General features: G+C 53.1%; 4 protein-coding genes across 10 annotated transcripts; all 4 read left to right on the forward strand.

Annotated features, from left to right (window-relative positions):
- The first annotated feature begins 937 nt into the window (after nucleotides 1-937).
- Nucleotides 938-6,948, forward strand: CD19 (CD19 molecule). 6 transcript variants are annotated; one of them, XM_032842740.1, is made up of 15 exons: nucleotides 938-1,085; nucleotides 1,330-1,584; nucleotides 1,882-2,085; nucleotides 2,194-2,508; nucleotides 3,532-3,642; nucleotides 3,874-3,922; nucleotides 4,184-4,272; nucleotides 4,705-4,818; nucleotides 4,954-5,058; nucleotides 5,147-5,215; nucleotides 5,325-5,381; nucleotides 5,477-5,533; nucleotides 6,296-6,388; nucleotides 6,490-6,597; nucleotides 6,754-6,948. In XM_032842740.1, the coding sequence occupies exons 1-14, from the start codon at nucleotides 998-1,000 to the stop codon at nucleotides 6,585-6,587; spliced, it is 1,704 nt and encodes a 567-aa protein (XP_032698631.1). In that variant the 5' UTR covers nucleotides 938-997; the 3' UTR covers nucleotides 6,588-6,597; nucleotides 6,754-6,948. The 6 variants fall into 6 exon arrangements, with proteins under 6 accessions (XP_032698631.1, XP_032698634.1, XP_032698630.1 ...); XM_032842739.1 differs by having other exon boundaries at nucleotides 939-1,085; nucleotides 5,322-5,381; XM_032842742.1 differs by having other exon boundaries at nucleotides 939-1,085; nucleotides 2,215-2,508.
- Nucleotides 6,949-13,239: 6,291 nt separating this feature from the next.
- NFATC2IP (nuclear factor of activated T cells 2 interacting protein) lies at nucleotides 13,240-22,020 on the forward strand. Its single transcript, XM_032842623.1, has 8 exons — nucleotides 13,240-13,626; nucleotides 14,255-14,327; nucleotides 16,530-16,647; nucleotides 17,362-17,442; nucleotides 17,533-17,719; nucleotides 18,812-18,956; nucleotides 19,074-19,183; nucleotides 21,028-22,020. The coding sequence occupies exons 1-8, from the start codon at nucleotides 13,240-13,242 to the stop codon at nucleotides 21,184-21,186; spliced, it is 1,260 nt and encodes a 419-aa protein (XP_032698514.1). The 3' UTR covers nucleotides 21,187-22,020.
- A 6,350-nt stretch (nucleotides 22,021-28,370) lies between these two features.
- SPNS1 (sphingolipid transporter 1 (putative)) lies at nucleotides 28,371-36,144 on the forward strand. The gene is made up of 12 exons (XM_032842586.1): nucleotides 28,371-28,965; nucleotides 29,064-29,129; nucleotides 30,720-30,856; nucleotides 32,015-32,166; nucleotides 32,287-32,353; nucleotides 33,166-33,311; nucleotides 33,607-33,762; nucleotides 34,040-34,229; nucleotides 34,609-34,674; nucleotides 34,932-35,030; nucleotides 35,356-35,527; nucleotides 35,802-36,144. The coding sequence occupies exons 1-12, from the start codon at nucleotides 28,725-28,727 to the stop codon at nucleotides 35,894-35,896; spliced, it is 1,587 nt and encodes a 528-aa protein (XP_032698477.1). The 5' UTR covers nucleotides 28,371-28,724; the 3' UTR covers nucleotides 35,897-36,144.
- A 347-nt stretch (nucleotides 36,145-36,491) lies between these two features.
- On the forward strand, nucleotides 36,492-40,772 carry LAT (linker for activation of T cells). 2 transcript variants are annotated; one of them, XM_032842629.1, is made up of 12 exons: nucleotides 36,495-37,181; nucleotides 37,332-37,359; nucleotides 37,467-37,501; nucleotides 37,763-37,850; nucleotides 37,996-38,048; nucleotides 38,143-38,172; nucleotides 38,257-38,314; nucleotides 38,399-38,493; nucleotides 39,922-39,984; nucleotides 40,109-40,171; nucleotides 40,292-40,387; nucleotides 40,501-40,772. In XM_032842629.1, exons 1-11 carry the CDS (start codon nucleotides 37,088-37,090, stop codon nucleotides 40,378-40,380), a joined length of 696 nt encoding a protein of 231 aa, XP_032698520.1. In that variant the 5' UTR covers nucleotides 36,495-37,087; the 3' UTR covers nucleotides 40,381-40,387; nucleotides 40,501-40,772. The 2 variants fall into 2 exon arrangements, with proteins under 2 accessions (XP_032698519.1, XP_032698520.1); XM_032842628.1 differs by having other exon boundaries at nucleotides 36,492-37,181; nucleotides 38,143-38,314.
- The last annotated feature ends 26,587 nt before the right edge of the window (nucleotides 40,773-67,359 follow it).

Below are 67,359 nucleotides of genomic sequence, written 5' to 3' on the forward strand. Positions count from 1 at the left end.
GAAAGGCAAATGGGGTCCTGCCACCTCACCCTCTGCATTCCCCAATGCCTCACTCTCCCCCTCCAAGCCACCTCAACCCAACCAAAGGGAAGTGGGGGCCCTGCCAGCTGGAGGGTCCCCTGAGGTTTGCCTAGAGCAAACAGGAAGCTGCAGCCTAGCGAGTCGGGCCTGGGAACCAGCAACGGAGTGAGCAGGTCTCCTGGACTCCTTTCCCTGAGTGACAGCAGAGTGAAAGATGGACATAACATCCACACAGGCAGAGAGAGAGAGAGCGCTAGAGGAGGAAGGAGGAGAGAGACTGGGGCGGGGAGGGGTGGAAGCACAGATTTCAGAGTCAAGACCCCTGAGTTCTAGTGCTTATTAGACCACCAGCTCATTGTGTGAGTTCAGGCAATACCCTGCCCATTGGGGGGCCTCAATTTCCCCGTTTCTAAATGGGTTCCTTCCATAACTGAAGCAGAGGCTTCCTGGAGAAGTGGGACACTAAAGGGCACTGATCATCTCAGGACGGCTGAGCACACAACCTGGCTTGTGCTCTCAGCTGCTGGCTGGGACTGTCTCCCATTAACTGAAGGCCTACTGTGTGCAGCCACTCAATTCAACAAATATTTATTGGGTGCCTGTGATGCTCCAAGAACCATCCCAGAGCCATGATGTGTACAGCATTGAGCACGACCAAGGCTCTGCCCCGAAGGGCTTACATTCTAGTGGGAGGAACAGAAAGTGAACCAGCAGACACACAGCCAAGGTCATTTTCACACGGTGGTAAGCGTCCGGATGAAAATAAAAGTGTGGCAGGGAGGAGACAAGTTTTGTGGGTCTGGAGGCGTGCATGGAGAAGGGGACTGAAGGTGTGACCACCCCTTCCTCCCTCAGGGGACTGCCTGCCCGCCCGCCCGCCCCCACAGACACTCATGGTTCAGTGCCCCCCCAGGCCCCCGCCTGCCCCAGCATCCCCCGCGCGGCCAAGCTGGGTGCCCCGGGGAGTCTGGCCGCCATGCCACCTCCTCTCCTTCTCTTCTTCCTCCTCTTCCTTACCCCCGAGGGAGTCAGGCCCCAGAAAACACTGCTGGTGATGGCTAAAGGTATGTCCAGAAGGTACAGATGGAAAAGAGATGGGGCTGGAAACTCGGGTCTGGCTGGGTGCCCTTGGCCAAGTCACTTACCCTCTCTGGGCCTTCATTTTGTTATCTGTAAAATTCAGGGAGGGGCTGGGAGGACTCTGAGAGCTCTTCCACTCCCAGCTGGTGGAGTCGTTGGGTAATAACCTGGTGTGAGGAATCAAGAGGGTGAAGATTTCCTCTCTTCCCTCCCTCTCTCTCTCCTCAGAGGGAGGCAAAGCTGAGCTACCATGTCTCAACCGTCCCTCAGATGGTCCCCATGAGCGGCAGGCCTGGTTTCAGGGGTCTCAGTCAGATCCGGGCCACGGGCCCCAAGACGTGGTCATCCAGAAGGGGTCCCTGGGCGTCCAGCTGCTTGTCTTCAACGTCTCCGAACAGATGGGGGGCTTCTACCTGTGCCAGCTGGGGCCCCCTTCCGAGCAGGCCTGGCAGTCTGGCTGGACAGTCAGCGTGGCAGGCAGTGGTGAGGTCTGGGCTGGGGCAGGGAGGGGTGGATGAGAAGAGGGAGGCCCAACGTAGATGGAGGCGGGCCAGCGAAAACAGATTTATAGGGAGTGTGTGGAAGGGCCGAGGGACAGGCGTGCAGCTGTTCTAGGTGACTCCTCAGAGCTCCTGCGGCTTCATGACTTCAACCCTGAGCTGTTCCGTGTTTCACTCTCGTCTCTCTCTGGGTCTTCGTCTCTGTCTCTGCTTTTTTGGGTCTCTGTATGTCTTCGCCTCTCCTGGATGTGTCCATATCTGGTTCTGGGTCTTTTCCTAGGGGAGGTGTTCCGGTGGAATGCTTCGGCCCTAAATGACTCAGGCTGTGGCCTGGGGAACAGGTCCTCAGAGGGCCCCAAGCCGCCTTCTGGCTATCCCACAAGCTCCCAGCTGTACGTGTGGGCCCAAGATCACCCTGAGATCTGGGAGACCGACCCTGAATGTGCCCTGCCCAGGGACAGTCTGAATCAGAGCCTCAAGCAAGGTAGGGTGCCGGCAAGATGCCAGGAAGTAGGGATTCCAGGGATGGGGGACGGTGACTGGGAACTGGAGGGTTTGTGGGGAGGAGACCCCAAGGCTGACACTTTCCTAGCCTTGGCTCTCCCTGCCCCAGACCTCACCGTGGCCCCTGGCTCCACATTCTGGCTGCCCTGTGAGGTGCCCCCTGCCTCCGTGGCCAGAGGCCCCATCTCCTGGACCCACGTGCGCCCCAAGAAGCATAACATCTCCTTGCTGAGCTTAAACCTGAGGGAGGACGCCCCAGGCAGAGAGATGTGGGTCCTGGGCACCCTCAGGGGAGGGGCTGTTCTGTTGCTGCCCCAGGCCACTGTTCGAGATGCTGGCATCTATCGTTGTTACCACGGCAACATGACCATGGAGATGGAGCTGAAGGTCACTGCCCATTCAGGTAGAGTTTCTCTCAATTGTGGGGCACCTGGGTGGGGGCTACTGGGAAGAACTGGGAGTCGGTGAACCTTGGCACCCCCAAACTGAGAGCTAGTACCAGACCCACCCCAAATCCCGGCTTCTATAGTGATCACTGACTCCACCTCTGTTCTCCCTTGTTTCCAAATCACTACTTTTCCAGGTCTTTTCCTACCACTGGTTGCTCCTTCCCATTCTCTAGGGTCTTCTTCCCTCCCCCATTTTCACTGTTGGAGCTCTGAGGCATCATCTTATCCCTTCAGCACTTTCTCTTGTCTTTGTCTACACTCTCTTTCTGTCTGACCTCCTTAGGCCACCATGCCTTAGTGATTCAATTCCAGGCTCCATACACCTCAAGCCCAGCCATTCCTGTCATCTGATGTCCCTGCTCAACATATACAAAACCAAAGGCGACATAGGCGACATCTTCCCCAAGCATAGTGTTTTGGGTGTCTCTGAGTATATGAAAGCCACTACCACCTGCCTACGGGCCGAAGCCAGGAAGGAACCTGGGTATCCTTCCCTTTCCTCACCCATCTATCCATCAGACTGGTCACAGTGTGCTGGTCCTTCTGTCTCCCTTAACTCATTCCTCCCATGCTACCCTAACGACAGTTCTCAAACTCAATCTCGACTTTAACTCCACACTTCCCTCCAGGACATTGCTGCTTCCCACCTTTAATCTTATGAACTTGACTCTGACCTTCACTTTGCACACGACTGTCCTCAATTGCAGGAGGAAGCTTATCATCACGCTCCCCTGAATCCTAACATAGAGTCTGACTATGGTCGTAGTTTGTTGCACAGATACTGCCCCAGGCCCCAGCTCAGGCTCTGGGGCGCAGTCCCTGATCTCAGAGGGAGGGAGGCCATTCCCCCTTGTAGCTTGTCATTTTGAGGATCTGTGTCTTGTCCATGTCTCCCAGACTTCTGGCCCTTTGAGGTCTTGAGGCTGGGAACCAACACGCCAGCCTGGGGTCCCCGTCTCATAGCTGCTTCTCCCCAGCAATACGGTACTGGCTTCTGGAGACTGGTGGCTGGAAGGTCCCTGTTGTGCCATTACTTTACCTGATCTTCTGCCTGGGTTCCCTGGTGAGCTTTCTTCGACTTCGAAGAGGTCAGTCATGTCCCCCAGCCCCTCTGCCCAATTTACCCATCTTCCCCAGCACAGCTCATACCCGCTACTCCAGCGACCACCTCTCTCCTCCCATACCTCTAACCGCCCTCCAAACTTACCGGGCCCCTTGGACTTTTAAGTCCCCTCCCCTCCATTGACCCAAGGGACCTCCCCAGCGCCCCGCTAATCTTCACCCTGCCTCCTCTGATCACGCCCCTTAACTCTCACCAGCCCTAATACTCAGGAGGAAAAGAAAGCGAATGACCGATCCCACCAGAAGGTAATGACGCCAGCGCCTCCGCAGTCTCCCATCCCTGCACTTTTGCTCAATGCTTTGCACTTACTGTTTTCCTTTCCTTTACCGTTGAAATACGGCCCAAGCTTCAAAGCCCAGCTCTAAAGCTACCTTCCCTTGTGAAGATCTCCTGGGAGTGATCCCAGGCCCCTCTGCAGGCTGAGGAAGAACAGAGGAGCTAAATACACATGACTATGTTTTAATCGAGGGCCAGGCCTCACAATGCAACTCCGCTCTCTCCGCCAGGTTCTTCAAAGTGACGCCTCCCCCGGGAAGCGGGGCCCACAATCAGTACGGGAACGTGCTCTCGCTTCCCACGCCCACCTCTGGCACAGGTAGGAGGCACCGCCGGGTCTCTCTCCGAGCTAGAGCCTCACCCCTTTTCTCGTCACTCTAATCCCCAGAGCGCCCAGCCTCCCCAAATTCGGAGCTCCGCCTTCAGAAAAAAAGAGCCCGCCCCTGGGACGCGGAGTCCCGCCCAGATTCGAGCCCCGCCCCTGCACCTGAGCCCGCTCCCAGAGCTCAGTGCCCCGCCCCCAGGGCGCGGGACCTGAAGTCGGGTTCCGAGGGCCGCACCTCCCAGCCGGGAGACTGAGGCCGCGCCCCCTGGTGTAGATCCCGCCCTCTCCGCTCAGGGCGAGGGTCCGGGGCCCAGAGTCAAAGGGCCCTTTGGAGCGGGTAGTTTCCCGTCCCCTGCCCAGCCTCGCAGACCCTTAGTCGTGACCGCCCCCATCTCTTCTCTCCCGCTACAACGCTCCTCCCGCCAGGACGTGCCCTGAGGTGGGCTGCAGGCCTGGGAGCCGCCGTCCAGTCTTACGCAAGCCCGCGCAGCGACGTCCCGGAGGTTGGAGCAGCGGGGTCCCGGAGCCCACCGCCGGCAGGTGATTGATTGGGGGCTGGGGGGGGCGGTGTCCTCACGTGAGGGATGGTGGAGCGGTCTGCGGCAGGAATACTGGGCTGGGGGCCTGAAGGAAGGGGGCGGTGACTCGGTTCCCACTCACATCCCCGAACCCCAGGCCCAGAAGAAGAGGAAGGGGAGGCCTACGAGGAGCCAGACAGTGAAGAGGGCTCCGAGTTCTACGAGAATGACTCCAACCGCGAGCAGGACCGACTCTCCCAGGGTAAGACTGCGTCCACCCGCGGCTCCCCCACCTTCTCCCCAGTGGACTGTGGGCCCTCGCTGGACAACCCCCTCTCTTTCTCCACCAGATGGCAGCGGCTATGAGAACCCTGAGGAGGGAGCCTTGGGTCCTGAGGATGAAGACTCCTTCTCCAGCGGTAATTTAGGGTTTTTGCGGGGCCTCGGAGGCTTGGGAGGACCCAGACGGCTGTGGAGCCCCTAAGGCTCACGAATGGTCCCTGGAGTTCTCTTTTTTCCCTGCAGCAGCCGAGTCTTACGAGAACGAGGATGAAGAGCTGGCCCAGCCAGTCACCAGGACGGCAGGTATGTGTGAAGACAGTCCCATTAATGTGGGGGGTGGGGGGTGTGTGTATCGGGGACCTGGAGGCTAGGAGAAATAACTTCCCTCTCTTCTCTAGATTTCCTGAGCCCCCATGGGTCAGCCTGGGACCCCAGCAGGGAAGCAACCTCTCTTGGTGAGAAATGCTAAGAACCATCCTGTCTTGGGCAGATTGGGTTGACCTGGTGCTCAGCTCCACCTCCAGGTTCAACCTCAACCTCAACCTTGACCTTGACTCTGACTTCTGATGTAATTCTGGCCTCGAATCATATCCTAACACTAACCTCAACCCCAATCCTGATCCCAGTATTTACCCCACCCCTAACTATGAACATCAGCTCTGATCCCAGTGCAATTCCTACTTGGATTTTGACCTCTACCTCACCCCAGCCCCATACAAACCGCAGCCTTGACCCCAGTTGTCTCTACAACCGCCTCACGACTCTGACTTTGACTTCTGCAGGTTCTCTTCTTTTTTTCTTTTTTTTTTTAAGATTTTATTTATTTATTTGACAGACAGAGATCACAAGTAGGCAGAGAGGCAGGCAGAGATAGAGGGGAAAGCAGACTCCCTGCCGAGCAGAGAGTCCGATGTGGGGCTCGATCCCAGGACCCCGGGATCATGACCTGAGCCTAAGGCAGAGGCTTTAACCCACTGAGCCACCCAGGTGCCCCTGCAGGTTCTCTTCTTGACTGTGATCATAATCTAACCCACATCTGACCAGACCCTTAACAAGGGTCCTGAATCTGACGCCGACCCTACTCTCTCCTTCTTAGTACAGCCTGGGTCAAGCCCTCCACCTTCCTCTGTCCCTCAGATTCCCTCTGTGTCTTAGGCTGCACCTCCCTTCCCCGAGCCCAGCATGGCTCTAGGCCTCCAACTCTCTTGCCCAAGCAGGCTCCCAGTCCTATGAGGATATGAGAGGAATCCTGTATGCAGCCCCCCAAGTCCGTTCTGTTCGGGCCCAGCCTGGTCCCAATCATGAGGAAGGTGGGTGTTTCTGCTTCTGTCCCCTTTGTCCCCTGGGTCTCACCTCCCTCTCAGCCTCCTGCTGGCTCTAGTTGTATCATGCTGTTCCGGGTCCTAATCAGATGCAGACTCCTATGAGAACATGGACATGGATAATCCCAGTGGGCCAGAACCAGCCTGGAGAGGAGGAGGTCATATGGGCACCTGGAGCACTAGATGAGTCCCTCCAGGTGAGCTGGGAATTGTCCTTTAAGGAAGGAGGAGAAAGAGGGAGGTGAGTAGGGGTGGGATTGGTTCTCAGGCAGGGAGAGGGGAAAGGGTTCCCAAGGCCTGGTGCTCAGGGTGCGGGCTTCTGGAACCTCCCCGTCACCATTTCTTCTCCATAGCCTGGGCCTCCTTAGGCCCCGGAGATCCATATCTGATTTTGAAATCTGGGACCCTGAGCAAGTCATCTGCTGGAGCAGCGATGCCTCAGATGTGTGTATCTGTGTGTGTGTGTGTGTGTGTGTGTGTGTGTGTATGTACCAGTGAAACTTTGACTCCCCTTGCACTCCCCCAATAAACTCAATGACTTCTTCCGATCCTTTGATGTAATGCCCTTGTATGGGAGGGAGAGGGAAAGGAGGATGCCTGTATTCCCATCTGCTTCTGGAATCCAGCAGAGGAGGGAGAGCTGCATCGTAGGTACAAAGGGGCCTTCTCCCTCCGATGGCTTGACCTGTGCCCATCTCCCTCACTTGTATATTATGCTCATTTTATCTTCATAAACAACCCTAGTTCAGAGCTGAGAGTCGGAGGCTGAGAAGCTAAGGAATGTGCCCACGGCTTGCCTTACTGGGGTCCGCACTTGAACTCTTGACAGTTTAATCCCAGAGCCTATACTCAGTCTTGACACCCTCCCTTGTTGCAATTTTGTAGATGGGAAAATAAATGTCCGGCTGAGTGTCATGTCTGAGGCCACATGACTGGCGCTTCACAGCGCTAGTTGTGAATCCAGAAATCTGGCTGTAGTTCTAGCCATTGTGCCTACTCTCTGATAAACTACCTTTTTTTTTTTTTTTAAAGATTTTATTTATTTATTTAACAGACAGAGATCACAAGTAGGCAGAGAGGCAGGCAGAGAGAGAGAGGGAAGAAGACTCCCTGCTGAGCAGAGAGCCGGATGTGGGGCTCAATTCCAGGACCCTGGGATCATGACCTGAGCCGAAGGCAGAGGCTCAAACCACTGAGCCACCCAGGCACCCCTCTTTTTTTTTGAAGATTTTATTTATTTGAGGGGGAGAGAGAGCATGAGCAGGGGTGGGGATTTGGGGGCAAATGGACAGATAGACTCCCCACGGAACACAGAGCGTGATGTGGGGCTCAATCTCAAGACCCTGAGATCACCACCTGAGCTGAAACCAGGAATCGACACTTAACCGACTTAGCCACGCAGGCGCCCCTCCAGAATTCCTTTTCTTAATGCACCAGTTTTTTCTTCATAATGTCCCATTTTTTTTAAGAGCCGCTTTTCCTTCTTTATCTCTGAACCTTTAAAACTTAACTTTCTCTGTATTAACAGTATTATTACGTACCAGGCATTGTTCTAATAAGCACTTTACAGGTTGTGTCTCATTTTATCTTTGCAACTCCTATGAGGGAGGGATGCTAAAATTATTCTCATTCTCCATCTGAGAAGATGGAGTCACAGAGAAGTGAAACACTTCGATTGCTAACTGACCTTAGGTAACTTGCGTAACCCCCAGTTATAAAACAGCATGAGGGAGGGAGCACGGTGTGGTTACTATTATCTGTACGATGGGTTGGATTTTCCCCTGGTGAGTTTCATTTCACCACCGGAAGGTTTCTTGACCTCTTTGTGTTTCTTCTGCCTCCAGGAGTCCCCTGAGTCCCCTGGGCTCCTCTGCCATCCCTGGGGGCCAGCTTGCTTTGGTTTCTGCCACCATCTTACAGGCAACACAGGTTTCTGACCATTTTATTCACGAATCTCTCAGAGTAGGTGTTCATTCCAGAGGTTTGGTTGGAATCCAAGTCCATGCTTTGGAGAACCTCGGGGTTCTGATTTCCTGCTGTGGCTTTTCCCATCCGCTCCCTGTTGGGTGACTTGCTTCTGTACTGTATCCCAAGGTCTGTGGATGGATTTTTTTCTTTTTTCTTGTTTTCTGCGCCCAGGACAGACAGCCCATTCTCAACTCCTAGCTTTGTGCGAGGTGTGCGGTTTCCATTCTGTGCTGTTCCTGGGGCCTCCGCTTAACCTCTGTCCCCATGTGGGGTTTAAAATCCCAATCCTGGGATGCCTGGGTGGCTCAGTTGGTTAAGCATCTGCCTTCAGCTCAGGTCATGATTCCAGTGTCCTGGTATCGAGTCCCACATAGGCTCTGCACTGGGCTCCTTGCTTGGCAGGGAGCCTGCTTCTTCCTCTGTCTGCCCCTCCCCCTGCTTGTACTCTTGTGCTCTCTCGCTTTCTTTCTCTGGCAAATAAATAAAATCTTAAAAACAACAACACCCCAATCCTTGGGATCCCAGCATCCCTGATGGATTTTTGCCTTGAGCCTGCTTCTGCCTCTGCCTCTGCCTGCCACTCCCCCTGCTTGTACTCTGTCAAATAAATAAGATCTTTTTTTTTTTTTTTTTTTTTTTAAGGGAGTAGCAGGCTCCCTGCCAAACAGAGAGACCAATGCAGAGCTTGATCCCAGGACCCTGAGATCATGACCTGAGCTGAAGGCAGATGCTTTTTTTCCCCTTTTTTTAGATTTTGTTTATTTTTTAAAATTTTTAAAGATTTTATTTATTTATTTAACAGAGATCACAAGTAGGCAGAGAGGCAGGCAGGGGTGGGGTGGGGGGAGGCTCCCTGCTGAGCAGAGAGCCTGATGCAGGGCTCCATCCCAGGACCCCGTGACCTGAGCTGAAGGCAATGGCTTAACCACTGAGCCACCTAGGCACCCCTATTTTTTTAATTTTTAAAATAAAATTTTATTTATTTGACAGAGACACAGCAAGAGAGGGAACACAAGCAGGGGGAGTGGGAGAGGGAGAATCAGACTTCCCACAGAGCAGGGAGCTGGGGCTCCATCCCAGGATCCTGGGATCATGACCTGAGCCCAAGGCAGGCGCTTAACGACAGAGCCACCCACACGCCCCTAAGCTCTCCCGATTGCCACAGTCCCTGCCATTCCCTATTACCCTTCATCCACCTCCTTTATTCCATTTAGCTTTCCTGTCTGGGCCCGAAACATCTGAGCGTGTGACTCGAGGTGAAAACATCCTGCCTTCTTGGGGGTGAATCCATGTCCGGGTCTTCTCTGTGCCCCTGGTACCCAGCCAGGTGGTGGCGGTGATCAGGATCTCCAGAAATGAGTTCGGAAGGAGGAGAGAAGGACTGCCTTGGAAAGCCCCTAGAGGATGGGGCCCCTCCTGGGCCACCCAGGGAGGTCTGGCAGAAGGGGGCGGGAGCAGAGCTGAGCCGCAGAGGTATTCCAGCTCTAGTCCAGTCCTCTGGGATCAGACTATCTGAGTTTGAATCCCAGCTCAGCCCTCTCTAGCTGTGCCTCAAGTTCTTCGTGCTGCAGACAGACGTCTGTAAAATAGGGATAATAATTATACCTACCTTAATGAGTCTTAAATGAGATGGAAAGCTCTTGACACTGCTGTAGTAAGCACTCAGCCAGTAGCCAGTATTATGATGTGCCAGGAGCCAGAGGGCACCAAGATCATTTGGACTGGGGCTCCTTCCAGGGCAGAGACTTGTCCAGGACGAAGTCACACTCCAGAGCTTCTCTGTGTCCACATGACCTGCTTTTTGGCAGGGGCCCCAACCACTTCTAGCTCTTGAGCAAAGTTGGAGAAGGAGGCTTGAGGGATATTCCAAGGTCCTTGGGGCCACCCCCCGCTGCCTCCATGGTTGACAGCGGCCTCTGGGTGGGGCCCAAGGCTGGCAGAAGGGTTTTGGGTACAATCTTTCTGCTCTCAGCCTGTCGACCAAGAGTGGCTGAAGGCTTCCTGGGACTGGGAGTTCCTTAGGGTCCCCTCTACCGGAGCCTGGGGGGCCTCTGTCCCCTGGTACACAGCGCCATCTGCTGGGGCTATGCCCCTACAATAGGGCTGGGCCCCGTCTACACGGAATAGGGCACCTGTGTTGGGGATATTAGGTGATGGGGAAGGGGGAGGGACTGGGCTGTGCGTGGTGGCTAGGATGCTGCCCTGGATGGATGGACGGATGAAGTACAAATGATGTGAACATCGTGTTGAGAGGCGCTGGTACTGGGCGTATGCCGTGTGCGTATTGTGTGCGAAGTGTGGGGCGAGGTGTCGGGGGTCATAAGTTGGAGGTGATGTAGGAAGTGTGAAGCGTTGAAGGGGCATGTCTGCGCCGCGCTGGGGTGCGCGATGAGCAGGAGTTGCAAATAAAGCAGATGTGCGGAGGCTTTGTAGCTTCTGAGACGCGCGGTGTGGTTGGTGGGTGTGTTGGGAAATGGAAAGAAAAAACAAAATCTTCCAAGGCGGAAAACCTCCGCCAAGGTAGCAGAGACACAGAAACAGGTTTTTTAATAAAGATTTTCTTTATTTGCCAGAGAGAGAGAGAGAGAGAGAGAGCCCACGGTAGGCAGAGGAAGAAGCAGGCTTCCGGTTGAGCACGGAGCCTGATGCCGGGCTCGATCCCAGGACTCTGGGATCATGACCTGAGCCGAAGGCAGACGCTTAACTGACTGACCCACCCAGGCGTCCCCACAAAACCAGTTTTTATTATTGAAAACATTAAACCAGAATGTGATGCACATTACAGCCATTCACCCGAAGAATAAAACTGTCATGGGTGCCTGGGTGGCTCAGTGGGTTCCGCACCCGATTCTTGATTACTCCTTGGGTGGTGATTTCAGACTCCTGGGACTGAGCCCCGTGTGGGTTCCCAGTGGGGCTCTGTGCTCAGTGAGGAGGCAGCTTGAGATTCTCTCGCTCTTCCTCTGTACCCCCACCCCACACGCTCTCCTTTCCTCTCTCTAAAATAAATAAAATCTTTAAAAAAAATAAATTTGAAGAAAGCATTTATGATTTCATATTCCTTGCATATCCCCTCTCCCTTGAGCACTAAGCATAAGCCACCAGCTTCCTACAGCCATAAGTGCTGCTCTTTCCGCCCACCGGTCTTGTCCCCGGGTTACAATACAAATCACCTTTTTGCACTGAAAACATCTCAAGAATTCTTCCTTGACCACCCACTCGTGGCTCCACGTCAAGCTCTACTACCAAGGTGGGGCTTGAACTCTGGACACTGAAATCAAGAGTCACATGCTCTACCCACTGGGCCACCCAGGTGTCCCCCAACTTCATTGTAAATACGACTTTTTCCCTTCGGTTTCTTACAAGGAATTCTACAGGTAGCCAAAGCAGGTACAACCCCTTAACCTGTTTTCAACATAAAATTTCAAAACCCCTATATTCTTTCCAAGCTAAACAATAACTAGGCCTCCAGTAAGGGGATTTGGCAACACAGTTTGTCCTGCAGAGTTCATGCTAACTTTATCATGGCCGTGGGCTTCTCTCCAGGGGAGAAAAACAAGCTTCTCACTTATTTATCACCAGAGGTGGTTCGCATCTAGCAGCAAGGCCCCCACCAAAGTTAGGCTGTTATTCTCCCCAGGACGGGGCGGGGTGGGGGGAGTGGAGGGGGGAGATCCGGAGCTACCTCCCTAGAGGTTTGCATTTCAAAATGATGACTACCAGCTCCCCGGAGTCCCTGAGTTATGAGAATTCCTAGAGGCTGACTTAGCCACGGTAGAGATTTACATACATTTGGAAAGGACCAAGAAAAATTCTGAAACAAAAGCAGGGAGAGGGGGGGAGTCACACCCCTTCTTTTCAACCGGGAGAACTAAGCCTCTTAGTTTTCTTCTGGATTTGCCCGTCCAGGTGTTGTTTGCGAGGCGTGTTGTGCTGGGGTGTCCGCGGTGGGCGGGTGTCGCGTGGGCGCAGGTTGTGTTGACTGCGTGTGAGGCTGGTCAGAAGGCTTTGGGGGCGAGGGAGGCTATGTGTGACGTGGAAGGCTTTTCAGAGTTGAGTGGGGTTGAAGTGCTGGGCCGGGGTGTGTTCCATGTGGATTCTGCACCTGCGGTTGGGGATGGCGATTAGTGGAATTAGCCCACAACCTAGTGGCGGTGAACAATTCACGAGGATATCCCAGAGGGCTAAAGCCTAATTCCACCGTGGGTTTTTCGTTTTTGTTTTGTTCGCTTGTTTGTTTTTAAGTAGCCTCCACTGTGGAGCCCACCGCCCCAAGATTAAGACCTGAGCTAAGGTAAGAGTCAGAGGCTTAACAAACTGAGCCACCCAGGTGCTCCTATTGCCGGTTTCTAAAAGTAGTTCAGTTGGTAGAGCCGGTGCCTCTTGTTCTCAGGGTTGTGGGTTTGAGCCCCAATTTGGGTGTAAAAATTACTTTTAAAAAATGATAGACGATAGATAAATAAAAGAAAGGCAATTCGGGAGGCCGCTTTCGAACACCTTGTGTTCTGAGGGCCTAAGGACTACAATTCCCAGGATGCCCCGCTCCCCCACCTACCGGGTACCCATTCTCTAATGGGACCGGAGTGGGCTGGTCAAGAGGGAGGCAGCCGGCCAATGGGTGAGCTGGAACGAATCGAAACCCAGGCTGATTGCGCCGAGGCTGGTTGGAATCTTTGGCGCCTTGGTTTTAGTGGTGGATACTTGATGGGCGGGAGCGGCGACCAATGAAAAGGCGGGGTGGGGAAGCCACGGGTTGTGGGCGGGGAGAGGCGTTGACTAGCAGACGGTTCACCCAATGACGGGCGGAAGTCGCTGGAGGGGGCTGGACGAGGCGTCTAGAGGCGGGGAACCGTGGTCGGCGGGTGTGTGCCATGGCGGAGCGGGTGAAGAAACGGGGCCGCCGGCCTCGGGGCGGCGGTGCCGGGCGAGGGGCTCGCGGGTCCCGGGGCGGTCGGGGTCGTCGTTCTCGCCTCCCGCCACCTCCAGCCCAGCGCACCTTGGACTCGGAGTTTGTGGACTTGGTCAGCGACAGCGATGAGGATATCCTGGAGGTCGCAACGGCGCGCGGCGCTGCGGACTCGGTCGAGGTCCCTCTCCCGGAGCCCTCAGGGCCGGCCGTCCCCCGGGACGACAGCGACAGCGACAGCGAAGGGGCGGACGCACCACCAGCCGTAGCCCCGCGGGCCCCGGTCAGGCGGCGGCGGCGGCTGTTGCTGGATCCGGGGGAGGCACCGGTTGTTCCGGTGTACTCCGGGAAGGTGCAGCCGGGGTCCCCGGGAGGGCTAGGGCGGAGGGCTGGGTTTGGGGACGGCTGAGGTTAGGCTTCTGGGGTTGGTCTTGGGGGACTAAATGGAAGCAGGGGGTAGGGCAGAGAGATGCAGGGATTGTGAAGAGGTTTGGAGTGTGTTGGGAATTTGGGATTCCGGGAGCTGGAGTGTTGGGAGCAGAGAGAGAGGCTCAGGGGCCGGGATCCCTGATGCTTCAGAGAGGGGCTGGCAGAACCTGGGACTGGGATTTGGGGCCTGTCGGTTTTTGAGATTGGGGCCCATTGCTAAGGATCATGCTGGGGTCATGGAAGTTCAGAGAAGGTTGGGGACTCCAGGTGGTAGGGTGAGCAAGGGATCTGGGATTTCCCAGGATTCCGAGAAAGTGGGATGGCTAGCAACCTAGTAAGAAGGTAAAAGAAGAACTAAACTTGCATCCTCAGAATGTCTTGGGGAAAGGGGGTGTAGTTGTAAGAGTACTCAGTTTTGGATCTTGGGGAAGTTGGGCTCTTAACTCCCCCAGAGAGGACTTGGACTTGAGAGCTGGAAGAAGGAAAGAGTCATCTTGCTTTCCCTTTCAGTGGAGGGAGGACTTGGGACTGATTCACTTTTGTCTTTACAGGTGAAAAGCAGCCTTCATCTCATCCCAGATCACCAGTCCCTCCTGAAACTCTGTCCCCCAGAGGCTGAGGAAGGTAGGGGCGGGCTTCCAGGGAGAGGAGCCTAGTGCTGACTTCTCTGAGGAAGATTCCTGGAGTTTACAACCCTGTGGCCAATTTTCCCCTGAAGCTCAGAGGAAGGGGATGGGAGGGTTGACTCCTGCATCCTAGCCAGAAAAAAAGCTCCAGTCCTGAATTGAGATGGAGTGTTAACCAGGAGGCATAGGAAATGCTGCCAGACTGCCCTAACCCCCTCCCGATAGGTACAAGAGTGTGCTAATCTACAGATTTCTAGGCCATCTCCAAAGATTCTGATTCTGTAATCCTGGGGGCCGGGGAGGAGGAGCTGTTGAGAATCTGTAACATCTTGGTACATCGGCAACAAGTTCCTTGGGAACATTCTGGAGCCAGCGTGGTGTTCTTTGAATCTTACCAGGGCTGCCAGCCTTGGTCCTCCCCCAGTGATGTGGCTTTTCCAAACCACCCAAAGGCAGTACGTAGGAATCAAGTTTGATAAAGAAGTGATCCAGTGGGCAAATGCAGACCTTGGACCAAGACTTCTACACCATGAGCAAGCATGGTAGGATGATCAGGAGCTGATTTCGGAACCGGCTGGCCTGGGTTTGAATCTCAGCTGTACCCTCTGGTAGCTAGCTGTGTGTCCTGGGGCAGGCTCCTCTCTCAGTGCTTCAGTTTTGTCATCAGGAAAATGGGGATAACAGTGGATCCGTGTCAAAGGATTTTGGTGAGAGTTAAAGAGAATGCATAGAGAGCCCTCTCTTGGGCTACATTTATGCTTTAGGACAGTACCTGGAGTGTATAAGTCCAAGGGTCCCTCTGCCCTTGCTCCACATGTAGGCCTAGTAGTGCTGGGCATCTTCCAGGAGCTTGTCAGAAAGGCGGAATCTCGGGTCTCTAGCAGCTGCCACATTTATCGAGGACAGGATGTCTCAGCCTCGGCACTGCTGACATTTGGGCGGAGCAATTCTCCGTGTGGAGCTGTCCTGGGCATTGTGGGATGTTTGGCAGCATCCTGACCTCTGCCCACCAGAGGCTGGTATCACACGCTCCAACCCCCTCTCCCCCTCACTGTGACAACAGAAATTGTCTTGAGACATTGCCACATGTCCCCTGGGTCGAGAACCACTGATCTAGGACTTATTTATCATTGCTTTGTTTTTGCAGTATTTATATTTATTTTTGTGGTTAATGATGATCCTTTGTGGGTGGCTAACAAAATGGGAAAGATCCTCGATGTTCTAAAATAAATCTCTAGTTTCCCATTACAAGAAATCCTAGTTACAGTGAGGGTTTTAAAGAAAGGTCTTCAACATTATAGAGGTATGGATGGCATGATGTGATAGTGATGCCCACATGGAGGAAATTTGAGAAATACAGGCTCAGAGGACCTGTACTTAACCTCTACTTCCTTCCCTCCCTGCGCCCCGCCACCCCCTACCCCATAGTCTTGCTCTGCCCATCCAGTCGGGTACAGGAAGGACATAAGAGGAACTTTTGTTTGTCTGTTTGTTTTAAGATTTATTTATTTGAGAGAGCACACAGAGGGACAGGGAGAGGGAGAAGCAGACTCCTTGCTGACCAGGGAGCTCAATGTGGAACTCGATCCCAGGACCCCCGGGATTATGACCTGAGCCGAAGGCAGACGTTTAACTAACTGAGCCACCCAGGTCCCCCAAGAGGACCATTTTTTAAAAAAAATGCCAGCATCTGGTTTGAAGTATGTTTTATCACATACATAAATAGTACATACACATGTAATAAGGAGTACATGTGTATTAGGTAAGTGTTTCCTAGGTTGTGTTTATTTTGTATTTGTGGGATGCAGCTGATCAAAAAAGTGAGAAGAGATTAAGTGAATCATGGCTTAACTGGAGAGGGTCACATTGTGACTGTCCACCCTCACCACGCAGGCTCATGCCTTAGTGCGAGACTCAGACTCTCTTGCTCTGCCAGACTCCGGCTCGTCCTTTTCTCTGCAGCAGGCATTTCCCTGTGACTCACACCCCGCCAGCACTTCCCCAGCGTTACTGCGCGGTTGTGTGTGTGTGTGTGTGTGTGCGTGTGTGTGTGTGCATGTGTGTGTGTGCGTGCACGCATATTGGGGCTCCTCGGTCTGCTCCTTTCCTGGGACCTCAAGAAGTCCCTGGCATGCCTTTGCTTGGCCTCTTGCTGCCCTCCCTTTGTTGACCTCATCCGCTTTTCCTTCTCTGTCCCCAGAGATGGATATGGCAGATTCCAGCAGTCCCCATGCTGAGGATGCCCTGTTTCCAGAGTCTCCCTGGAAGAAGAAGCTCAGGCGTAAGGATGCAGAAGAGAAGACAAAGGAGGCATTTCTGTGAGTGAGGCCGGGGCACTGCCCCCCACCCCCCAGCAGAAAGGGAGCCCGAGGGCTGGGGTGAGGTGCGGGCGGGATCCTCAGGTGGCTCCTGAAAGGGTAAGGAGAAGGGATGGAGGGAGTGGAGGGAGCCTCCAGGCTCAGGTGAGGAATGAGGGTCTTGGGAGGAGCGCTGGGCCCTTCAGGACCACCCATGGGAGTGGAATGTTCCATCTTTGCTTCTGACAGGTGTGGCCGTGGGGATGGCCCTTGTGTTTCAAGCCCGGCTACCTGTCTCTTTAACTAGCTCTGTGGTTCACTTCCCTTTTCTAGAAAATGGGGATAACGATGGCACCTGTGTCAAAATTTTCAAGTAGATTAACACTTGGCATGTAGTAAGTACTTGGTGTCCATTGGATGTTACCAGATACTCACCTGGGAAGTGACTTACCTTAAATGTTAGGCATTTAAAATACATAAATGAACAAATGAAGGAATGAATGAGTGTTAGGCATTTTCCTTGCCAATATTTAGGTCATGTAAGTATAAAAATGAGGGCTCAGATTTTCCCTGACTTTACCTTCCCCTGTCCACAAGGTGATGTTGCTAGAAGATGCTCCCTTTTGGTTCGAGCTCTCCCCATCTTGCTCCACAGTGGTCCATAGCTCATGAGGGGAGATACTGGGTTGGGGTCCCCTCCTCTTCCTCCAGCCCAGCCCTCTCTTCTCTTTGCAGGGTTCAAGACACCTCTCCTTTGCCTTCACCTCTGCCAAGGACCAAAAGCAGAAAGCATACGCGGGCACTCCAGAAGTTAAGGTGCCAAGGGCAGGGGGCTCGCTGGGGTAGAGAAGGGCAGTTTGGCGGGTGCCGCCCCCTGCCTGACCCAGAGTCCTTTCTGCACCCCAGGGAGGTGAGCAAGCGCCTCCAAGATCTCCGTTCCTGCCTGAGTCCCAAGGAGCGCCAGGGCCAGGATCACCAGCACCAAGAGGACGAGGTGGTCCTGGTGGAGGGTCCCACCCTTCCGGAGAGCCCCCGACTCTTCCCGATGAAAATCCGGTGCCGGGCTGATGTGGTTAGACTGCCCGTCAGAATGGCAAGTGCCTGGAGGGCCTGTGGGAGAAGGTTCCCCCGAGCTGTAGGTGGAGTGAGCACGGTGGGCAGGCACAGGGGGACAGTGTCCCGCTTCGCCCATCCTGCTGGTGCCCCTCCAGACCCCCACAACCCCGTGCCTTGGATTCACTCTTCCCTTTATCCCAATGGTCTTTTCCTCACCCTCCCTTCTCCGGCAGACCGCCCACCCACCCTCCAGTGCTCCATGTAAGCATCCCGAGAGGCTTGGCTCGGTAGCCCCCTCCCTCTTTCCTTCCCTCGGACACTGTGCTTCCCACGAGCACTTGCTTTGATGGCAGCCTTCCGCACACGGGCGTCACTCATTCATTCGGAGCTCCCCTGGCTCCCTGGTGAAAGGACCATATTTGTAGGGATGAGCCCGATGCCGGAACAAGAGCGGTAACAGAAGTGACCATTGGTTGAGCCATAACCACGCTTTGGAAGCAGCTAAAACAGACTGCGCAAACATGCAGCCCATGGCTTTAGCAAGCGCATCTTTGTTCGTCTGCCCTGCAGATGTAGAATGCCTTTATTTATTTGTTAAGAAAGATTTTATTTACTTGGGAGGGAGAGAGAGTGTGCGTGCTGCTGTATGAGCCAGGGGAGGGGCAGGAGGAGAAGCGGATCCTCAGTGAGCAGGGAGCCCAGTCCCAGAACCCCAGGATCGTGACCTGAGCTGAAGGCAGACTCCCTCACTGACTGAGCCACCCGGGCACCCCTGCAGAATGCTTTTAAAACATAGGAGCTCATTGCCAACGCTTGCACCATGAGTGATTTCCTGGCTTCTCTTACCCAGGCAGACGTAGCTGCACCCGTCTGCGAGAGCTGGGGACCTGTCGAGAGTGGCCTGTTGCAAGGGGCGCACGAGGTCCACTTTGCTGTGGTCTGCGCCATTGTCCTTTTTCCTTCCCAACCCCCATACGGACATGGCTTTATTCTGTACTTCTCCAGGGAAATCTATGGAGCTCACAGCCGAGGAGCTCAGCCAGTAGCAAAGGCCAGCGACATGTTGGAGTGGTGGGTGGGGCAGGGCACGTCAGGAGGTGGCCTCCTTTGCTTCTTGTCCCCTCCCCAGTCGGAGCCCCTACAGCGTGTGGTGGACCACATGGCCACCCGTCTCGGGGTGTCCCCAAGGAGGATCCTCTTGCTCTTTGGAGAGACAGAGCTGTCCCCTACTGCTACTCCCAGGACACTAAAGCTTGGAGTGGCTGACATCATCGGTGAGAGGAAGGCGGGGAGGTGGAGCCTGGAGGAGGCCTTCGCCACAGGGAGGGGATGAAGTTGGCCGGGCTTCTAGGCCCCGCTCAGGCCTGGCTTCCTGATCCTCCTTCCTGCAGACTGCGTGGTGCTAGCAAATTCGCCCGAGACCTCAGAGATGTCCCAACTGCTCCAGCTGCGGGTGCAGGGAAAGGAGAAACACCAGATGCTGGAAGTCTCACTGTCTCCGGTGAGTGGGAGGCATGGCTGTGCATGCCTCTCCCCCTGCCCTCTGTCCTCCTGTCCCTCCCACCAGTTAACCCAGGGGGCTTCCCTCTGGTCCCGAGTGGTTCCGGTTCCCGCCCATCCTAGAGCCTGGCAAAAGCCCGCTGTTCAGCTTTCTCCCCATTGCGCCAGGAACTTTGCTCTGATCTCCTGACTCCTGTGTAAAATGGAAAGGCCCCTTGCGACCGTGAAACCTGTCAGAGTAACTGCCAGGCTTCTAAGCGACAGTCCCCATGCTAGAGAGAATTCACGGTCAGGGGCTTAGTGAGTTTCACAGCCAAGTTAGATGGAAACTGCTGTTGTTACCCTTATTTAACTAACAGGGACGCGTGTCTAGAGAAGGGGTGCAACTTGAAGTATTGGTTTCCTAGGCTTGCTGTCACAGAATGTCCCAGGCCAGGTGGCTTACCCAAATGTATTCCCTTGAGGTCCTGGAGAGCTGGAGTCAGACACCAAGGTTTCGCAGGCCCACACTCCCCCAGAGACCCCGGGCAAAACCCTTCCTGGTTTCTGGGGGTGGCCTGCCACTGAATCACCCTGGTCTCCTGCCTCTGTGGTCACGTAGTGCAGTCCCTGTGTGTCTCTGCGCGTGCATTTTCTTGCAAGGACATCAGTCACTGGGGCCCACCCTCACCGAGTGTGTGCCCTCCTCTTAACCCGATTACATCTGCCAAGACCCTGTTTCCAAATAAGGTCCCACTCGCACTCACCGGGGCTCAGGACCACAGAGGATTCGTAACACTTGCCCAGGGTCAGGCATCAGTAGAGTGGGAGAGTCTGGCCTCCAGCTCAGGTCGTCTTCACTCCGCTTTGGGGTCTGGGCTGTCTGCTTCAAGGTGACAGATGCCGCACTGGGATGTGAGGAACTGGGGGCTTGCAGAACCTGCCTGACCCAGAGCCCACATCCTGAGCCTTGGGCTCCATGGCCCAGTCCCCTAGAGAGGAGCCCAGCTGTGCTGGCTTCTTTGTCCACTTGCCTTCCCCTTGTGGTCTCCCTGTCCCGAGTCCTCTGTCTATCTCTACAAGTTCTCAGCTCCTCTGTTCAAATTCTTTTTTTTTTAATAAGATTTTATTGTATTTAAAAAAAATTTTTTTAAAGATTTTATTTATTTATTTTGTCAGAGAGAGATCACAAATAGAGAGGCAGGCAGAGAGGGGGAAGCAGGCTCCCCACCCAGCAGAGAGCCCGATGAGGGGCTCGATCCCAGATCCTGAGATCATGACCTGAGCCCAAGGCAGAGGCTCAACCCACTGAGCCACCCAAGCGCCCCTGAAAATTAAAAAAAAAAGATTTGTTTATTTGATACAGAGAAGGGCGGGGTGAGGGTAGAGGGACAGGGACAAGCAGACTCCGTGCCAAGGGTGGAGCCTGATACAGGGCTCGATCCCACGACCTGAGCCGAATACAGCCGAAACCCTGGGTTTCTGACTCACCCAGGTGCCCCCTTAAGCTTTTTTTTTTTTTTTTTAAAGATTTTATTTATTTATTTGAGAGAGATCACAAGTAGGCAGAGAGGCAGACAGAGAGAGAGAGAGGAATCAGGGTCCCTGCTGAGCAGAGAGCCCAAGTGGGGTTCAATCCCAGGACCCTGAGATCATGACCTGAGCCGAAGGCGGAGGCTTAACCCAGCGAGCCACCCAGGCACACCTTAAGCTTTGTTTTTAAGTAATCTCTACACCCAGTGTAGGGCTTAAACTCACGACCCCAAGACCCCAAGATCAAGAGTCGCATGCTCTCCTGACTGAGCCCGCCAGGTACTGCCCCCTCTTTTCAAATTCATAACCTTCATTTTTTCCCTCTCTGTCCAGGACTCTCCTCTCAAGAACCTCATGTCCCAATACGAGGAGGCCATGGGACTCTCAGGCCACAAGCTCTCTTTCTTCTTTGATGGGACAAAGCTTTCAGGCAAGGAGCTGCCTGCTGATCTGGGCATGGAATCCGGGGACCTCATCGAGGTCTGGGGCTGAAAACCCCCCCTGAGGCCCAGCCTGGACTTGGGGAGAACAGCTGCCCCTTTTGGCCCTATATGGGTTTATCCTTAAGCTGATGCAAAATTGAGCAGTGACCTTTGACACCCCTCTCCATTGACCCTGGTTTCAAGCCTGTAGTTCCCTGGTTAGCTGTGTGGTGGTTGTTGTCACCCTGGGGGGACTGTGACTCCATCCGCGTGGTATGCTGCATTGGCAGCCCCCCGGGACCCAGAGAATGTATTCCTCATCCCCAGCCTTTCCTTCCTCAAAATGTCTGTTGTATGAAACCGCTCCGATTTAGAGCAAGTGGAAATACATGGCGGGGGAGGGGGGCGAATTCCAGGCCTGGGGTTTCTGCCCTGCCTGAGACCCGCAGTGGCCCTCAGCGGGTAGCGGATGAAGCTGGCTGGAGGCATACACGTGCCCAGTTGCGGGACTGAGCCAGCGCACACACACGGTCACGCAAGCAGGGCAGATGGCGGGTCACCCTTCTCTAGGACAGAGTGGATTCTCAGCCTCGCACGTCTTCCTCACCCCAGCACCCTTGAGAGCCAGCCTTCCTGACGCACACACATTGTTAAAGGCATAATCGAGCACATCCGAGCTTTTCTCTTTGGCTCTCGGGGTGCTCGTCCACGAAAGGCTTCTCCGGGCTTAGGGCTCTCTCTTCGCTGTTTTCCTCCTGTCACGCCGAGAGCCCGTTTCACTTTGAACATGAATGTATCCTTGTCAGATGTGCTTTCGCCTGTGGGGATATACTTCTGCGACATGTGGTCTTACTCTGCTGCAGACCTTGGGCTGTTTTTTCTCTCACTCAACACGTGTCGCTCCTTCTCCGCGCGCTTCGGTGCCGGGACGGCTCCGAGGCGTCCCACATGTTCTCCAAGGGGCAGACAGCTGGGTGCCTCCAGCTCCCAGGCTCGTAAACAAAGCCACGATGACGTCTTCCGTGGGTCCCCTTCCACGCTTGCATGGAACGTTCTCCGGCATAGCCACCGGGGATGGGAGGACAAGTCAGACTGGTTAATTTCCTATGGTTCTACCAAATTTTTCTTTCGATGGTCATTGAGCCTCCCCTCGGGGTGGGGAGGTCCCCACCAGTGCTCGTTGCTGCCCTGCTTTCTCACTTTTGCCAGTCTGTTGGGTGGAAGGTAGTGGCATGTTTCAATGTCCATTCATCTGATCGCCAGTTATTGGGGGGGGATTTCTTCCCCTTTGGGGATTGCTTTCTGTGCACTGCCCCGACGGGTGCACACAGCTCTCAGGACGGCACTCGTGTCAGGTTATTTAGGGGGTGCCCTTCACCAGGCAGAAACACTCAGTTTTAATGTAGGTGTATGAACTGTTTTGTGCTCTCATTTGTTGCTTTTTGTTTTCTTATTTAAAAGTAGTTTAGATAGTTTATGTTTCCTGCCGTTGGCTTGTCAGCTTGTCCTTTAACCTTTAGGCCGCGAGCTAGGCCTAAGTCCAGCCAGTACAGCCCAGTGTGCCCGTTGGCTGGCATTGTCTCCTGCACGATGAGACATTGGTTCTCCTTGGTTGATTCCGGGCTGCACTCATTGCTGAATATTGAGTGGTACTTTTAAACCGTTTGGTTTCACCTTCACATGTGAGATCCAAGTTTTGTTTTCACCCCGAAACGAGCCAGTCTTCTCAAGTGCTGTCTACTAATAAAGCCATCAATTGTCCACTGATAACGTGGTATAATTTTGGCAAAAGTATGTCACTTTCTAAAACCTTCTTTCGTTGGAATACGACATTCCTTTGATCTTATAATATGAGAGAAACAGAAAGAAGCCTGTATAACATTTAAATAATCCACAATATGGTATAACTCTCGTTTTTTTTTTTTTTTCCAGGATCTTTTATATCCATTAATGTTTGGACACATTAAAAATGTGTATTTAATCTTAGCCAATAAATGGGAGTATACTCACCTTGTGTCTACTTGAGGATTTCTGTCTTTCTGGCCCTCGTGGGACCCCTGCTATGGCCCCACTGACTGAGACCATTAATTGTCCCCTTGCCTCCATTCTTCCTCCTTCCAGAGTAACAGAACCCCCGGTGAGGACAGCTCCTGGCAGCCTCTGTCGTGGCCGGGTGCCAAATTAGCCTCATGGGTGGAAGTTGGGGAGGGATGCGCCTGGCAGGGTGTTTCCAAAAGTGGCCAAGTGTGAGCCCCTCTCCTTTGGTTTCTTCCTGCTGCTGACAGGAGATGATCTCGGGAAAGGAAGCCACTTGGGACAGGACAAGGAGAGAAGGAGCCCAGGTCCCACCAGCCCTGCACTGCTGACCTCTAGGCTTTCATGGGAAGGGGAAATTCCATCCTGTTTAAAATCAGTGCTCTTTGAGGATTTCTGACCCTGGCTGTGTCTATTGCAAGCCATATTGTAGTGACCCCCAATTTTTTGCTCAGGTTTCTATCCAGGAGTGGAATCGCCAGTCACTGAATGTGCTTGCCCCTGTCTGTTCTTTCTTCAGCACCTGCCAGATTGCTCACCAAAGTGACTGGACCTTCAGTGCTAGAAGATTCTGGTTTCTTCTTCCCCAGCACTTAGGCTCAGGAGGAGATGAGAAATACAACTCATTTTATTTATTTTTTAAATATTATTATTTAAAAATTTAAAAAAAAAGATAATATATATATTTGTCAGAGAGAGAGGGAGCACAAGCAGGCAGAGGCAGAGAGAGAAGAAGGCTCCCCGCTGAGCAAGGAGCCCTATGTGGGACTTGATCCTGGGACCTTGGGATCATGACCTGAGCCGAAGGCAGCTGCTTAACTGATTGAGCCACCCAAGCGTCCCTATTTTTTATTTTTTAATGATTTTATTTATTTATTTGGCAAAGAGAGCACAAGCAGGGAGAGAGGGAGAGGGAGAAGCAGGCTCCCCGCTGAGTAGGGAGCCCAATCCAGAACTTGATACCAGGACCCTGGGATCATGACTTGAGCTGAAGGCAGGCACTTAACCGACTGAGCCACCCAGGCACCCCTAGAAACCACTCATTTTATTTTTATTTATTTATTTTAAAAGATTTTATTTATTTATTTAACAGATCACAAGGCAGGCAGAGAGAGGGAAGCAGGCTCCCCGCTGAGCAGAGAGCCCGATGCTGGGCTCCATCCCAGGACCCTGAGATCATGACCTGAGCTTAAGGCAGAGCCTTAACCCACTGAACCACCCAGGCGCCCCAAGACCACTGATTTTAAAAGAATTTGTGTGTCTTGGGGCACCTGGATGGCTCAATGGGTTAAAGCCTCTGCTTTCAGTTCAGGTCATGATCCCAGGGTCCTGGGATCGAGCCCCGATGCTCTCTGCTCGGCGGGGAGCCTGCTTCCCTCTCTCTGCCTGCCTCTCTGCCTACTTGTGATCTCTGTCAAATAAATAAATAAAAATTAAAAAAAAAGAATTTGTGTGTCTTCTATGATGAGAAAGATTATTCATCCTTTTGATCAAAGGATCACTTGGCAGGTGGTCTTTTTTATTTATTTATTTATTTTTTAATTTTTATTTATTTTTAAAGATTTTATTATTTGAGAGAGAGTGCACAAGCCGGGGTCAGGGTTTCGGGCAGAGGGAGAGGGAGAAGCAGACTTCTCACTGAGCAGGGAGCCCGACCCAGATATTATGACCTGAGCCAAAAGCAGACACTTAACCACCTGGGCTACCCAGGCGCTCTTCCAGAGATTTTATTTTTAAGTCCTCTCTGCACGCAATGTGGGGCTTGAATTCACAGCCCAAGATCAAGAGCTGTGCGCCCCACGGACTGAGCCAGCCAGGCGCCTCACTGGGTGGTCTTTTTAAACTCTCCTGAAAACAAAACAAAACAGCAAACAAAAAACTCTCCTAATTAGAAACAAAATTTCAAAGCTAGAGTGGGCACTTACTCGTTGCCACATACCAACCTCGGTACTTTTCATGATCTCATTCATCCTTCAAGCGCCTCCAAGGTAGGTGGTGGTATTATTCCCATTCCCCAGAAGAGAAAAGGAAGTTTAGAGCAGTGAACCCGCCCCAGACCTCACTGGCACCGAATGCAGAGCCAGATGGAAGACCGGGTGCGCCTGACCTATGATGAGAGCTGCGCTTCTCATACTTGAACCCTTGAGCCCGGGAGCTTGTGAAATGCACACGCGTGGTTGGCATTAAGCCATGGGGCCCGAGATGCTGCATTTCCAACAAGCTCTCAGGTGTTGGGATCAGGTTGCTGACCACACCTGGAGGAGCAAGGTGCAGTTTTTTTTTCCAGATAGCTTCACAGCTTCCTGTCTCCCGACCCCTGTCATTCCTTCTGTGAGGCCCCCCGTGGCACTGGTCATGTCCTCTTGTGTGCGTCCCAGCTCAGCCCGGGACCAGGGGCTGGCTTAGCACACTCTTCCACCCATTGGTCTCTGTCTCCCCTGCTAGACTGTAAGCTCCTTGGAAACAAATACTGTGATCTTGTTCTCCAGAATCCCCAGCTCGGTGTCAGCTGCCTCTTAACCCCCATATCTGCTCCGTCGCCCACCCAACTCAGCTGCCCCAGATGGTTCTAAAAGGGGTTCACTTCCCTCTCTCCATCCCACCCTGGAGCAAGCTGCTGCCCTAAGCCTGGTCCAGTGCCTGACAGGTCAGGTCGCTCTGCTGGCTCTCGGGTCCCCCATCCAAGTACAGTGCACCCAAAGGGATCTTCTCAAACACAAGTCCGAGTTTATTTTTATTTTTTTAAGATTTATTTATTTGAGAGAGAGAGTGTGTGTGTGCATGAGCGGGGGGAGGAGCAGAGGGAGAAGAAGACCCCCTGCTAGCCAGGGAGGCTGCTGTGGGGCTTATCCCAGGACCCTGAGATCATGAGTCAGAGCAGAGGCAGACCCTTAACGACTGAGCCACCCAGGCGCTGCCCCTATTTCTTTTTTATCTTTTTATTTTTATTTTTTTGTTTTTGAGATTTTATTTTCATTTGCGAGAGAAGAAACACAAGCAGGGGGAGAGGGAGAAGCAGGCTTCCCCGTGAGCAGGAAGCCTGATGCCGGGCTCCATTCCAGAGCCCCAGCAAGACCTGAGCCGAAGGCGGATGCTTAACAACAGAGCCACCCAAGCGCCCGACTTTGCAAATATTTTCTCTCAGACTGTAGCTTGTGTTTTCTTTTTCACAGGTGCAATTTTACATGTGTATGGATATCCAGGCCTCCTGAGGGCAGGGACTAAATCTGCTTTGCCTGACACCTGGCATAATGCCAGTCACATAGTAGATGCTCAGTAATCTTTTGTTGAGGAAATTTGGGGACTAGACTGTGATCTGAAGTTCTTCTCGGCCTCCTTCCCTTAGACCCTCAGGGAAGGCCAGGCTCAAGTTTATCAAACATGAAATATCTTCTGGGGTGATGCCAATGAGGGGTATTCATGACTTAAATGGCTTCTGATAAGACCTCTTGGGGACCCCATGCTCTCCCCATGCGACTCAATAATTTCGGTAGAAGGGTTTAGAAATCTGCTTGGAAGAGGGGTCTTCTGGGCACCTGGGTGGCTCAGTCAAATGTCTGCCTTCAGCTCAGGTCATAATCCCAGGGTTGTGGGATCCAGCCCCACATGGGACTCCCCACTGGTGGGAAAGCTGCTTCTCCTTCTCCCACTTCCCCCGCTCCCACCGCACATGCTCGCTCTCTCTCAAATAAATACATAAAATCTTTCCCTCTTCCTCTCTCCCTGCTTATGTTTCTTCTCTCCCTATCTCTCTCTGTCACACAAATAAATAAAAAGTATTAAAAAAGAAGAGGTTTTTGTTGTTGTAGTCTTTTAAAAGATTTTATTTTTATTTATTGGGATGCCTGGGTGGCTCAGTTGGGTAAGCCTCTGCCTTCAGCTCAGGTCATGATCCCAGGGTCCCGGAATCATGTCCTACATGGGACTCCCTGGTGGTGGGGAACCCGCTTCTCCTGCTATCCCCCAACCCCACTGCTCGTGCTGGGTAGCTCTCTTTCAAACAAAAAAAAAATTTTAAGTGAAATTTTTTTCTTTTTTAAGACTATTTATTTATTTATTTATTTGACAGAAAGAGAGAGATCACGAGTAGGCAGAGAGGCTGGCAGAGTGAGAGAGGGGGAAGCAGGCTCCCTGCTAAGCAGAGAGCCCCATGCAGGGCTGATCCCAGCACTCCCAGATCACCACCGGGGCCAAAGGCAGAGGTTTAACCCACTAATCCACCCAGGAGCCCCTCAAGTAAATAAAATCTTTTAAAAAAGTCTTTAAAAAAATATTTTTTAAAAAGGATTTTGCTTATTTACTTGAGGAGGGGGAGAGAGCACAGGCAGGGGGAGCAGAAGAGGGAGAGGGAGAAGCAGCACTTCTCTGTTGACCAGGGAGCCGCATGGTGGGGCTCCATCTCAGGACCCTGGAATCATGACCAGAGCCAAAGGCAGAAGCTTAAACAAGTGACCCATCCAGGTGCCCCGGAAGTATATTAATTTCACCTGGAGTGTACGGTTATTACTGTAGCTTGGAGATTGGAGCTGGGGGCACTAAAGAACCACTCCAAGCTATTCTTTGGTACCAGGGCTCTGGTCTGGGGTCTTTGAGTCTAGACCCGCAGCTAGGAGAATCCCAGATGAGACCACCAGAGGGCGCCAGGGCTTCAGTCTCGGTTGGAGGTGAGGCAAACCGGAGGGTCCGGGACCCTCCCTTCAGTGTTCACGGGGAAGCTCAGGAGTTGACAGGCAGTTAGCTTGTGGAATCGGAAACATAGGGACGGGGCCGTTCCCGAGGCAGCTGTTCAACTTTCATCCATTCAACGCATCCTGAGCGTGTTTGGAGCCCAAACCGGACACGGAGGAAGGGTCATGCCGAGAGCGAGAACAGATCGTTGGAGTTTCTGGAGATAAACTACTTCCAGAACCTTTTCCGATACCATTATCTCGTTTGATCTCTTTGATAAGAAGCGTGCCCCAGGGGAGCTGCAGATAAGCGAGCGGAGATTCCGAGGGTTGGGCGACTTCACGGGTTCCGAGCGACTCCCGGCGCGAACGCAGGCGTAGCAGGCACGGCTGGGACCCGCCCCGGTCGCCCAGGCGACCGGCCGGTAGTCACGTGACGGGGTAGCTGGCGGCAGCGGCGCCTCCGTAGGCGGGTGGCGGTCACGTGTCCAGGGCTTGCTCCAGGTGCTGTCGGCCTCCGCGGCTGCAGCGTCACATGACCGGCTCCAGGGCAACATGGCGGCGGCCGTGGTGCAGCGCCGGGGCTGAGCGACAGTGACTGCAGTGGGTTCCTACTGGGTGTGAGGGGAGGCGTCCTCCTGGGCAAGGGTTGGGGGTCAGCCCTCCCACCCTGCTCTGTCCCCGGCGTCACTCGCCGCGCGCTGTGTCTGCCGGGACGGGGAGGCATGACGGGCAGGGCCCGGGTTCCATCCCAGCCGTGCTCCGTGCTTCCGGGCAAGCGCCTGCGGGTGTCTGGGCGCACCTCCCTCGCCGGGCTTCCCTCCACCCCCCTTTCTCCAGCCTCCTCCCCTCGCAGGTGGGATCGTCGGTAGGACCGGAGCGCGGGCGGGCGAGGCCCCCGGGGACCATGTCCGGGTCCGACACCGCGCCCTTCCTCAGCCAGGCGGATGACACGGACGACGGGCCGGCGCCCGGCACCCCGGGGTTACCAGGGTCCCTGGGGAACTCCAAGTCCGAGGATCCCGAGGTCCCGGACCGGGAGGGGCTGCAGCGCATCACCGGCTTGTCTCCGGGTCGTTCGGCTCTCATAGTGGCAGTGCTGTGCTACATCAACCTTCTCAACTACATGGACCGCTTCACCGTGGCTGGTACTGACTTCTGGGAGGACGTCGGACTAGGGGAAGGGAGTGGGGAGGTCCTGGAGGTACGGCTGCCTCGCCGAGCCCATCCTGAGTCTTCTTCCCAGGCGTCCTTCCAGACATTGAGCAGTTCTTCAGCATCGGAGACAGCAGCTCTGGCCTCATCCAGACCGGTGAGTGGAGTTCCCTTTCGGGTACGGTAGCTTTTCTTCCTCTTCTCCCCCAAATGGCGTTATGAGCCGGTATGCCTGTGGCCTCATTAATAGAGGTAGAGCGGTCAGACTTAGTGGAGGGGGAAAGATGGCCCTTATTCTGCTTTGGGCTGTCCTCAGTTTAGTTAGGATTCCACATTTTAAATGGCAGTCAGTTGAGTGTAATGGTCAAGACAGACCTGGGTTTAAATCTCAGCTTTCCACTTACTCAGTGTGATGTCAGGCAAGGCCCTCAATCTCTCTAAGGCTCACTTTTCTTGTGGGGAGGTGGAACTAGTCATAACCCAGAGCACCTCATAGGGCTGATGTGAGGATTATATGCAAGTTAATTCTTATAAAATGTGTGGTACAGTGTTCAGAGCCTGGTAGGCCCCCAATAAGTAATGGAAGAAGGGGGTTCTGGAGCGGGGAGAGTTGAGTGTTATTTGTTCAGAACCTTGGGATTTATGGAAGAGGCAAAACCGAGGCCAAATCCTCTTTTCCTTCCTTTTTTTCTTCATTTGTTTCTTGGACATTTCTGAGCACTTGTCCTGGAAGAAGAAGTGATAACATGCACATGACTTGGCCAGGACCTTTTACGCCCATCTAATCCTCCCATCAGCTGAAGAGTTGGTATCATTATTACTTTACAGAAAATGTAGGTAGTACTGTCTACATTTTTATAGAGAAACTGAGGCTTAGAGAAGAGTTCAGGCCTGCCTGGAATCACACAACAAGCGAGAGGAGAGGAATTTGAGAGATCTTGAAGGGTTCTTTACTCTGCCCCAGGCCAGAAAAAGCACCAAGAGGTATTCAAGGCAAAGTCTAGAGGAATGAGAATGTCCTACAGGTCAAGGTCTGCAAAGCTTTCAGAAGGTGTTGCGTTAGAGGAGAAACGAGTCTTTGTCAGCACCATTCACTTTTTTCATTCAACACGTGTTTACCAAGCTCCTGTTTGTATGTGGGGGAGATACAGCCACGGCCAATACCGGCAAGGCCCTTGTCTTCATGGAGCTGGCATTGTACTGGGAATGATGGCACCAATCCTTAAACTAAGAATGAGATAATTTTTGGTAGGAGTATTTTGTAAAAGAGAACCGGGTAATTGTGATAAAGAGAGATTGAACACGTGGGGCCTGGGACGGTTTCCAAGCTGAAGGTTCTATGATGCTCAGGAGGGAGGAGAAATGTCCCCATTGGGGACGAACAGTGGGCGTCAGAAGTCCTAGGATGATATTGGGCTTGGCAGTGGGGCCTTTGGGATACAGAGAAGGGAGAGTGGAGGAGCACAAGGTCGGAGAGGTAGGGAGGGGCTAGATAAGATAGTCGCTGGTGGGCAAGCCAGGGTACAGAGTCTGGATTTTGCTCTTGGCTGGATGGGAGGAAGTGATGGGTCCGCTGGGCCATTCATTCCACAATGGGAGGTTTGAAAGATGCGGCTGGACTTCTCTGGCCAGAGCTCTGGTTGTTTTAGGGTTGGGAGTTAATCCTGGCCCCCTTGGCCTCCCTGAGCTGGGGTCAGGGTGGGCGAGGGGTCCTGGGGCCGGGCTGTGACTCTCTGCTTCCCCTCAGTGTTCATCTCCAGTTACATGGTGTTGGCACCTGTGTTTGGCTACCTGGGTGACAGGTACAATCGGAAGTATCTGATGTGCGGGGGCATTGCCTTCTGGTCCCTGGTGACACTGGGGTCGTCCTTCATCCCCAGAGAGGTGAGGCCCCATGCTGGCTCCTACTTCCGGCCCCCCACCCCCAACTACCCATCAGTCTTGGCTGCTGCTCTTGGGAGTCATTGCAGACTGGGCCTGAGAAACTTCTGCTCTTCCCTGGGTCCATGCCATAGTATATCCCCTGCTTGCCTGAGTTAATCTGCCTACCCCATCCTCTCCTTTGTTCTTCTAGAACATTCTTCTGTCCATCACCCTCTTTCCCCCGACCATTATTGACTCCTTCCACACCACACCTCAGCACTCCAGTTCTGCAGCACGGGAAAGACCTCACCTGGACTGTCTGTTCTCCCTCTTCTCCTTCCTCATCAGACTTCCCACAGGGCCCCCTTGACCCAGCTGCAGTCTGGGTGAAGGAGCAGTCAGGGAGAGGCTCTCACTTTGCTGGCACTTCCTCTCCTCCCACTCACCATGGAACCCTGCCTGCCAGCCTGCCCCCACCACTCCATTGCCAAAGTCAACAGTGACCTTTTGGTTGCTAAATGTGGCCCCTACTTCCTAATCCTGCTCTTGCTAGATCCCCCAGGAGCCTCTGGCTCCACTGACCCACTTCCTTCCAGAAACTCTCTTCTGACTTCAGTGATGCCAGTCTTCCCGGTTTTCCTCCTGCCTCCCTGGCTGTTGCTTCTTTGCTCCTTTGAAAGCCCCTCTGTCTGTTCTCACTCTCTGCCCTGGAAGTCTGTCCTTAGCCCCAGGTTAAGGACACTATGTACCAGGCACTATATACTTTCCTTGGCCAGATCCTACCCTGTCCTTAACCTCAGGTGTCTTTGGTAGACAAATAAACCTCTGCCTGAGACCCTTACCAGGGAGGTGTCTTGGGTGGTAGAAGTCAAGATTTATCTTGCCCCTGCCGGGCGCAACGTACTAAATAGAACTTATATTGTCCAATCCTGGTGATAGTTACGTGAGCAAGCTATTATTTCCCCCCTTTTGCAGATGAGGAGTCTGAGGCTCAGAGAGGTTAAGTTGCTTTCCCAAAGTCACAGCTAGGAAGTAGTGGAGCCAGGATTCAAGCTCAGGTCTGTCAAGTTCAGGCCTCTCCCGCCATCCATGCCTCGCCTCTCCAGAGCTGGCTGGGGAGGGAGGCTGGGAGGCTGGCTGCAGGGTGGGGTGCCACCTCCCCCATGTTTCGTTTCCCAGCGGTTCTGGCTGCTCCTCCTGACCCGGGGCCTGGTGGGGGTTGGGGAAGCCAGTTACTCCACCATTGCGCCCACCCTCATCGCCGACCTCTTCGTGGCAGACCAGCGGAGTCGGATGCTCAGCGTGTTCTATTTTGCCATCCCGGTGGGCAGGTGAGTGGGGCTCAGGGCTGGTGGGGGTCCAGTGGGGGGATGGGCGCAGGAGGCCGAAGGACCTGGCCTGGGGCCAGACTGACCGTCCGTCCCCGCTTGTCTCCCGTCCCCTTTCCCCAGTGGTCTGGGCTACATTGCAGGCTCCAAAGTGAAGGATGTGGCCGGGGACTGGCACTGGGCTCTGCGGGTGAGTGTGGACACAGCCTGGGGGAAGGTCAGCAATGTTCTCACGGATTCTCCCTTTCCTACCTTCAGACACCATCCTCCCCACCCCCTCACCTTTAAGGCAGTGGTCACTCTGCCAAGCCTGTGTAGGGAGCCTGGCTGCCCTCACCACGAAGCCACCTGCTAAACAGAACTCTTAGTTGCCGGCGACAGGCGCCCCAGAAGACAAAAGCCCGTGGCTTTCGTAATGGAGAGTCCCAGGGTGAGCTTCTGGTGATGCTGGATCCAGGACTCCCCCTTCATCCCAGGAGTTCAGCCGTCCTTTTTCTCCGCTTTACTTTCCTCTGTGTCAGTGTCATTCTCAAGCCAGTGAAAGCTCTACGCTTATCTTCCTGTTTAGAAACTTCGGCACCCTGGATCCTTGAGCAATAGTCCTGGATGGTGTCTGATTAGATGAACGTGGGTCACGTGCCTGCCATTGAATCAATCACGGAGGCCAGGGAGGTTAACATGACTCTTGTCGGCCCAGTCTGGGTTATGAGCCCCGCCCTGTTTGAACCACATGGATTAAGAGAAGTGGGGGGAGTAGTTTCCCAAAAGGAAATTAGGGTGCAGTTACCAAAGAGGGAGCAGTTAGGCTTGCGGAAACAGGGGCCCTTGGTGGCATTTGCCTCTCCCTCGGAATGCAGGCTTAGAGCCTGCCTGTGAGCAGACAGCTGCTGGGGGTTTGAGGCCTTGGGGCCCGAATTGTCTTTGTACACCTCACTTCCTCCTGGCCCCAGGGGTTCAGTGTGTTCCTGTCTGTGCCCGTCCTGAAGCCCACTCTTTCCCCAGGTGACTCCAGGTCTAGGGGTGGTGGCTGTTCTGCTGCTGTTCCTGGTAGTACGGGAGCCACCAAGGGGAGCTGTGGAGCGCCATTCGGACTCCCCACCCCTCAACCCCACCTCCTGGTGGGCAGATCTGAGGGCTCTGGCAAGAAAGTGAGTTTAGTTCCATTCTAGCCCAACATCTGAGTTCCCCGGGGCAGGAGGGCTGCTGTCCAGTTTGAGATTTACATGAGTGTGGTCTCTGTTTTCTGCCTGGCTGGCCGGCCCTCAGGGCCAGGCATTCGGTCACCACTGCCCCCTTGTGGCAGCTGTTTGAATTACAGGCCCAGATCTGGAAGCCAAGACCGCTTCCCTACCCAGTGTCTTGACCTTACTAAAATAAGCCAGGGAGGGAGAGAGCCCTGACACCTCAGTGGAGCCTGACTTCCTTCCTCCCAAATGTCTGCAGTCCTAGTTTCATCCTCTCTTCCCTTGGCTTCACTGCTGTGGCCTTTGTCACGGGCTCCCTGGCTCTTTGGGCTCCTGCGTTCTTGCTGCGTTCCCGTGTGGTCTTGGGGGAGACCCCGCCCTGCCTTCCTGGAGACTCCTGCTCTTCCTCTGACAGGTACCAGATGGGGGTGATGCTAGGTGGCCTGCAGGTAGCAGGGGATGGAGTGGAGAGAGTCACTGATTCAGACTCAGGCTACTTCCTCTCCCAGTGCGCTTTCCTGGGCTGGGAAATAGGCGATGGGCTGATATCATCCTCTCGTCGTAGCTTTACTACCCATGGGGTCCTGGATGGACCTGAGTTGTGTGGGCGGCTGGGAGGGACCATCTTCTTCTCCAGGCCGTGGGGGTGAGGCAAGGAGGACTGGCCCCCATGCCCCTCCCCCTGCCCCCAGCCTCATCTTTGGGCTCATCACCTGCCTGACCGGGGTCCTGGGTGTGGGCCTGGGTGTGGAGACCAGCCGCCGCCTCCGCCGTTCCAACCCCCGGGCTGACCCACTGGTCTGCGCTGCTGGCCTCTTGGGCTCCGCACCCTTCCTCTTCCTGTCCCTTGCCTGTGCCCGTGGTAGCATCGTGGCCACCTATGTGAGTAGCCAGCAGCCATCAAAGGGGGTGTTCTGGGTCTGGGGTGCACTGGGGTGGGACCAGGGTGCACAGGTGGCGGGACGGGGGTCAACCAGTATAGTGGTTTGAAGACAGCTTGAACCAGAATGCCTGGTTTCGAATCTCAGCTCTGGCTCTTCCCAGCTGTGTGACATTTGGCAAGCGAGTTCACCTCTCTGTGCTCAGTTTCATCATCTGTCAAATAGGAATAATAGCTTTGTCTCACAGGGCTGTTCTGAGGATTAAATTAAATGAGTCCACAGGTGGGTCTGTACACAGTATACCCTCTGGATGTTGGCACTTCTTGTGATGAGACAACTCCCCTTCCCCCCCTCCCCGGTCTCTCCCTCCAACCCCCCAGATTTTCATCTTTATTGGAGAGACACTGCTGTCCATGAACTGGGCCATTGTAGCTGACATTCTGTTGGTGAGTAGGTGGGTCACTGCAGGGTTAGCCCAGAGGCTGACGGGAGCAAGGAGCGGAGGGCAGGAGGCCTCACCTGCCTTCATTATAGCTTTTACCCCGTTTTCAAAACTCAAACCCAGACCGACTTCAGAGTCAGCCCCAGATGGGCCTGTAGTCTGAGCCTATAGCCCACTCACACCCCTGAGCTGGGGTTCCTTCTGGGCTCAGCCTGGGCTGAGCCTTGGCTGTGTCCTTGCCCTCTGCCCCTCCTCCCCCAGTACGTGGTGATTCCCACACGACGTTCCACTGCCGAGGCCTTCCAGATTGTGCTGTCCCACCTGCTGGGTGATGCCGGGAGCCCCTACCTCATTGGCCTGGTGAGCACTGCCTCTCAGCTGCGCCTGGGGTGGGGTTTGGGGGATCCCGTGTTTCTGGCACTGGCTGTCGGCCTAAGCTGGGGCTGACTTCAAACGGCTAAGCCCAGTGAAGTGTCTGTGCTCTATGCCAGACTCCCCCTCATCTTGGACCATCAGCCAGGCGGGTGGCATTTCGTCTTTGCCCGTTCCCGTTCCACAGTGAGGCCACGGGGCTTTCCCTGGTCTTCCAGACCACCCCTCTCTGCTGGCCCCGACTACTTTGTTCTTCTGGGCCTCCCTCTCCAGGACCAACACTCCTGGCTTTCCTTTTCTCATCTCCCTGCAGATCTCCGACCGCCTCCGCCGGAGCTGGCCGCCCTCCTTCTTGTCCGAGTTCCGGGCCCTGCAGTTCTCGCTTATGCTCTGCGCCTTTGTTGGGGCTCTGGGTGGGGCCGCCTTCCTGGGCACGGCCATCTTCATCGAGGGGGACCGCCGGCGGGCCCAGCTGCATGTGCAGGGTCAGTGGGGGCTTCCCTTTGTCCACCCATGGCTCCTCGCCCAGCTTCACGATGCTACCTGCTCGTCCATCTGTCTGTCCCGGCCCGTGTCCCCGGCTTCCCTCAGCCCACGACCCTTCCCCCTGTTCGGCTTTGGGTCTCCCTGTCCACCAAGCTGACGTCCCACAGTGTCCCACGGCTCTGCTGCCCCGTCTACTTTCCACTGCCTCTTGGTTCCCCTCCCTGGCTTTCTGTCAATCCAGCCCTGGCTCTGACCACCACCTGCCCCCAGCAGGTCTGCTGCGTGAGACAGGGCCCACAGACGACCGTATCGTGGTACCCCAGCGAGGCCGCTCCACCCGGGTCCCTGTGTCCAGTGTGCTCATCTGAGGGGCCGTGGCTCGCTGCCTGCATACCTACCACAGCTGGCCCAGGCCCACCCGGAAGGAGCCCGGGCCCAAACCTTCAGTCCGGCCCAGCTTCTAAGAGTGGCCTTGGGCCACGTTCCAGCTCCCACACACTACACCGGCAACAGCCAAGGGCAAGGGGTGGCGGGTCCGGGAGGGGGGGGTTCCCCTCCCTAGGAGCAGCCCCAGGGGCTTGGTGCTATTTGTAACTGAATAAAATTTGTATCCAGACCCCGAGTGTCTCTGGGTGTTACTGAGTCTCTCTGGGTGTTACTGACCTCTGACTGCTAGACGGCAGGGGATGCCCCCCACAGCTCCAAGACTCCGGCGGCCATGGGGTTGCTCCAGTGGGACCTTGGGCTAATCCCTGCCCTCCTGGGCTGGGCGAACAAGGGTATGGAGTGAGCTAGCTCTGTGTGACCGTGAGTCACGCCCGTGGTTCCCCTGAGAGCCCGCCCCTCTTGGCAGGCCAACCAGGGCAAGGTGGGGTGGGCATTGCCCCGTGCCCCTCAGAACTCCCAGAGGCAGGGCCTCACTCCCAGAGGCAGGGCCTCCCTCCCAGCTGCCCCCTCCAGCCATAGCTACGGAGGCTGTGGCTCTTCGCTGGCCTGTAAGTGTCTTGCCTTCCTTCTGGTAGGAGTTGCTGCTCCTTGTCCCAGAGGTCAGCAGACCCCTCTTGAGGGCGCCGGGGTGGAGGGGTGGCTCTCCAGGCCTCTTCCTCCCCCTCCCCACTGGCTGGGTGGGGGTGGGAAGGGGGCGGGTGCAGCCAGGCTGAGCCTGATGATTTCCTGCCCTCACTCGGGGCTCACCACAGCTTCCTGCCACAGGCGGGCAGGCGCTGAGAGAAGCAGGCGCCTAGCCGAGTGGCAGGTAGGGCTGGGGCGCAGCGGCTGCGCAGGGGGACCGGCACCCCACACTCCGGCCCAAAGCCTGGCCGGAGGGCCTGGGGATCACGGGGCTTCCCCCAGCCAGTGCTGACGCCCCCCACGCCACCGAACAAGGGGAGGGGGCCCAGCGACAGGCCCAAGGAAGGCATAGCTGCTGACGCTCAGGCTTCCAGGCTGGTGCCCATTCAGCTCCCGCACCCCTGCTGGCCCAGCCCTCACCCCGTGGCAGCTCAGCCCTCGAGGGTGTGCGGCGGGCAGCCGGGCCTAGTGCACGACGTCTGCTGCAGATGGAGGCCGTGGTCCTCATCCCCTACGTGCTGGGCCTCGTCTTGCTGCCTCTCCTGGCCGTGGCCCTGTGCGTGCGCTGCCGGGAGCTGCCAGGTGAGTGGGGGCCACCCAGTGATGCCCCTGCAGGGATCCCCGGCCCTCCTTGGCCCCTCATGCCACCCTAACCCTCCCTTCTTCTGCCCTGCTTTAGTCTCCTCTCCCCCCGTCCCCCCTCTTCCTGTCTCACTGACTTCTCTTCCCCAGGCTCTTATGACACTGCGGCCTCTGACAGGTGAGTTGCCCATGGGGCCCTTATGGCCCCCTCCCTACCCTGTGTGGCCTTGGGGATGGGAGTGGGGGCCTCTCCTGCCCCTGACCAAGCCCTGTCTCTCCTGCCAGCCTGACCCCAAGTAGCATCGTGCTCAAACGACCTCGTGAGTACCTGGGAGGTCCCCTTCCCTCGGGCGTAGGGGACAGGGTCCCCTGGCATGTGAGAGAGCGTGTGCCTTTATTTAGGTCCTAGTGGCTGCCCACATGGCCTTGACCGGAGCTGGGGACGGGGAAGGAGAGGGGTGTCATCGGCCCTGTCCAGGGCGTGGGAGGGGTCCCGGGGTGAGTCTGTCCACCAAGGACTCCATGAGGACAGGGGCAAGATTCCGGACTCATTCCTTGAGCTTGGTCCCATGTGTCCTCAGCCACAGTCGTGCCCTGGCCATCAGCTGCCTCCTATGGGCCTGTGACCTCCTATCCACCCCTGAGCCAGCCAGACCTGCTCCCTATCCCGTAAGTAGCATCCTCCCTTCTGAATCCTCCCTCTACTCCCCTCACCTCTGTAGACTGGGATGGGGTGGGGGGTCCCTTTCCCAGTACAACCCCTCTTGCCCCCCAGAGCCCCATCCCAGCATGACCTCTGACCTTTGACTCCCAGGAGGTCCCCACAGCCCCCCCGCATGCCGTCCTCCCGGCAGGACTCAGATGGTGGTAAGTGTGAGGCTCGGGCCCAAGGGGCTGGGGCTGGGCAGAGGAGAGAGCCCATGTGAGCCAACTCAGCTTCCCTCTTGCTCTCTCTCCAAAGCCAACAGCGTGGCAAGCTATGAGAACGAGGGTACGTCTGGGGCCCCAGGTGCCCTGCTCGCAGGGAGGCTGGTGCCTGGCCTGGGCCCTGCTGATCGCTGTGTCACTACCCCAGCACCCGTCTGTGAGGACGACGACGAGGATGAGGAGGACTATCCCAATGCAGGCTACTTGTGAGTGGCCAGGTGGGGGGTTGGGGGCCGTGGCCCTAGGGGTCCTCGCTCATCCACCTCCCCCCTCCCCTGACTTCCCCTCAGGGAGGTGCTTCCCGACAGCACACCGGCCACCAGCACCGCTGTCCCACCAGCTCCTGTGCCCAGCAAACCCGGCCTCCGAGACAGCGCCTTCTCCAGTGAGTTGGCCCTCCTGACTCTCTGGGCTGTGGCCTCCCGGCGCTTCCCTCTCCTGTGATTTCTCCGACGCTCGCCGCCCCTCCATGTTCTCTCTTCTCTCTTTCTACACCCTGTCCCTCAGGGTGGGCTTCTGAGCTGATCCTCTGATTTCCTTCCTTTTCCTGTCATCTTTCCTATTTCGTTGTCTTCCCCTTCTATCGTCTACGTGGTCTCTTAGAGTTCGCGCCTCTCTGACTCTTCTCTTGTCTCTCCCGCCTGGAATCTCTTTCTTGGTCTCTGGCATTCCTTCCCCATAGTCTCCCATCTTGTTTCACAGAGGCCGTGTCATCTTGTAAGTCTCTAAGGATATTGATTAGAGCTGGTCTGCTGGGGGTGGGGGGGGTGGTTGGGAAGTTTTCTTCTGTTTCCGGCATCATTTCGGTTTCCTTTGAGCTGCTTTTCTCCCTTCGTGTTGGTCTCATGCTGCCTGTTAGGGGCTGCCTTCCGTGTCTGGTTTTCTGTCACTCTCCTCGTTCTCTGGCCAGCTCGCCATCTGTGCTAGCTCTTCTTGTCATTCAGAGGTTCATCATCACCCGCCCCCCGGCCCGTACTTACTGGAAACCTCTCATGTCAGGGTGAGAGCTAGCTCGGGGCCTACTGCCTGCCCTCCTAAGAGTGTTTTATGCGTTAGCTTATTAAACCCCACGATTCCTGGGTACTGTTGAGCCCAGCTCTTCCCCTCCTGTGCCTCGTTGTCCCAGCTGTGCGACAGGAGGGATTCTTTATTTACCAGACACACTTGTTGGAGGACAGGCCTCATTTTGATATTCTCTGCTTTAGTTCTCACGACAGCCCTGGGAGGCGGGTGCCATTGCTCAGCCTCTTTTACTGATGAGAACCCTGAGACCCAGAGAGATTAGGTACCTCATGTGAAGTTACATGACTGTTAGTGCCAGAGCTGGGTTTGAACCTCTGGCTCCAAAGCCCGCCTAGTCCATGGCCTCATGGAGAAACGAGTCCGCATAAAAGGACAAGATGGCGCCGATGGCAACAGGTGCTGGAAGGCACTGAGATGAGAGTGGGGGGTCAGGGCAGGTCTGGCTGATGGGACCCATGGGGAATAACACTTCAGACTCAGCATGGTCCTGAGTGTTGTGTGCACACGGTGCCACCCAGAGTGTAGGCTCTCTGTCCCTGTCCCCAGCCTGGGGGACATGCCAGGGGGACATGTCTGCCTGCTCCCGTGGTTCCACTCCCTCTCATCATATCTGGCCAGGTTGCCCTACTTCTCGCTGTCACCAAGGCCTCTCCCCCAGCCCAGGGCTGGCAGTGGGGCAGCTTCTGGAATCAGTGGGTAAGGGTCTGCGGCTGGCCAGCTGGGATGCTGTGGGGGGTCTGTGCGCAGGGCTCTGGGTGACGGTGCCCGGGGCACCCTGCTTCTCCTGCAGTGGAGTCCGGGGAGGATTATGTGAATGTTCCTGAGAGCGAGGAGAGTGCAGATGCGTCTCTGGGTGAGTGGCTGGTGCCCACGGGGGTCCCCTTCCCGTCCTTCGCCCTGCCGTGGCCCTCTTTCTGAGTGTCCTGCTCACTCACCCTCCACGTGGCCAACCCCCCCTTCTGTTCTGCCCCTTGCAGATGGGAGCCGGGAGTATGTGAACGTGTCCCAGGAGCTGCCGCCCATGGCTAGGACTGAACCTGGTGTGTGTGGGGCTGGGGAGGGGTGGGAATGGAGGGGGCGGCCGGAGCTCAGGGAGCCCACCTGGGGAAGCGGGGACAGGGAGGTCTGCGAGCTAAAGACCTCCCTCCGACCCCTCCCAGCTGTCCTGAGCTCCCAGAAGGTGGAGGATGAGGACGACGAAGAGGAAGAGGGAGCTCCAGATTATGAGAATCTGCAGGGCCTTAACTGAGGGTCTGGTGAGAGGCCCCACCCACCCCAGCCCTATGCTCAGACTCCTTCAGGGACCCCTCTGACCCCCGCTGACCTCCTGACTTTGCAACCCTTCCCTCCTCCTGCCTTGTTGTTTCAGTGTGAGGCCAAGCCCGACCTGGAACCAGCCTCGCCGGGAGCCCCCCACCCCCACTGAGCTGGGCGGCCGGCAGGGCTCTGGATGGGGGCCCTACATGGCACCCCGCCCTGATGCCAGCCTGAGATCAGTCTGAGAGTCTCCCCCCTAACTTATTGTCACTTTGGGGTATAGCCTGTGTGCCCCCAGCACTGCACCTTCTGACGTAGCCTGAGAATGAACTACCCTGGCCCCGGCTCTATTCTGCAGGAGAATAAAGGCTGATGTGGTCTGTAGCACTCTTGAGTTTAGGGGGCCCAGTGGGTGGGAGTCCGCGTGAGGGGGCCATGTGGGAGTATGTGTGTGTGTGTGTGTGTGTGTGCACAAGCCCGTGTGTGCCTCTTGGGGGAGGGTCTCCATCCCCCCCACCCTGGGGCCTCCATGCTCTGGACGGTCCTGACCCAGTCCTGGGACCCACCGAATGTTGGCAGAGACATGGCTCTGGCACGTTGGCGCGAGGCAAGTCCGACCCAGGCTGCCACTTCTGGGCTCCGGTGCGTGCCCCCATGAGACAGTCCATGGATGCGGCAGATGATGGCCGGGATGATGGGAGGGCAGGGCCTGGGGGATCCCTGGGTGCGAAGCGGATGCCTAGAGCAAGACCAGTTCCCCTCGGTCCCCTGTTTATCCATCTTTAAAGCAATGAGTGGACTAGACCCCGGGGCAGGTGAAAGGTAACGTGCCGAGCAGCCTTTTCGGACCTTGGTGTGCAGATGATTCCCTTGGAGGTCTGGGCAAAATGCAGATTCCGAGTGAGTAGGTCCGGGCCTGACAGTCTGCATTTCAAAGAAGCTACCGAGGGCTTCTGACAGCCCCGTTCCGAGAACCACACTTTGAGCAGCTTCTGGTGGCTGACTCAGTCACTGTGACTGGCTCTGGTCTGGGCATGAAACCCAACCTGGGCCACTGAGGACTGGCCCTGGGATGCCAGCAGGAAGAATCTGGAAGGTGAAGCTGTTCTTGTTCATGGCAGTTGGTAAACTGGAAGAACACATCCCAAGACCCCCTACTTGGAGAGCCGCCTGAGAAGGAAGGTGATGTGAAGGACAGACTGGCCCAGAAATGGACAGGACCAGCTTCCTGCTGGCGTCCAAATTCCTGGATCCAGTAATACCTGAAGCGAGATGCCCCCCTCCAGCTTCCCAGTTATGTGGGCCAATAAATTCCCAATTGTCTTCAACCGGCTTGACTTGGGGTTTCTCTTGCATATGACAAAGTAGCCCAGAGTGATGCACACAGTTCTTGGCGTCCTCTGTGGGCTTCAAAGGCAATAGTAACAATTTATCTTCAAGCACCTGCCATGTTTCCACGCTTATCTCATTTAATCACTGCCATTCCCCTGTGGCTGGTTTACTGGGGGTATAGCCATTCGCCGTTGGGGAACCGAGCCCAGAGAGGAGAAGTGATTTGCCCAAAGCCACACAGCCAAAGTGGCAAACCGGGGATTCTATCCGCAGCTGTTGGCCTCTGGAGTTCCTGCTGCCAACGTCCTTGCTCTGGCTGTTGTCCAAAGTGCTGGCTGCTGTCCAAGGGAGGCTTGTAAGAGGCCCGCTTGGAGAAGTGGGGGAGGGGAGGCCCGAGGAGAGCCCTGACAGGCTGGACGTCAACAGGCAGTTTATTTGGAGGAAACAGACAAGGAAAGAGGCACCTTTGTGCCTGGGCTGAGGAAGCTTTATCAAAAAGGTATGTTGGTATAAACACCTTTGCGAACAATCTAGCAACATCAGTAAGGCTGAAGATGGTGTGTCCCTTTACCTAGCAAATTCCTGGGTAAAAATCCTGAGCAAATAGCCCTCAGGCTAAGGGGGCGGATACCAGAGGTGGGGGCAGCCTGGTGATGGTAATGGTGATGGCAGATGGAGGCCATCACGGGGAGAGCGGGTCGCGCTCTTGTAGTCCCGTCACACTGTGGGCAAATGCTCCCAGCAAATGCTCCCAGCCCACTGGGGTAGCTCCTATCAGGGAGGATTAACGTCACCAAGAGAATATAGAGTGAGAAAAGCAAAGCAAGGTGTTTTATTTATATAAAGTTGAAAGCATGAAAATAGGTCTCTATGGTTCGGGGATACACGCGAACACAAGGTAGGCAAAGGAACGAAGAGTACCAAGTTCAGGGGAGAGGCACCCCTGCCGCAGAGTGTGGGCAGTGGTTGGGAAGGATTTCAGGAAGGCCCTGGTGATAAGTGTACTGTCTTACTCTTAAGCAGGGTTGGGTTCACAAGTGTTTGATAAATGATTCTCTTAAGTGTTTGCATAGCTGAGTGATTTCATAATAAGAGAGGCCGAGGCCCAAGGAGGGAATGGGTGGTGGTAGAGGGGGTGGGGGTTGGGCAGTTTTAAGAGACAGTAAACAGGCTTAAGAGTCATGGATCTGTCTGCACCAAGCAGGTGAGTTGCATATGGTGTTCCAGCCTCAGAAGCAGCATGTGCAAAGGGCCTGAGGTGGGAGCAGAGAGGAGGCTGTTGGAAGTATCCACTTGAAAGGCGGTGGTGGGCTAGCTAGTGAAGGAGGAACAACAGAGAAAGGTGGTAGAAGGAGATGCTTGGGAGGACAAAGCAAGGGGCATGGTGATAGCCCTGCGTTGTGAAGCCTGGGGAAGTCCAAGATGACTGTGGTACTTCTTTCCTTGGTGGATTGGGGGTAGCAGCATTCCCTGAAGCCGGAACAGCTTCCCATTTTTGCTTCTTGGACCAGCAAGAACATGTGGCTCTGCTTCCTCCAGTCGACGAGCCAAGCAGGACAGACCAAGTCAATGTAATGAGGTCTGTGGGGCTGGGGTTGGGGTATCTGAGCCCACTGAGGTGGCCTGTGGAAAGAATCCCTCCAAGCTTCCAAGCTTCCCCTGGAAGCTGGGTAGCAGAAATAGATTTTTTTTTTCCCCTCAGAGTCTGTAGTTGTCGGAGGAAAGGTCGATGTAGTGAGAAGAGAGAGTGTTCTCTGCAGTCGCTGGAGGAGACCTCTGGTGCTTCTAAAAGCCATGGCTAGGCAATAGCTCTTTCGATTTGGGTTTTCTCAGAGGCAGTCCTTGAGGTGAGAGTCTTAGTGCAAGCGGTTTATTTGGGAGGTGGTCCCAAAACACTAGCAGGGGTTGTGTGCAATGCCGTCCTCCCGGGGGGGAGCATGGTTACTTCTGTGTCTCCGCCCTGTAGTCCCCATCGAATTCTCCATAACTTCTGGCTTCCGGTGGCCAAAGCAAGCCTCAAGTCGGGGGAGGCAGACGCCGGCAGCAGCCACTCGGGCCAGCACGCCGCAAAATGGGAGGACACACTGACCGTGACTTCTTGGGCTCTTTGGGGTGTTCGGTGTTGTGCTTCCCAAAAGGCATCTTGTGGCCCCTGCGTCCTGGGGGAAGCTTCTCAAGAAAGAATTCTGTGGTTGGGAGTGCCTGGGAAAAGCAGCGTTCTCTCATTCCGCCTTGCAGAGGCGAAATGTGCAGTAGGAAGGTAATGGCTCGAGAGAGATCTTGGGATGAAATAATGTTTATCTTCGCCTAATCTGGTATTTCCCAAACTTATTTGACTTCAGGGGGAAAAAAAGTTATTATTAGCAATCTGCAGACCACCTTATAACACCTATGGAGGACATTTTTTGTTTTCCCTTTTCAAGCATCCATCCATCCATCCATCCAATCCTTCTTCCAATGCTGAGGCACCATCGGATTTGCTTCGGAAATATTCCTGCAGCTCTGCGGGGACCCAGGGTGCAATGGCCAATTGTCATCTCCCACCCCCTGGTCCAGTGATTGGTTGATACTGGAACACGTGACCCAAGTCAGGCCAATGAGACACATTCCTGAGACTTTGGGTGGAACTCCTGGCAAAGAGAAGCTCTTTGCGCACTGGGCATGTGCGCCTCCAGGGAGAGACACTCGCTTGCACAGGTTGCACGTTTCTGCTTGGAGAAAGTCTTCCTGTGAATAAAGGCACCACAGAGGCAAGCAGAGGTCAGAAATGGAAATAGAAAAGTTGGGTTCTGATAGTCCATCCAAGCACCCAGATCAGTGTTCCTGAAGCCATTATTACTTCTTAAAGAACCAATTGGCTTTTTTTTTTTGGGGGGGGGTTGCTTAGGCTAACTTGAGCCAGACTCTCTGTCAGTTGCAGGAGAGAGATTTCTGACATAACCATGGCTGCTATCATTTCCACCAAATCACAACCACAATCAGGCCACCCTGGTCTAACGATGAGCGCCTAGCAACCCATGTGAGAAAACTCCAGACTCACGTTTTTCCTCATCCTCCACCTCTTCTAACTGCCCCTGAGACACCCAGGAAGACACTTTAAGGCATGTGCCCCATCTGTCCCAGGCATCCCTTCCTCATGCCCCACATCCCATTTTCCTCCTGCCTCAATCCCCTCAGGAAAATCTCTCCAGGTTTTCCTTACTTTTGCTTTATTTACTCAGTTTTCTTAGTCTCAGAGCTGATGAGCCATGGTTCCAGACAGAGGACTACGTTTGGTGGCAAGCACCCTGGAATACAAGGAAGGAGACTTCATTTTAGTCGCGACTCTGCCACTAGATTTCTGAACTCTGGGGACCTTTGAGGCTGTTGGACCTCAGTCATAAAACCTTCTCATTCTGAGGTCCATAGCCCCAAAAGACATCCCTGGAAGTAGAAAGAAGGGATCCCTGGTTGCTGAGAAGGTTGGAAACGATCAGATGTGACTGGAGTCAGAGGCCTAAATATTATCACCACCTTCTAGTTTTGCTTCAGCCCTCTTTTCTCGAATGCCTCCATTTGTAGGTGCTCCTCATGCGGTCACAGTTCTAGCAGCTCTGGAGACCATGCGCTCCTGGGTTCCCAGCACGGGGGATGGCGCAAGATATCTGAGCATCTCCATCAAAAGCCCTACACTACTCTAGCTGCCCTAACTTGGGGGATGTGACTCCCTGAACCAGTCGCTGGCCCAGAATGCCATGTGATGACTGACTTAGGCTTGTGTCATAAGCTCCACCCCCAATTCTGAGGGACTGGAGATGGGAAGTCTCCCAAACTTAGGGGCTATTGCTGGTAGAAAGGAGACAGCCTGAGATGCTCTGTTCCACATTACTATGTGCCACACTCATCGTTTCAGTGAGTCTCACCACACCCTTGTCTATATAAGGTTGGAGGAGCCCTTCTTGCAGGAAAGAAAACAGGTTCAGGGAGGTTAAGTGATTTGCTTGAGGTCACACAGCACATTCCGAAGTTATTTACAGAATCCCAAACCCAAACCCCAAAGTCCACTTTGGGGTGGGGGAAGGAAGGCCAAGTTCTGGTTAAAAGTTAGTGCAAAGGAGAAAACAAAGAGGCAAACTAAAAGAGAAATTCCACAGAGAGTAAATTGTGCCCTGCACAGGGACGTTTGCTAGAACTCTGGGGAAAAAGGCGCGTGCGTGCACACGCTCTCTCTCTCTCTCTCTCTCTCTGTCTTCTGGAACCAGTCAACAGGGAAGACATGAGCCTGGAGCTGCCAGATGCATGAGAAAGTCACCCCAGGGAGAAGGCAACAGAAAGGTGAGCAGTGCCACGTCAGGGAGAAAGATTCTTGGGAATGGGGGTTGAGATCCTGGATCCATCTGTGCCTGAAGCTGGATCCACCCAAGAACTGTTTAGTTACTTGAGTTTATTAACAGTCTTCCTTCACTTGGCTCAGCTCTGGCTGGGTTTCTGTCATTTGCAAATGAAAGGGCCCTGACTCATCTAGACAGGATGCTGAGGAGCATCGACCTTCAACAGGCCCACCTTCAGACACTTACATATCCCACGCAGTGCCACACATCTCTCATATGGTTGGTCCTCTCTGTGACCCTGAGTGCGTTCTTCTCCTTATCACCCTTGGACAGATGAGGAAGCTGATGCTCACAGAGGGCAGGTGGCTGGACCAAGCAGGGTGCTAGCACTCCCTCCCTTAGCAGCCAGGCTACCCCTGCTCCCAACTGCCTCCTCTGTGCCCACGAGGTCCACCCGCAGGCGTCAGTCCCCCTCTGGCCCTGAGCAGGGTGGGCAGCCGGGTCCACTCAGAGCACACCCAGCCGGACAGCTCCAGGGGCTGCTGGCTCTGGGGCTGCAGGGGCTGGGTCTGAACACAGTCCCTTTTCTCGAGGACACAGGGTTTCATGAGCCCAGTGGGTGGACGCTTGGGGCACCTGGGTTCCAAGAAGGAAGGGGAAGTGGGGCCTCTGGTCTCCTTCCCTGGGGGCTCTCTGGCCTGCATGTTTGGGTCCCTGTTCCAGGCTTCCTCCCTGTGCACCTGAGCAGGCCTCCGAGGTTTCCTCACCCTCTCCCACCTGGCTCCCACACTCACCAGTTTCCTTTCTATTTCCGGATGCCCCCCCCCTCAACACCTCGTGCCTTCTACCCCAACACCCACCGACTCCCTCTCCCACTTGCCACTTTCAGTTTTGCCTCAGCCTCAGGCTCTTGGCCTCCCCTCATGTCTCCTCTTCGGGTCTGCATCTCTGGGGCACCCCCTCTCTTTTCTAGCTCTCTCTCTCCACCTGCATTCCCCCCATCTCTGCCTGCTTCCCTCTGTTGCTCATCCGTCTTGGAAGCACTGTCTCTCCTCTGTCTCTCTGCCCTGTCTCTCTGTCTCTGTGCAGCTCTCTGTCTCCTATCTCTGTGTCTCTGTCTCTCTCATCTCTCTGTGGCTGTCTCTCTCTGTGATCTCTCTCCTGCTCTCTGTCTCTCTCCTCCTCTCCCTGCCCCTCCCTCCCCACATCCTGAGTTGTCTTTGGGGAACCGGAAATTTGGGGGATCGGAGAGATACTGGGAGGCTCAGCTACTGCGGCCCAGAGATAATGCGTGGAGGGTGGGGGCTGAGGCTGGATGGGGGTGGGGGATCCCAGAATCCCCTGCGTCTTCCTCCTGCCCTCTGTGTGCTGCACCCAGAGACAGGAATTATGTCTCCTTTCTGGGCCTCAGTGCCCCCTTCTGCGGGTTGGGCCGGATGAATGAGCTGCCTCACAGGGTTGGTGAGAGAAGTCAGTCAAGCAGCCTGGGCAGAGCAGGGAGGGGCTCAGGGGGTTGGGGGACGAAGGACAAGAGGCAGCGCACATGCAGGGGAGTCTGCGAGTGAGCCTGGCTGGAGCTGAGAGGGGCTGAGAGCCCAGAGGCTCCCAGGGGCCTTCCCCTTCCTGCTGTCCCTTCCCCTCCCTGCCCATCATTTGTCCCTTCTCTACCACAGCAGGCTTTAACAGCCACTGGGTCAGACTTTCTCCCCGCAGGTCCTGTCTACTCCCTGCTTTAATCCTCACAATGCCCCAGTGAGGCAGGCGCCGTTATCAACTTTATTTTGCAGATGGGAAACTGAGCACAGAGAAGCTGAGTGACCCACCCAAGGAACCCTCCACAGGGCTAGGACTCTGAAGGAAAGGGGTAGTGGCCGCAGTCTGGATGTGCTATAGACAGGGCCCGTTGGAGGCAGTGTGAACTCACCTTAAACCCTGGGGAGAGAAAGTCGTTTTCTTCTCCATTCCGAGTCTGGTTACAGACAGAGGCTCTTCTGGGTGCTACCCTTTGACGCCCTGAGACACTCGGGGCTCTGCCTTTCCCCATAGAGAGAGAAGCCTCAAGCTCGGGGCCCCTGAGCAGACAGCGCTATGGACTTTAAGTTGACTTGATTTCACTGGATTTGTTTGAACTTAGGGCAAGCAACCCTGGCTTTCTGTTTAGTTGCCTTGGAAATGAATTTCAGCTTATTTATTTATTTTTTAAAGATACAATTTAAAAAAAACTTATTTGACACAGAGAGAGATCACAAGTAGGCAGAGAGGGAAGCAGGCTCCCCATGGAACAGAGAGCCTGATGTGGGGCTCGATCCCAGGACCCTGGTGACCCTGAATTTCAGTTTAAAAAGGAAGTCATTTTAAAAGAACACTCATGAGAAAATTGGCTCGGGCAGCTATGACTGTGGTGAAAAGTCCTACGTGTGGATTCAGGATGGAGTCTTAGGAAACCCAGAGAGACTGAGAACCCTTGAGTGGCCCGCCACGTCCCTCCCAGCTGGGCAGAGCTCCTGGCCACTCGGTGGCAGGGCTGGGACCCTAACAGCCACCGCACAGGCTGCAGGAGCCTGAGAGGCCGTCCAGCTCTGTCGGAGTTCCTGGGAGCAAGCATTAGACTGTAACAGGGGCTGTTTGGTTCAGAGATGCGCTGGCAGGGGAGGCAGGCCCGGTGGATCATGGGAGAGGGCTAAGCCGGCCTCGACGCCCAGCAGGAAGTGAGGGGATGGTCCGCAGAGCAGGCGGCGGCTGCCTCCAGGGGTGCCCAGACATCCCCAGCTCAGCCAGCAGACTGCTGGCTTGACCCCTAGCTGTCTCTCCCAGGCCCCACACCCACGTCCCGACTGCCCAGAGGTTGGGGAGGAGGTTTTCCCCATAAAGGAAGCAAGAGTCTCCCGACCACTGACCTGGGAGGCAGGCAACCCTAACCTCCAGACCTAACTCCTGCTCACCCCTGGGCTTGCTTGGAGCTCCTTACCCGCTCTAGGCCTCAGTCCACCCCTCTGTTGAGTGGGGGTGACGGGGCCCAAGCAGATCAGTGTTTGTTTTTTTTTTTTTAATTTTTATTAGCATATAATGTATTATTAGCCTCAAGGGTACAGGTCTGTGAATCATCGGGTTTACACACTTCACGGCACTCACCATAGCACATACCCTCCCCAGTGTCCGTAACCCAACCATGTTTTTTGTTTTTAAGATTTCATTTATTTATTTAGCAGAGAGAGGGACAAACACAGTGAGAGCAGGAACAGAAGAAGGGGCAGAGGGAGAGGGAGAAGCAGGCTTTCCGCCGAGCAGAGAGCCCGATGTGGGGCTCGATCCCAGGACCTTGAGATCATGACCTGAGCCAAGGGCAGATGCTTAACAACTGAGCCACCCAGGCACCCCAGATCAGTGGTTTTTAAACTGTGCCAAGGAGCTAATTCAGAGATTCAGCAGCTATTGGATGTGTGGAGACAAATACGAGAGTTTGATGGGTGTCTGTTGACGCACGCTTTCTCTAGGAAAATATAGTTTATTGTTCTAATTTTTTTTTTTAATCGTAAAAGAGAAAGATACATTTGAACCCACAAAGCAAGTTTATGTCAATGGAAGACGGGGCTTTATCTGTTTCTTGCACACGGGGCTGCTGAGAGCACTGGAGCCTTCCTCCCCGCGGAGGGCTCCTGAGCCCAGCCTTCCAGCTCCTGCCCACCGTGCAGCCGCCACGCCTGCCCCTGCCTCCAGGTCTCTGTTCTCCCTCTCCGGGGCTCCTGGAACTCTTGCACATCCTCAGGGGCCCCAAGCTTCTGTCACTGGGATCTCAGATCAAGTTCCCCTTCTCAGAGCCCTTCCTGTCCGTTCCCTGTAATCTCGGGCTCTCCCAGTCACCCTATATCCTGCTACCCCACGGAATGGGTATCATCAACGTTGATCTTTTCCTGTGTTCAGCGTCTGTCTTTGTCCTCCCCAGACTGGTAGCTCCCCTCCTCATCTCTGTTGCTCCAGGGCCTGGAGCTTGGCCTGGAGTCCATGCCTGGTAAGTATTGTCAGAATGAACCAAGTAAAAGAAAGAGCCTAAGACAAGCAGGTCAGCCCCTTATTGACAAGTTCCCCTCCGCCCCGCCCCTCCTTGCCATCCTAGCAAGTGGTACACGACCGGCCCCTGGCCCGGGGCGGGGGGGTGGTGGTGGTGGTGGTGGGGTTGGGGGGGAGCATTGTCTAAAGGAGAGATTGCAAACTGGTGGCCCACCGCAGCGTTTAAATTCTTTTTTTTTTATTATTGTGGTAAAAAAAAAAAAAGCACACATAACAGAAAATTCAACCATCTAGCCATTTCTCAGGGTACAAATTGAATTGTGTTAAATGTATTCACATTGCCGTGCAACAGATCTCTAGAACGTTTTCTTCTTGCAAAACTAAAACTGTATGCATTAAACAACACCTTCCCATGTCCCCCTCCCCCAAGCCCTGGCAGCCACCCGACTGCTTTCTGTTTCTATGCGTTTGACTACTTTAGGTGCCTCGTATAATTGGAATCGTGCACTGTCTTTTTGTGTCTGGTTTATTTCACTTAGCACGTCCCTAAGTCCCTACGAGCACATCCGTGTTGTAGCAGGTGACACGGTTTCCATCCTTGCTAAGGCTGAAAGCTATTCCACTGTGTACGTACACACCATATTTTGTGTACCCATTCATCCCCTGGGGGACTCTTGGGCTTGCTTCTACCTCTCAGCTGTTGTGAATAATGCTGGTAATGAACACAGGTATGCAATTATCTCTTCCAGACTCCGCTGTCCATTCTTTGGGGTACTTACCCAAAGTGCCCTTGCTGGATCACTATGGTAATGCTATTTTTCTTTTCTTCTCTTTTTTTTAAAGAACGGCATACTGTTTTTTGTAGTGGCTGCCCCATTTTACCTTCTCCCCCAGCAGGGCAGAAGGGTTCCAAGTCCTCTGCATCTGTGCCAACACTTGTTACTTTCTACTTTTTTATAGTAGTCATCTTAACGTATATGTGGCAATATCTTATTATTTAATTTGCAGTGGCCTAATGAATGATGTTGAGGATCTTTTCTTTTAAAATATTTTATTTACTTATTTACTTACTTATTTAGCATGCCGACAGTTAGGTAAGAGCCAGAGGGAGAGGGAGAGAGGGAATTTCAAGCAGTCTCCGTGCTGAGTGTGGAGCCCAACACAGGGCTCGATCTCACAACCCTGAGATCATGACCTGAACCGAAATCAAGAGCCGGATGCTCAACCGACTGAGCCCCCCAGGCGCCCCTGAACATCTTTTTATGTACACGTTGGCCTTTTGTGTATTGTCTTTAGAGACATGTCTCTTCTAATTCTTTGCCCATTTTTAAAATCTTAGTTTTTTGGTGTTTTGTTGTTGACTTGTAGGAACTCTTTATATATATTCTGGATATTAACGCCATTTCAGATATGTGATCAGTGGATATTTTCTTCCATTTGTGAGTGGCCTTTTCACTCCATCGATTTTGTTTTCTGATGTGCAGAAGCTTTGATGTTTGAAGTGGTCCCACGTATTTGATTTTGCTTTGTTCCTGACCCTTTTGCATCATATCCAAGAATCATCGTGCATCCAGTATCATGAAGCTTCTTTCCTGTTTGTGACCCCCACGCCAGAATTTTATAGTTTTAGATCTTCTAATTGATCTTAATCCATTTCAAGTTCAATTTTGTATATGGTGTTACATAAGGTTCTAACTCTCTCTCATTTTATTTTATTTTTTCGCATGTGGATATCCAGTTTTCCCAACACCATTTGTAGAAAAGACTGTCCTTTCCCCATTGAGTAGTCTTGGCACCCTTGGTGGAGGTCATGTGACCATGTATGTGAAGGCTTGTTTCTGGACTCTCTATTCTATTCCTTTGGTCTCTATGTCTGTCTTTATGCCAGTACCACACTGTTTTGATTATGGTAGCTTTGTAATGAGGTTTTTTTTTTTTTTTTAAAGATTTATTTATTTATTTATTTATTTGATAGACAGAGATCACAAGTAGGCAGAGAGGCAGAGAGAGGAGGAAGCAGGCTCCCCGCTGAGCAGAGATTCCCAATTCGGGGCCTGATCCCAGGACCCTGGGATCATGACCCGAGCCGAAGGCAGAGGCTTAACCCACTGAGCCACCTAGGTGCCCCTGTAATGAGTTTTGAAATGAGGAAGTGTGAGACTTATTTCTCCTTCTTTTTCAAGATAATTTTGGGTATTTGTGGTCTCTTGAGAGTCCATATGAATTTAAGATGGATTTTTTCCTATTTTAATTTTTTTTTTTTTTTCTTTGAGAGAGAGGCTGTAAGGGGCACCTGGGTTGCTCAGTGGTGCCACCTGCCTTTGGCTCAGGTCATGATCCAGGGTCCTGGGATCAGGTCCTGCATTGGGTTTCCTGCTCAGCAGGGTGTCTGCTTCTTCCTCTCCCTCTGCCTGCTGCTCCCCTGCTTGTGCTCTCTCTGTCAAATAAATAAATGAAATCTTATTAAAAAAATTAAATCTTAAAAAAGAGAGAGAGTGTGTGTGTAGGGTGGGGGGCAGAGGGAGAGGGAGAGAGAATCTTAAGCAGGCTCTATGCTCAATGTGGAGCCCAACTCAGGGCTCGATCTCATGACCCTGAGATCAAGAATCAGATGCTTAACTGATTGAGCCACCCAAGTGACCCTCTATTTATAATTTTTTTTTAATTAGTTGCTCTATCAATTAGAATTAAATTTGGCTGTAAGTAACAAAGACATGACTACAGCAGCTTGGGCAAAATAATAGTCTAATTCTCTTGGGTGTTAAAAAAAATAAAAAAGGGGTTGCCTGGGTGGCTCAGTGGGTTAAAGCCTCTGCCCTTCAGCTCAGGTCATGATCTCAGGGTCCTGGGATCAAGCCCCACATCAGGCTCTCTGCTCAGTGGGGGACCTGCTTCCCCACCTCCAACCCTGCCTCTCCGCCTACTTGTCATCTCTGTCTGTCAAATAAATAAATAAAATCTTTAAAAAAAAATAAAAGAGACTGGAGGAGGGAGGTGTCTGGCTGGCTCAGTCAGTGGTGCAGGCGTTCTTGATCTTGAGGTTGTGAGTTCGAGCCCCATGCTGAATGTGGAGGTTACAAAAAAAAAAGACTGGAGAGAGGCATCTGGGTCTTTGTACAAATTAGAAAAAGATGCTCTGTTTCCCAGAAACTTTATTCCCACTTGTTGGAAAACTGTTGTCATATGTTGATTTTGTTCAAATAAGAATATTCCAGAAAATGGTCACAATATACAGATCAGCCATGTGAGCAGAGGGCCTGTGGACACAGTGCCCTGTGAGGCGAGCAGTCTAGGGAGACGAGCCAGCTTCACAGCCTCCCCGGGGGCCCATTCCTTTCCACAGCTGCATGGTTTGCCATGATATGGGTGTCCCTTCCTGAATTCTCCAGGGACGGACATTTGATTGATTGATTAATTTGTAATTTTATTTTTTCAGTTTATTTAAATTCAATTAACACAGAGTGTATTATTAGTTTCAGAGGTAGAGTTTAGTGATTCATCAGTTGCATACAACAACAAGTGCTCATTCCATCCCGTGCCCTCATTAATGTCCATCACCCTGTTACCCTGTCCCTCCACAGGGATGGACATTTTAGACGGTTTTCAATAATTTGCCAAAAAAAAAAAAAGTCACAGTGAACAACCTTATACACAAGACTTTTAACCATATGTGGGAGTATCTCTGTATAACGAATCCCTAGAAGTGGAGTCATTGGGTCAAAGTGAACGAGCATGTGGGATTTTGATAGATATTGCCAAATTCCCCTTTGGGGGAGGGGGCCGGCTGTCACCACCACAAGCAATAATCCGACAGCGCCTGTCTCCCCACATCCTTGCCAACTCAGAGCGCTATTGAACTCTTTAACTTTTTGCCAAACTGTCAGGCATCTAGCTGCAGTTTTAATTTGCATTTCTCTTTTCATGAAGAAAAGATGAACATCTCTTTCTGTGTTTAAAAGTCATCGTATTTTTTTCTGTGATCCATTTGTATATACTGTAACTTTTTTTCCAGGTAGTTTTTTCTTGTTTATTTCTAGGAACGCTTTACATATTAGGAAAATTAACTCTTTGTTATTCGAGGGAGCAAATATATTTTCCCGGTTTGTCACTTTCCCAGTTTGGCCCTTTTTATAAAAATGAACAAACAGGGGCGCCTGGGTGGCTCAGTGGGTTAAAGCCTCTGCCTTCGGCTCAGGTCATGATCCCAGTGTCCTGGGATCGAGCCCCACATCGGGCTCTCTGCTCCGCGGGGAGCCTGCTTCCTCTCTCTCTCTGCCTGCCTCTCTCTGCCTACTTGTGATCTCTGTCTGTCAAATGAATAAATAAAATCTTTTAAAAAAATAAAAAAAAATGAACAAACAAATCAAAACAAACACAAAGGCCTCTGGAGTGTGACAGCAAAGTATCAGATCAGAAGTGTGCAGCTTGGTGAATCATCACAAAGCAAGCCCCCACCCCCCGTGTTAGTTCTTGATTGCTGTTTATATCACCCGGCCTTTTGCTACGAGTTTTTTTGTTTTGTTTTTGTTTTTTAAATTTTTACATAGTGGTTTATTGTTTCCATTTAAGTCTCCAATGTAATCTGTCCTTGGTGTAAGGGGTGAGGCACGGAGCAGCCTTTCATTTACTTTTTTTTTTTTTTTCAGGTGGTAAAACCTTGTCCCAACGCCATTTAGTGACTAATCTGTGTTTTCTGTACCCATCTGAAATGGTGTCACATCCTCAAAATTCCCCTGGCCTGTTTTTGGATTTTCTGCTCTGTTCTATAACATCTTTCTCTTCATGGGCCGTTTCATTTGGTGGTCTTGGATCTGGAGGACTACTTCTATGCTGTTTTACACAGAAGTTGTAGTTGTTAGCAGCTTGGACCTTTGAGCCCTCAGTTTGAATTACTGACTCCAGCAGCAAGCGACTTCAACTCTCTACCTCAGTTTCTTTATCTGTAAAGTGGAGATAATAATAGTACCTACCTCAGGGTGCCTGGGTGGCTCAGTGGGTTAAAGCTTCTGCTTTCAGCTCAGGTCATGATCCCAGAGTCCTGGGATCAAGTCCCGCATTGGGCTCTCTGCTTCAGCAGGGAGACTGCAAAATAAAATAAATAAATAAATAAATAAAATAATCCTGGGGTGTCTGGGTGGCTCAGTGGGTTAAAGCCTCTGCCTTCAGCTCAGGTCATGATCCCAGGGTCCTGGGATCTAGCCCCGCATCAGGCTTTCTGCTCAGCGGGGAGCCTGCTTCCCCTTCTCTCTCTCTCTGCCTGCCTCTCTGCCTACTTATGATCTCTGTCTGTCAAATAAATAAATAAAATCTCTAAAAAAAAATAGTCCTACCTCTTAGGGTCATTGAGAGGATTAAGTAATTTAATGTGTTATGTAAAGTGCCTAGAACAGTGTCTGGTATATAATACATCCTAAGTGTTAACCATTTATTTCTATTATTTAAAGCCATTTTAAAAAATATTTTCTTGTTTCACTTTTCATGGGGGGGGGCAGAGAGGGGCAGAGGGAAAGGGAGAGAGAGAATCTTAAGCAGGCTCCACACCCAGCACAGGGCTCAATCTCGTGACCCTGAGATCATGACCTGAACCAAAATCAGGAGTCTGATGCTTAACTGACTGAGCCACCCAGGTGACGCTTATTAAAGATTTATTTTTTTATTTATTTGACAGACAGAGATCACAAGTAGGGAGAGAGGCAGGCAGAGAGAGAGGGGGAAGCAGGCTCCCTGCTGAGCAGAGAGCCCGATGCGGGGCTCGATCCCAGGACCCTGAGAACATGACCCAAGCTGAAGGCAGAGGCTCAACCCACTGAGCCGCCCAGGCGCCCTTATTTTATGTTTTTAAATAAGCTCTGTGCCCAACATTGGGCTTGAACTCACAACCCGGAGATCAAGGGGGGGCAGGCTCCACCGACTGAGTCGGCCAGGAGCTCCGAAGTCCATTTTGAATCCTTCCATCAACTCTGTGCTCTAGGAAGTATTGTTAACCCCACTTTTGGACGAAGACATGGAGTCTTGGGCTGAGAAGTGACTTGCCCGGGACATTGGCGCCCAGCTGCATTGGTTTTGAAAGGGGTCTTCCCATTCCTGAGCCCCATGCTTTCGGGTCTGGCCACCTTGAGCAGTCAGACTTTGGGTTCCCGTGAGTGCGAAGGGCCTCCTCTTCCTCCCTCTCCCCAAGCCCAGCACGGCTGTGGCTGATCCTCAGAGAGGAAATGTCACAGAGCCTCAGCTGTGGGACAGGGGTGGGTGGGGTGGGGGTGTGTAGGGGAGGTGTGGGGGGTGTGGGGGGTGGGATGAGGCTTCACCAGGCGGCTTCAGCACCAGGTCCCCTTCGAAAAGGCCTAGGGGACCCGGGGGGAATGGGGACCGTCACAACTCCAGCCCCTTCCTCCAGGGCTTGCCCAGCCACTGCAGGGAAGCCAGGTCTCCGAGAAGGCAGGGACCCTCTCTGGGCATCCTGTGGATTGAAAAGAGACCCCCATGGGGTGCCTGGGTGGCTCAGTGGGTTAAAGCCTCTGCCTTTGGCTCAGGTCATGATCCCAGGGTCCTGGGATCAAGCCCCGCATGGGGCTCTCTGCTCAGCGGGGAGCCTGCTTCCCTTCCTCTCTCTCTGCCTGCCTCTCTGCCTACTTGTGATCTCTGTCAAATAAATAAATAAAATCTTTAAAAAAAAAAAAAAGAAAAGAGACCCCCCAGTCTGTCACTCACCAGCTGTGTGGGGTCGGGGGAGGAGGCCTCTACCTCTCTGGGCCTCAGTATTCTTATCTGTAAAATGGGCAGCTTGTAACGGGACCTGAAGCAGAGGATGTGCGTGCCGAAGATTGGCTTGGAGTGTTGATCTGTGGTGGCCTCTTCACTTGAGACATCAAAACATGTGTTCTGCTTTCTACCATCCCCCACAAAAGCAGCTGGGAATGGAGACACAGAGCCCAAACCGCCAGTTCAAAGCGTTGTGCCAGGTGTGAGCAGAAGGGCCTGGGGAGGGGAGGCTGGGTGCGAGGAGAGGAACTGAAGTGAGCTGGGAAGGCCACGCAGACAGGACATTTGAGCTGGCGGAGGTTTTCCTCCCTACCTCTCCGTGGAGTCAGTCCATGGTGGGGAGGGGGGAAGAAGGGAGGGCAGAGACAAAGGTCCCCAAGGAGTTTGGTGTTGTTGAGGGAAAGGGGAACCAATGTCCCTCCCTGCTGCTGGATTTGTCAGGCCTCCTAGTCACACGGCCAGATATGGCAAATAAAAATTCCAGATCCAATATATGGGACATACTAGTTATCCCAAAACATGATTTGTTGGTTGTCCAAAATTCTAGGTGAACCAATGTACTGTGGCTTATCCGACAAGCCCACTCACAGGCATGAAGGGGACGGGACAGAGAGAGTGAACGGGAAAGCACTTGGTGGTGGGGGGAGGCAGGGGTATCCCACATCCTCTGCATAGTGAAGAAGCCTTCCAGAAGTTTTGGCAGGCTCTGGTGGGGACCCAGAAGTTAACTTGGGGGAATGGCTGGCTGGCGCCTGCCACCAGGGAGAGGCTCACTCTTCTCAGGGGTAACGTGACCTTGGAGTTGTGGGCTGGCGCCCAACTGGGCCTCAAGCAGGAGGCCTGGGGAGCCAGAGCAGAGCGAGCACGGAGAAGCCTTGAAGCTGCAAGAGAAACCACAGCACTCCTGTCACCCAGCAGCCAGGGCAGGTGGGAGGGGGGTGGGGGATGGGACCAAAGCTGCAGCCAAGCTCAGCTCAGCCCCAGCCTCCCCCCTCCCCACCACCGACCTGTCTTGACACTCTAGGGGGCTCCTACTCACCCCTCAGTGGCCCCATGGGCCTGGGGTCCACAGGCCAGCCCACAGGCAAGCCTTGTATGACACCATGTTCTCTAGTGGCTGGGACTCAGTCTTCGACACGACCGAAACCTCACCAGTTTGGACCGCATTTCCCCAAACCCAGCTCAATGATATCTTCAGAGGCCTTGGGGAGGCAGAGTCAAGACAATGGTTTTCAGCAGGAGGATAAGGTTCCACGGTCTTCTGCTCTTGGCTTGTGGGTACCACCCTCCTGGCTCCATACATGGGACCCCTGGCCTCAGATGCTGGAAGGCGAGGCGCTGGCGCCACTGCGAGTGGGGCCTTGAGAAACACTAGGGGTGGCATGAAGGAGGAGGCCTCTGGAGAGGCGCTCGCTCCTCGATCCTCGGGACCTTGACCCCAGGTCCCTGGGGTGGGAAGTGAGAGCTGGCCAAGTGTTCACAGAACAGGCCGAAATGTGCAACATTTCAACAACACTTCAACAACACTCCTTTACCTGCAGGGGGTGGGCTCCATCCTAAGTGCCTTCTAAGCAGCAGTTCCGTTAATCCGCCCAAGAGCCCTTGGAGGCAGGACTAGTGTCCTCCGCACTTGGCCATCAAGGGCAAGGAGCAGCAGAGAGGTTAATTTAAATGGCTTGCCTGGAGCACCTGGGTGGCTCAGTGGGCTCAGGTCATGATCCCGGGGTCCTCGGATGGAGCCCCTCTGCTCAGTGGGGAGCCTGCTTCTCCCTCTACCACTCCTCCCGCTCGTGTTCCCTCTCTCCCTGTCCCTCTCTCTGTCAAATAGATAAATAAAATCTTTAAAAAAAATGATTTGGGGCGCCTGGGTGGCTCAGTGGGTTAAGCCTCTGCCTTCGGCTCAGGTCATGATCCCAGGGTCCTGGGATCGAGCCCCACATCAGGCTCTCTGCTCCGTGGGGAGCCTGCTTCGCTTCCTCTCTCTCTGCCTACTTGTGATCTCTCTCTCTCTCTCTCTCTCTGTCAAATAAATAAATAAAATCTTTTTAAAAAAAATAGTTTGTCCGAGGTCACATATCCAGGAAGGGGCAACTCTCAGTCCAGCCCAGCCCTCAGGACCAAACGCGAGTGGGAAGCTGGACCCCGGGCCGTTCAGCCAATACATAGGATATGGGTTGAGATTTCCCGCAGGGCAGCCCATGCTCTGGGATCTGGCACGAGTGTAGAAACAGAACACCATTTATGCTCTTGCAGAACACCGGGTCCAGAAGGAGAGACAGACACCCGGGGTACACAAATCAGTGCTGTGAGTTAACCCCAGGGACTGAGTGACTGCTGTGGGCCCCGCCCTGTTATCAGCCAAGCTTATCTCTTTATCCTTGCAAAAACCCCTCAAGGTATCATTGGCCCCATTTTGTCGGATGAGTAAAGTGAGGCTTAGAGAGATTCAGCAATTTGCCTAAGGTCACAGCAAGGAAGTGGCAGATTTGGGACTCCCAAATCTAGGGAAGTGTACAGTTCTGGGAGGGTGCATAACCCGGAGGGCTTCCCAGAGGAGGTGCCGCTGCCTTGAGTTGCATGGGACAGGGGATTGGTCCGTGAAGAGGAGGAGGATGGTGTTCCAAGCAAAGGAAACCACCCACAAACGCCCAGAGACTGACCAGCCTGGCAAGCCGGGGAGGCTACACATAGCCTGGCCCAGAGTTCACCCCAGGATGGGGAGAGCTTGTGCCTTTCCCCAGAGGGCTGGTCCCTACTGGCCCTTCTCGGGGGCTCTGGCTGGGCTGGGCTCAAGGTGCAGGACCAGGCCCAGGGCAGGGACCCATCAGACTTGCCCGGCCCTTGGGACAGTGTCGGTGCTGGAATGCCCATCGTGGTGACAGTCCAGCTGCCTGAGTGGGACACCCTGCTCTGTCCTTTGCTGGCTCTGTGACCTTGGGCAAGCCCCTTCCCCTCTCTGAGTCTTGATTGCTTCAGCTATAAAATAGGGACACCGGTGTCTCATGGGCTTTGAGGAGGTTTACATGTCTTAGTAGACACAAAGGGCTGTGAGCAGGGCCTGGCTGAAGTCGGCGCTCTGGAAATGCCAGCTGTTATTAACACCGCGACTGTCCACCTTCCAAGTTCGCGGCTTTCACTTCGGTTAAGGGAAGCCAGTGGTGGTTACGGGGCCTGCTGCCCCCCAGTCACCCTGCCCACATCTCAGGATTCAGCCTCACCAGCCCCACCAAAACCTCACCACAGTGAGGACCTGAGCCCGGTGGGGGTGGCACAGGTGGGTCTGGCAGGGGACACGGAGGCTCCAGGCAGTCGGGGATGGGGGGAGGGGTGGGAACCAAGAGAAGTGGTGACTAAGACAGGAACCTGAAATGCACTCACACAGAGAACTCCCCCAGGAGGTGGGTTCTTTCATTCTGGCTCCAGTGAGTGACTCATGCGGGGGAAGGTACGGAAGGTTCTAGGGCGCCGGGCGAGATGCTCATCCCTCCCAAGAGGCTGGTTGCACAGTGGGCTGTGGAGGGCTGGGGGTGTCTCCCAGATTCTAGGGTTGGGGAACGGATAGGCCCTGTGCCTGAGAGGCCTGGAGTCAGAAAGACCCGGGTTCAGATACCAGCACTGCTACTTTGTAGCTGAGTGATCTTGGGCAAGGGTCTTCCCTTCTCTGGGCCTCAGTTTCCTCTCCTGTAACATTAGGCTAATTAAATCCACCTCCTGGCGCTAAACCCTTCCTATCGTGCTTTCTTGGATGTTAGTGACTCCCCACCTCAAAGACCTGCCGTGGCTCCCCCTTGCCCACTCAATGAAGCATAGCCTTCTTCTGCCAGGAGTCGGCCGGGGACTTGGGGGGGGTAGTAGGTAAGGAGGAGACACGTTTGTGGAATATGTGCAGACTCTGTGCACCCTTTATCTTTTTTAAACCTCACACAAATCTGTTTCACAGCCAAGAAACCAGCCCCACACAGATGTCCAAGTTGCCCAGGGCAGGGGTGGGTTTCAAACCTTCAAGTGTCCTTCTCTGCCCAGAATCCCTCTCTCTGTTGGCTACCTAGCCTTGTCCTGTTAACAAAACGGCAGGACTTTAAAGCAGATATGGGGTTATTACAGAGAAGAACGGAAGGGAGGAGAGAAACCCAGAAATCACACCGCAGGGTCCACCAACTCCCAAGTAACTTTCCAGCCAGTCCGGCCAGCTGCGGCACCGCCACTAGGAAAACGCTGTGGGGAGCCCCCCCACCCCCTTTTAGCCAAGCTGAACCTTGGTGACCCAGACAAGTAATAACTTACATTTCTGTTACATGGAGGGTTTGTTGGTGGTGGTGCCCCATACCTTTCTTGTGTGCATCAACTTATTTATAAAGGCACCAGGCCTTGATGATTCCAAAGAAGAATTTAGCTGATCTTCCGAAAATTTAAACTGACAAAAGCAAAGGTAATTCTAGTGTTACTTAAACCATTCCAGGACATAGAAAAAGATAGAAACCCTCCACTTTATTCTTTTTAAAGATTTTATTTATTTATTTGAGAGAGAAAGAGATGGAGAGCCTGAGCAGGCGGAGTGGGAGAGGGAGAAGCAGACTTCCTGCTGAGCAGGGACCCTGGTGTGGGGCTTGATCCCAGGACCCCAAATCATGAGCTGAGCCAAAGGCAGATGCTTAACTGACTGAGCCGCCCAGGTGCCCCTATTTTTATTTTTTTAAGAGTATTTATTTATTAGGGGGGGTGCCTCGGTAGCTCAGTTGGTTAAATTCAATATCAAAAGAATACCATAGTTTGAGCAAGTAGAGCTTATCTCAAGAATGCAAGACAGGTTCCATATCGAGTAATTCATCAACATAATTCTTTACATCACACTGAAAGAGAGTAACATTGGGATCATATCAATGGATGCTGAAAAAATTCAATTGCTTTCTTTTAAGAAAAACTACTACAAAGGGGCCCCTGGGTGGCTCAGTCAATTAAGTGTCTGCCTTCAGCTCAGGTCATGGTCTCAGGGTCCTGGGATCGAGTCCCGAATCGGGCTCTCTGCTCAACAGGGAGCCTGCTTCTCCCTCTCCCTCTGCCCTGCTGCTCCCCCTACTTGTGCTCACACTCTCTCTCTCTCTCTGTCAAATAAACAAATAAAATCTTAAAAAAAAAAGAAGAAACTAAAGTATCATAAAGGTTCTTCGACCAAACTAACACCAAACACCTTTCTAGATACAAAACCATTTCCCTTAGAATCAAAACAAAACAGTTTTTGGAGGTTCAATCAAAGACACAGGGATAAAAAAACAATGAAATGCTCACTACTGAGAAAGAAGAGATAAGGCAACTTGATATTGTAAGAAATCGTTGGCTAGAAATAGAAAAAGGAAAAGAGGGTGCCTGGGTGGCTCAGTGGGTTAAGCCTCTGCCTTCGGCTCAGGTCATGATCCCAGGGTCCTGGGATCGAGCCCTGAATCGGGCTCTCTGCTCAGCAGGAGCCTGCTTCCCTCTCTCTCTGCCTGCCTCTCTGCCTACTTGTGATCTCTCTCTCTCTGTCAAACAAAATCTTAAAAAAAAAAAGGAAAAGGAAAAGATTTCATCCACATTTCTATTATTAGGGGAACACATCTAACAGAGAAGGGGTAGAAGCTCCACGAGGAGAAAACTGTGTTGAAGGATAAAGAAGCGCTCACATCAGGACCTGGGGCAAGTTAAAAACATCAGAAAAGCACGTATGTCCCCATGTGTCATTCCAATCAAAATATCAACGGGGCCTTCAAAAAAATCAGATAACCCTACATGACATTGCACACGGAAAATGCCACAAATCCACAACCAAGGCAACTAAATAAACAACCCAGAAATGGAACCAGTTATCTTATGGGAGTCAAAATCATGACAAAATTAGAAATTCAATTCGGTCAGAAGAGGCCAGTTTACTTAGTAACTGGGTCCAACACAACCGGCTGTCCATTGGAAGAAATAAATAAAATCGGATCAATACCTCATTCCAGCAAAAGTAGGTTAAAGATGAATTAGCACTTGGGATGCCTGGGTGGCTCAGTCGGGTAAGCGTCTGCCTTCAGTTCAGGTCATGAACCCAGGGTCCTGGGATCGAGTCCTGCATCAGGCTCCTTTCTTGCTGGGCGGGGATCCTGCTTCTCCCTCTCCCTGCCATTTCCCCTGCTTGTCACTCTCTCTCTCTGTCAAATAAATAAACAAAATCTTAAAAAAAAAAAGATGAATGAATCCTTCATAAAAGTCTTAGAAGAACACTTATGGAACTGTACTTAAAATCTACGGATTGGGGATAATTTTCAAACCCAGAAAAGAAGCCCAGAGGCCAGCAAAAATCTTCCAGATGAATTTATGTTAAACTCAGGAGGGAAGATTATGGGAAAGGTACCCAAGCTAAGTTAAAAGGATGATTTCCATTTGCAAACCCGGCAGGTGAATGAACCAGCCCATACAGACAGCAAAAGAAAAATGACAAAATCCTAAGGGCAAATTAAAGTTCGGATGAATTAGCACTTTATATTGAGCGGTAGGCAACAATGAGTGTCTGCTGGGTTTTAGGGGACACACACTGTCATTTTTGCTGATGGAGAGACAAACTCTTAATCGGTCTTTTAGAAAGAAATCTGGCAATATCCCATACTACTCATTTGGAAGATCTTTAAAAATTTACTTTATTGGGCTATGGGGGAATGTGATCCACCAAAACGAAAGAGTAAATCAAGTTTGAGAAACATTATTCAATATAGGAGTAGGCCCTCCAGTAGAAAAGACGGAGAGAGACTTTTCCGTGGGAAATGATGAGAGGAGACAGACTCTGGGACAATCCTGCAACAGGTCTGAAGATTAGTGGGCTCATCTTGGAGCGGGGGGTTGGGGGGGTCCCTCTAACCCTTTCCTAGAAGATTAAATTTGGAAACCATTTAATCAAACCAAATCTCTTGAGAAACAAGAGATTGGGGTTGGATTCATAGTAAGTACATAGCTGATTCCACACAAATAAAAAATGAAAATTACCAACGCTTAGAAAATAAAGGTTGTGCGGAAAGGAAAGGTAATCCTAATTTACTACACGCCTCAGCTAATATAATAATAAATAGCGAAAAATAATATTCAATAAGATTTTTGGATGGACACATCCATGTTTTCCATCAAATTCCGGAAGTTTTCAGGGGCGCCTGGGTGACTCGGTCAGTGAAGAGGCCATCTTTGGCTCAGGTCATGATCTTGGGGTCCTGGGATGCAGCGAGGCATGGGGCACCCTGCTCAGCGGGGAGCCTACTTCTCCCTCCCCCTCTGCACCTCCCCTGCTCATTCTCTCTCTCAAATAAATGAGCAAAAACTTAAACAAATTCAGGAAGTTTTCAGCCATTGTTCTTCATAATTTATCTCCTGTCCCTGTAGGGATTTTTTTTTTTTTCTCCCTGTAGGTTTTTTTAAAGGATGATTATGTAGGAGATTTCCAGCAGAAACAAAATGAACGTCCACCCAGGTGATGGTCGAAGGAGCTACACTAATATCACACTGCAAAATAACGTGGCACAGCGCATGGGTACACTGAGGCAGGCTGAGTTGGGGCCAAATGATACGTCTATCCCCCACTCTACCTCCACTGCCCTCTACCTCTACTCCTCCCCGCACCCTCCCACCTCACCCCCCAAACCACTATCAAAGTCAATTAGTTTGGGTGGGGCTCCACTCCCAGCTGGGGGAGGGAAACATGTGACAAGGCCTCGGACAGTCAGAGAACCGCATTGCCCTGTCCATGTGATTGGATCAGCGATGGGGACAGGATCCAATCAGAATCAAGCAAACACAGGGACCGCACCAACCGGGACAGCCTGCCTGGGACCGGGACTCACGCTCTTTCCCGCTGGTCGTCGTTCTGGAGAGGATGGAGGTTGTGGTGGTTGGCAGCCATTCTGCGCCGGGAGGAGAGAGGGCGAAGTCCAGGACTGAGTCTTCCCGGAAGAAATAGAGCAACTGGGGAAAGAAACCTATCCTGGTGTCACAGTTGAAGCCTTTGCATTAAGCTTCACCTGAAGTTGGTTCTATTTAGGGACTTTTACTTCTTTGTTTTCACATCAGCGACTTTGAGTTGGGTTTTGGGCCAAATGGGTGCTGGCAAATACTCTGGTAATTTTGGGCCAAATGGGTACTGGCAAATACTCTGGTAATCTCGGCTTCAGAAGTGAGCGTCCATCCCCTGGAAGGGCTCAGTGACTTCTCGTGATCAAGGTCATTTGTTGGTCAGGACTGTATCTGTAAGGCAGATACGGGTGTTTCAGGGGTCTTGTGGAGTAAGTTTCTCTGGATATCAGTCAGAACTCCTTTATTTGTAGGCTACAGTCACCAGACTCAAATGGATTTATGAGCATATTCATGCTTGGACAGAATCTCCCCATGTGGTGGCCACGTCCAGCCTTACATGCCACAGACTTAGAAAAGTCTAATGAAAAGAGAACACTTTTGTGTTAGGATAGGTGTAATAAAAGGCCCGGAGCTGCTTCACTTGGGTATGTCCTTGTCTGAGCCAACTGCTGTGGCTCAGGGGATGGAATGTGCTAGTTGACCAGACCTGGGTCATGTGGCCACACCATGGAATCCATGTGGGGTGGGGTGGGGAGGAACTAGTCCCACCTGAACCACATGGATAGAGAACATGGAAGGGAAATTTGGGGTGCTGGCAACTAAAAGGGGGGGATGAATGGGTCAAAATGAGCAAAAATAGCAGATGTCTCCTCCCTCTTACACTATTCTTTGCATCCCAGGGTCCTTATCAGAGCTGTAATTAAATATAACCCAGGGGCACCTGGGTGGCTCAGTGGGTTAAAGCCTCTGCCTTCAGCTCAAGTCATGATCCCAGGATCCTGGGATCGAGCCCCACATCGGGCTCTCTGCTCAGCAGAGAGCCTGCTTCCTCCTCTCTCTCTCTGCCTGCCTCTCTGCCTACTTGTGATCTCTGTCTGTCAAATAAATAAAATCTCTAAAAATATATATATAACGCAAAAGCGTCCACCTAGGCACCCTCTGTTTTCCTCTAATATCAAAAGAGCCCCCTTCCCATATATTAAGGACAACCAGGCCCCTCCTTGATCTTTCCGAGGATTTCCAAGTTGGGGCTCATGGTCTCCCGAGTCAGGCCATGATCAGCTTACTTCTTTTTATTCTTCTTGTCTTTATTGTGGTATCACTGACAAATAAAAACTGTATATGCTTAAGGTTGTATAACTTGATGTTTTGAAATAGGTGTACAGTGTGAAATGGTCACCACAAGCTAAGGTATGTATTGTCTCACACCGTGTGTGTGTGTGTGTGTGTGTGTGTGTGTGTGGTGAGAACACCTAACATATGCTCTCTTAGTAAATTTCAAGTGTACAATACGCTATTGTTGATTACACAGACTGCTTATTTGACTGTCCCTGTACACTCCTGGCCTCTGGAACCACCATATGCTTCTCCCCTTCTTTGGCTCCAGATGAAAACCCCTGAATTTCTCCATTGCCCTCTCTCTCCAAAAACCAAGGCTGGGTTGATGAACATTCTCCTCTCCTCAACTGCCAGTAAATAACTGGAACTATCCCCCACATTTCCACCCCGAAATAGGACTAGATGGGGGTCGGGGGTAAGGTTCTACATTTTTTGAGAGAGAAATGCTGCTTGGGGACTCTCTCCCTCAACGATGTAACTAGGTTGAGTTGTCATCTACTGCCTTGCCTGAAGGGTGTAATGGGACTTTGAGGCTGCCCTTTAAATAATTTTTATTTTATTTATTAGAGAAAGAGAGAGTACAGATTGCGGCGGGGAGCATGAGTGGGGGGTGGGGAGGAGCAGAGGGAAAGGGAGAAGCAGATTCCCTGCTGAGGTCGGAGCCCAACTAGGGGCTCTATCCCAGGACCCAGGGATCATAACCTGAGCTGAAGGGCCAGGCTGCCATTTTCTAAGCGTTGTCTTGGCACGCTTAGCTTTCACTGGCAAGTAGCTAGGAAAACCTGCGTAGAACTCAAGGGGCATGTTGGGAGAAAGGGAGACTATGAAGAATACAATCCCTTCCCTTCCGAAGTTCAATGTTACTGGAGCCTTTTTGATGGACTGAGTCTAGCCTGAAGACTATGGGCAGGAGAAACCACTAAGTGCCCTTGAGAAGGCACTTGCCAAGAGCAAGGGTAGGTGACCTAGGCTAAATGGAAGGACCTAAGGGGTTACAAGGGTTGGTCTGGTTCTGATATAGTGTGTGGAAGGGGCTGGAAACCCCTCTGGTCAAGCCCCTGGGGCATGACAGAGCCGGTTGGCAGGAAGTTCAGGAGTGACCCTAAGCGGCCGACAGAAGCAACGTCGGCAGAAAACCAAGGCCCCCTAGTGGTAAGTCCGGGCATTCTCCGTCGCGTTGGCAGTTCGAATTTTTCTTTTATTTGATTTTTAATTTAATTTTTATTTTATTAATTTTTATTATTTTATTTTTATATATTTTTAATTTATCATATTTATTTTAAGTTTATTTTTATTTATTTATTTTATTTAATTTATATTTTAAATTTTAGGTGTTTGTACACTAAGGCTCGCGAACCATGGATACTGTTGGC

Source organism: Lontra canadensis, unplaced genomic scaffold (assembly GCF_010015895.1).
Source record: "Lontra canadensis isolate GAN:19392208 unplaced genomic scaffold, GSC_riverotter_1.0 scaffold132, whole genome shotgun sequence".
NCBI classification, from domain to species: Eukaryota; Metazoa; Chordata; class Mammalia; order Carnivora; family Mustelidae; genus Lontra; species Lontra canadensis.

Excerpts from the sequence above, each read along its gene's own strand:
- CD19 (XM_032842739.1), top strand. The coding sequence starts at position 998 with ATGCCACCTCCTCTCCTTCTCTTCTTCCTCCTCTTCCTTACCCCCGAG. Across the intron at positions 3,923-4,183 it reads ATGACCGATCCCACCAGAAG|GTTCTTCAAAGTGACGCCTC; the intron begins GTAATGACGCCA and ends TCTCTCCGCCAG. Across the intron at positions 5,534-6,295 it reads CAGGGAAGCAACCTCTCTTG|GCTCCCAGTCCTATGAGGAT; the intron begins GTGAGAAATGCT and ends TTGCCCAAGCAG.
- NFATC2IP (XM_032842623.1), top strand. The coding sequence starts at position 13,240 with ATGGCGGAGCGGGTGAAGAAACGGGGCCGCCGGCCTCGGGGCGGCGGT. Across the intron at positions 16,648-17,361 it reads AAGACAAAGGAGGCATTTCT|GGTTCAAGACACCTCTCCTT; the intron begins GTGAGTGAGGCC and ends TTCTCTTTGCAG. Across the intron at positions 18,957-19,073 it reads TGGAGTGGCTGACATCATCG|ACTGCGTGGTGCTAGCAAAT; the intron begins GTGAGAGGAAGG and ends TCCTTCCTGCAG.
- SPNS1 (XM_032842586.1), top strand. The coding sequence starts at position 28,725 with ATGTCCGGGTCCGACACCGCGCCCTTCCTCAGCCAGGCGGATGACACG. Across the intron at positions 29,130-30,719 it reads CTCTGGCCTCATCCAGACCG|TGTTCATCTCCAGTTACATG; the intron begins GTGAGTGGAGTT and ends GCTTCCCCTCAG. Across the intron at positions 33,763-34,039 it reads TCCTGCTCTTCCTCTGACAG|CCTCATCTTTGGGCTCATCA; the intron begins GTACCAGATGGG and ends CCCTGCCCCCAG.
- LAT (XM_032842628.1), top strand. The coding sequence starts at position 37,088 with ATGGAGGCCGTGGTCCTCATCCCCTACGTGCTGGGCCTCGTCTTGCTG. Across the intron at positions 37,182-37,331 it reads GCGCTGCCGGGAGCTGCCAG|GCTCTTATGACACTGCGGCC; the intron begins GTGAGTGGGGGC and ends TCTCTTCCCCAG. Across the intron at positions 37,360-37,466 it reads GACACTGCGGCCTCTGACAG|CCTGACCCCAAGTAGCATCG; the intron begins GTGAGTTGCCCA and ends CTCTCCTGCCAG.